Source organism: Osmerus eperlanus, chromosome 3 (genome assembly GCF_963692335.1).
Source record: "Osmerus eperlanus chromosome 3, fOsmEpe2.1, whole genome shotgun sequence".
Taxonomy (NCBI): domain Eukaryota; kingdom Metazoa; phylum Chordata; class Actinopteri; order Osmeriformes; family Osmeridae; genus Osmerus; species Osmerus eperlanus.
The window spans coordinates 6,179,819-6,249,475 of NC_085020.1; the positions used below are offsets into that span (position 1 = coordinate 6,179,819).

At 46.5% G+C, this 69,657-nt stretch overlaps 5 protein-coding genes across 6 annotated transcripts in view; 2 read left to right on the plus strand and 3 right to left on the minus strand.

The window, feature by feature from the left end:
- LOC134017311 (uncharacterized) overlaps window positions 1-887 on the plus strand; it is a 3,616-nt gene extending 2,729 nt beyond the window's left edge. Inside the window, exon 5 of the mRNA XM_062456814.1 lies at window positions 1-887. This exon is cut by the window's left edge and continues 336 nt beyond it. The gene's annotated coding sequence lies outside the window, so the exon portion shown is untranslated.
- Window positions 886-2,895, plus strand: LOC134017310 (uncharacterized). Of its 2 annotated transcripts, none has more exons than XM_062456812.1 (3): window positions 886-1,530; window positions 1,640-2,002; window positions 2,136-2,895. In XM_062456812.1, exons 1-3 carry the CDS (start codon window positions 951-953, stop codon window positions 2,708-2,710), a joined length of 1,518 nt encoding a protein of 505 aa, XP_062312796.1. In that variant the 5' UTR covers window positions 886-950; the 3' UTR covers window positions 2,711-2,895. The 2 variants fall into 2 exon arrangements, with proteins under 2 accessions (XP_062312796.1, XP_062312797.1); XM_062456813.1 differs by having other exon boundaries at window positions 1,643-2,002.
- fer1l6 (fer-1 like family member 6) lies at window positions 2,879-15,604 on the minus strand. Its single transcript, XM_062456815.1, has 42 exons — window positions 15,451-15,604; window positions 15,020-15,108; window positions 14,688-14,811; window positions 14,529-14,583; window positions 14,281-14,412; window positions 14,120-14,182; window positions 13,947-14,025; window positions 13,442-13,598; window positions 13,024-13,213; window positions 12,594-12,786; window positions 12,106-12,443; window positions 11,857-11,965; window positions 11,579-11,732; window positions 11,345-11,465; window positions 11,155-11,255; window positions 10,931-11,021; window positions 10,712-10,831; window positions 10,469-10,621; window positions 10,163-10,340; window positions 9,912-10,036; window positions 9,539-9,673; window positions 9,285-9,434; window positions 9,104-9,211; window positions 8,809-8,970; window positions 8,405-8,606; window positions 8,178-8,308; window positions 7,969-8,091; window positions 7,681-7,726; window positions 7,186-7,230; window positions 6,871-6,959; window positions 6,639-6,767; window positions 6,230-6,364; window positions 5,954-6,081; window positions 5,699-5,869; window positions 5,238-5,392; window positions 4,985-5,127; window positions 4,799-4,887; window positions 4,560-4,658; window positions 4,200-4,441; window positions 3,960-4,117; window positions 3,691-3,791; window positions 2,879-3,581 (listed from the first exon to the last, which is right to left on the minus strand). Exons 1-42 carry the CDS (start codon window positions 15,486-15,488, stop codon window positions 3,401-3,403), a joined length of 5,532 nt encoding a protein of 1,843 aa, XP_062312799.1. The 5' UTR covers window positions 15,489-15,604; the 3' UTR covers window positions 2,879-3,400.
- A 1,280-nt stretch (window positions 15,605-16,884) lies between these two features.
- Window positions 16,885-54,886, minus strand: mylka (myosin, light chain kinase a). Its single transcript, XM_062456811.1, has 32 exons — window positions 54,673-54,886; window positions 48,467-48,623; window positions 42,417-42,624; window positions 41,487-41,532; window positions 40,963-41,128; window positions 40,581-40,746; window positions 40,458-40,479; window positions 39,814-40,325; window positions 39,521-39,724; window positions 38,546-38,680; window positions 36,011-36,163; window positions 33,872-34,009; window positions 32,827-33,024; window positions 32,468-32,714; window positions 31,880-31,960; window positions 30,540-31,432; window positions 29,020-29,136; window positions 28,389-28,457; window positions 23,932-23,979; window positions 22,826-22,953; window positions 22,587-22,743; window positions 20,425-20,724; window positions 20,145-20,171; window positions 19,969-20,059; window positions 19,637-19,840; window positions 19,315-19,532; window positions 19,076-19,199; window positions 18,798-18,950; window positions 18,494-18,617; window positions 18,310-18,400; window positions 18,093-18,221; window positions 16,885-17,923 (listed from the first exon to the last, which is right to left on the minus strand). Exons 2-32 carry the CDS (start codon window positions 48,617-48,619, stop codon window positions 17,637-17,639), a joined length of 5,589 nt encoding a protein of 1,862 aa, XP_062312795.1. The 5' UTR covers window positions 48,620-48,623; window positions 54,673-54,886; the 3' UTR covers window positions 16,885-17,636.
- A 3,212-nt stretch (window positions 54,887-58,098) lies between these two features.
- LOC134016407 (ropporin-1-like) lies at window positions 58,099-60,260 on the minus strand. The gene is made up of 6 exons (XM_062455769.1): window positions 60,140-60,260; window positions 59,916-60,021; window positions 59,713-59,806; window positions 59,412-59,573; window positions 59,023-59,204; window positions 58,099-58,600 (listed from the first exon to the last, which is right to left on the minus strand). The coding sequence occupies exons 2-6, from the start codon at window positions 60,017-60,019 to the stop codon at window positions 58,519-58,521; spliced, it is 624 nt and encodes a 207-aa protein (XP_062311753.1). The 5' UTR covers window positions 60,020-60,021; window positions 60,140-60,260; the 3' UTR covers window positions 58,099-58,518.
- Window positions 60,261-69,657: the final 9,397 nt, after the last annotated feature.

A 69,657-nucleotide genomic window follows, 5' to 3' on the forward strand; every position in this document is an offset into this window, starting at 1 on the left:
ACAGTTATGTTTAGCCTACCTGATACGTTTTTTATTGTTAAATACTTTTTTGTACTGCATTATTTAATTACAAAGACGGAATGAAAAAAATTACTATGTTCAATAGTAGTGACCGCTTGTTTTGGAATTTGTAGTTAAATAAAGTTATGGAGATCTTAGTGCCAGCAGAGTGATTATAAAAAAATTGATTATGCCTTTTGATAAGTAGGAAATTGCATTATGCAGAATTATAATTTACTGGCAACGTGATTATTTATGAAATTTTTTTGTGTCAAAAACACAATTATTACATTGTTTGGACTCAGAAATAAATACGGTTTTGTTTAATCATAAGGGCAAGAGTTAAAAATTATATCTGGAAACAACCGTTGGCTATTCAAATGCCTGTATAAAAAATACAAACAAACTTTTAAATCTTACAAATAAAGACAGTAAAATTCAGCATACAGGTGCCCTACAACCGTCTGAATTTAGCTCATTTCAGACAAACTGGGCCCGGTGTAGACTACTGACTCCACCGAACGTTATTTAGTGAAACACAAGAAAACAATATTTACTTCCGTCTATGCAACGTACCAACAGTTTTTTTTTTTTTACATTTAGCGACAAGTTAGACTTCAAACGTGGCAGATAGACATCCTCTGTTGTTTGTTTGTAAGATAGATTTGTTTATTTCAACAAGTTAAACGTAGTTAAATACATACAGCACATTTTGTTAGCCTTCTTGGATCTGGAATGGCACATATTAGCTAGCTATTTTAAGGGATACAGTAGCTAGCTAACGGAAACAACTACTGTGTAGCCAGCCAGCTAGCTACAGTAGTAGTGCTAGTCAGATACCGAATAATACCTATCTAACATAACGTTTTAAAAGGAGTTGCATTAAGTTAGCTACCATACATTTTGTTCGTTTTAGCTGAGGGTTACACTACTCAGCTCGTCATTTAAATATGGATGTCAGTATAGCTGTATCACTAATGCGTGGCCAGATGGGGACAGTCATAGAGAGAGCGGTAAATACAGCTGTAGAAACTGTTTTAGCAGAAATGCTCAAAGTTGTTGGCGTCAAATTCGAAGAGCTAAAGAAGGAAATGTCAACAGTCAAAAGAGAGATGGTTGCGGTCAAAAGAGAGAAGGCAGTCAAGGAAAAGGAGAACGAAGATATTAAGGGGAGGCTGCAGCTGTCGGAAATACGATTAAAATATTTAAAGCAGAGCCTAAGTGGCATGGTTTCAAAGGAGGACCGACGGGTTTCCCCCTGCCAGAAGACCGCGTATGTCCGCTCCGAAACCCTCACTGTCCCAGGGTTGTCAGTGCCCTCAGCAGCCTCTGTTGCAGGAAGGGACGATGGCAACGGAGGAAATACAACAAAGGGAATTTACCAGCTCCAGAATAGAGTCACTCAACCGCCCGATTCTTCGTTGGCCACATCGTTTGACAACCTGCAAGAAAATCATTCGCAGGATGTGGATGGCTCAGCAAGCAATGTATCTGTAGTAAATGGGTCATTGGAGGACCAGGAACCTGAAGGTAAAATGGCACTAGCTCTGTGTATATTTTTTGTTTGTATCATGGTCACAATCTAGAGGGCGTGTTACACATTCAACATCATTACGTCTGTTTGACTTTTGCCCCCCAGAAGAGATCACCAGGCCTCTAGATGGTGCAGCTTCTCTGCGGAAGGATGAGGAGTGTGAGTCTGATCAGTGGACCAGTAAGCAGGCAACAGAGACTCCAACCGCAATACAAGGATCTTGTGATCAGACGGAAAGTGCACTGGGCTCAACCCTGGCCTCTAGGGGTTCTTTCCGACCGCATGTGAAGGAGGAGGAAGAGGAGGTAGAGGTTATCTGTATAAAAGAGGAACCACAGGAGGTGGCCTCTCTGCTGCTGGACTGTGAACGTCTGGCCCAGGGTAGTCAGGAAGACTGGAGAGGCCCATCACAGGACAACAGAAACTTCATAGATCATACACCGTTCAGCTCAACCAGCTCTGACACGTGTGAGTAGTCACTCATGCCCTTGTCCTATCTCTTTAACTATTTATAGTCGGTCATAGTAAACATGTCGCAGTTTATTCATGTTAAGTAAATTCCAATTTTGCTGTAATTATAAACCTCCTGTTCTGTCATCAGATTCCCTGTCCCAGCCTGCCATGTCCGTCTCTGTGTCCACGGCACAGAGGCAAGTTAGGGCGTGGCCTAAGGACCTGAGCCTCTATGAGGAGTACAAGCTTCGCAGGGCGGAACTCCGCCGGCACAGCCTGAACCGTAGGCGGGAAATGGAGAAGTCCCTCCCCCAGCCCCTCTTGGCTGACCTGGTGAGAGAGCGCAGAGAGAAGACCCGGCTCCGGGTGGCTCGCTGGAGGGCTAAACGCAAGCTCCAGGCCTGCCTAATGAACCAGTCGGCCCAGGTTACCAGTGCAGGGCCAGCCCAGGCCCTGAACACCCAGAGCCAAGCCCCGGCAGTCACCACGCAGCAGCGGAACAACACTGTCCCCTCCTATGGTAGCCTTTTGTTTAACCGAACTCACTGTAACTCTGCCTTAGCTTATCCTGGTTCTCTCCAGTTAAACTCCTCACCTTCCTCCTCGCTGTTGCTAGGACACAGCCTGGTAGAGACTGTCAATCACGCTGCGGTGACGTCCACTTCCTCGTCTTCCTCACAGGCACAGCCAGGTCTGTCATGGACGGACTCTGAGATCTTTTAATGATAGACCTAATCAGGACAGGTTTTTTTTTTTTTTTTTAAAGAGTGATTTTGTTTGTGTCTGAGTAAACCTGTTGGTTTGGATTTTAGTTTTGGACATGAATAGAATAGTTTTTATGGCTATAATGTTTGACACTGGTGAATAATGTTTAAGTTCAGATAATTACAATACAAAATGACTGATCAGTTTGATTGTGATTTTATGATATCAAAGGAGCAAAATTACTTAACAGTGATGGTTAAAATGTCAATTGTATTTATTTGTCACAATTGTCTATTTAAGAAGAATTAATATTTATGCAAGGCAAGTCTATTTGTATAGCACATTTCAACAACAAGGCAATTCAAAGTGCTTCACATAATGTCGAACGTTAGGCATGTTGAACTTATCCTGACATGTCTATCGATATAACAAAAACTTGATCATTGACATTTCCCTACATGTATCTATGCGTATGAAATCTTTATTTAAAATATGTAATCATTTATTTTGAAAGACGAGCAGTGAGTATTTTGCCACCGCATTTTTTCATTAACAAATTGTTTTTAATTAGGTTTTCTTGCTAAATCTCAATAAATCCTAACTGTTGAAGCTCAAGTCATTCCTCAGGTAGCAGCCACTATACATGATACAGCATCAGGTCACACACCACCACCTGACAGTGTGATGTGTGTAGGTTTGTTGAGCATCTTAACCATTAACGATCTTCTGGGAGATGGCTGCAGGCAGAGTGTAAAGCAGCAGGGCGATGAACAGAGCAGTGATGAGGAGGACCAGGGCTATGATGATGTATTTCTTGTAATTCCTCCAGATCAGGTGGAAGAAACACTTGAAGGGGTTCATGAACCAGGAAAAGGAGGTGTCGGGGCGGCTGATGGGTGAGAGGGAGGGAGGGAGACTTAGTTGCGTTGAAGAATTTGGGTGAACAGAAGTGTTTTCTAACCGTTTTAAACACGAACGCCTTGACTAGAGCATCTTACTTGGGTTTCTCTAGTGGTTCTGGCTCCTTGCGTGCTCGTCCAACTGGGTTTTTGTCCCTCTCCTCTGCGGTTACAAGGTGGAACTCTGCCTCAACCTTCCCCTACAGGAGCGAACACAAACCCTGGGTCTAAGCTAGTGCTAGGCTTGTAATAATGACACGTGGTCTGCAAGAGTCTGAAAGGGTTATATGACGACACACATCTGCTTTACAAGGATTGGTAAAGAGGCCCTGTTAGCACAGAACTGGGAAGTATGACTTGAGTGGTACCGTGAGTTCCTCGGACTTGACGAAGGGCCACCAGCCTCTGGAACGCTTTTGCTGAAAGATGGAGATCTTCTCCATGCTGTCACCCAGCATGTCCAGCTTACAAGCTTTGGCTGACTTAGCCCCGCGAGGAAACCCATGCAGGTCTAACTCCACCGTGCCTAGGAACGCACACAAATCACCTGATGGCCCGTCTTTGACATTCAGCTCATTTGACCCTCTTGGAAATGGAGTTTGTCTCACCTAGGAAGTCATCAGATGACAGCCTCTCAAAGTCCCAGACCTGCAGCACCAGAATGGCAGGGAGTTTTTGCTCGGTTTTGTCCAGAGAGAAGATGCTCTCCCTCTTGCTGACCACCACCACTTTCTCAGTCGGTAGGTAGCTGAAGGGAAACACGAAGCGCCAGTTGAAGTTGCCTTCACCTGTCAGAGAGTTGTAGTGGACATCAGTTTCCTGGCGATCGTCCTCAAAGCCCTTTAACCACCTAGATATAGGAGAAGATCACAGTACAAATGCAGTTTAGCCAGAAACAATACTGTGTACTTTTGTATCTGTGTAATTTGGAGACAGCATAATCACATACAGTAGATGGTTCTCCTCACCCTTTGATATAGATGTCACTTGACTGTTGACCTGTGAGGAAGTTGGTGTCCTCCAGAATCACATCCTCCGTGTTCCAGATGATGATCCTCAACTCATACCTTAGCACAAGACACACAGTCAGCTACATGCTGTATATGTTTCCTTACCCAAGCAGTCTACGCCACACATTAACATGTATCAATCTGCAAATGTAAAAGTACAGTTACGGTCAATGGTAAATGAGTGGTCAGAGCCTTACCCTTTGGGTTTGCGTGGGGAAATGTCCACTGAGGGTCCAGGGAGGGGCATGTCCATAGGGAACATTTCCACCCACATCTGGAGCTGACCCTATGCATCCGCACACACGATGATGTACAATGGGATGTTTGATAGTGTTGACTAGAATAAAGGCAGGAAAGAATAGAATGGAATAGAGTGTAAATACCTGGTCCATGCCTGGCCTGGCCTTGTTGTAGAGTAAGCGCGTCTCAATGTGCTCTGGCACCAGTCTGAGCCCCACCCCAGGTATCTCGGCCCACCTGTGGAGGATCTTCAGAGCCAGGTGTTCGTAGGACTCCACTGTCTGCTCTGTAAGACAGCAACACGGCAGCAGTCACACACCCCTGTCTGGATGTAGGTTAGGGTTTCACTGTGGTACAACACATAGCAGTTATATACTCTCTGACACCATAGATTACCCTCGTCTGAGAAGAGGGTTTTCCCTGTGAAGACCTTGTCGCCAATGGTGATTTTTCCTGGTGTAAAGTGGGGCCCGTCTAGATCGTTGTCTTTACAGAGCTTCATCAGCAGCTCTGAGGGCTTCAGGGAGTCCCTCCATGCATTGTACCCATCACTGAATCAAAAGAAGCAGTTACAATTGAAACAACAGATGGCTGTCAGATCTGAGGGTCAGATGGCTGAGCGGTTAGGTCTATTAATCAGAAGGTTTGCCAGTTCGATTCCCGGCCGTGCCAAATGACGATGTGTCCTTGGGCAAGGCACTTCACCCTACTGGCCTCAGGGGGAATGTCCCTGTACTCGCTGTAAGTCGCTCTGGATAAGAGCGTCTGCTAAATGACTAAATGTAAATGTAACAACCCACACACTTATTTGGAGTATAAAATATTGCGACGCCTCCTTGAACACAACTTTGACTCACACTGAATACTCGGTGGCCAGGCCACAGGTGGCCCGATGGTGGCTGTAGAAGCGATTCTCCAGGTCGATCTTGGTCTCTCCTATGAAGTCGTCACCCCCCACCAAGTCGTAGTCGTAGATCAGGATGGTCAGCAGGGACTCCTTAGGAAACGTCGCCTGGATCTCAAATGACCTGAGACAGTAAAGGAGTCCGGGAGGACAAAGTGAATGAATCTTAAAACCTTGCATAGATCTCCGTTTGTGTTAAGTCTCCTACCTGCCAAAGACAGGGTTGAGTTGTTTGGGAATGTAGTTGTCTCTGTCCTTGATCTCGGTTTTTCCCAGCTTCAGGACGATGTAGGGGTCCGACTTCCCATCTGGGTCTGCTGGGTGGAGGTTGGCAGCCTGGGAAGCACAGCAGTACAGTAGGGAACCATGGAGCACAGATAGCTTGCTCAACTAGATCACACACTAACACTTTACCAGTCAACTCATATTATCAGTCAAAGTCTTTTAGAAAGAGACTAAACGGAATATAGACACCACCACTCACAGAAACTATGTAGACACGAATGAGGACGTCGACCGAGTGATTGGAGGGGATCCCGCGGTTGACCTTGAAGTGACCCGGGTCTGGAGTTTCCTCCCACTCTTCATCTTCAGTCAGCTTGTACAGACAGAAGCGACCCTGGACGCACAGTAACCTGGGATGTAATCACTGATGGACAAGTACAGTACACTGGTCATCTACAGTATATGGATGTATAGCCTATGAACTGTATTGGATGGATCTCCAACCTAGAGACAACTCTGGAACAGGAGATTATTGTTCTGATAGCAGTTTTTGAAATTGTTCGGCATGTTTTAAAATATTTTTTTTCCCCTCTCGTGTCCTATTCTCTTACCAGGAACAGATCAGATCAACTGCGGGGTAGACCCACCACCGGCATAACGTTACTCACCTTGAACTTGCCCACGAACCTTTCATCGCACGTTCCGTCCTCATCGTTGGCCTTGCCCCTGAACAGCTCAAAGGTGTTCACCCAGTCATCAAACAGACCAAACTCTGCCTCCAGTTCCTTGTCATACAGCTGGAAGGGATTGACACAGTCTCAATCAACGTGGTGATGAATTGGCCAGTCCTTGTGGCCCACTGTCACATGTTTGTGTTGTATTATTATTGACATACAGTACCTGCAGTGTGGCCAGTTTGCCACTTAGCACATTGACATCTTTCACTTTGGGTACTTTCTTCTTTTTATCATCAAACTGCTGGCCACCAACTAGCAAAAAAACAAACAAACAACATTTTGCTCTCTCTACGCACACACACACAAACACACAGACAAAAACACACAGTTACTGAAAGTGTTGAATGTTGACCAGAAGCCCCACTGTCCTGCACTGTGGTGTCCTCTGTGTAGTGTGAAGTGTATAGAGCGTTCCACCAAAAGCAGAGAATGAAGTGAAACCCCATAAAGTCAACCAGCTACTGTATAGTTTCCTTACCCAAGGAGTCTACGCCATCGGAAAGCAAGCTTTGGAATGGAGATACTGCAAAGCACAACAATGTGTATGTGTGTGTGCGTGTGTGGTAAGGGACCACAATATTGCATGTCATAATGCCAGAGTACATTGTAAACTATAGCACCAGAGTGTTGTCCATTCAGTTCTACAGTGAAACCTGAATACCTACTTAACCCTTGTGTTATCTTCGGGTCATTCTGACCCATCAGTCATTGTGACCCACCGTTGTATTGCGACAACTTTACCGCATACAAAAACAAAGTGAAGCATTTTCTTTTAACCGTTGGGCTGTCTCAGACCCCCCACATTGCAAAGGTTAAAATAAAATAAAAATTATTTGTTTTTGTATTGGGTAAAATTGGGTAAACACAACAATGGTTCGTTATGAACCTTTGGGTCATGTGACCCGAAGGCAGCACGAGGGTTAATTAAGAGTTCTCAGTTTGATACCACAACAACCTGTATATCAACACTCACCATTCTCATACAGATTTGGAAATGGGTGCCCGTCTCTTAGCTTTGCCTGCAAGACAAATCATAACATCCATTCAATTTCATCTCAAAGGTGGATCTTAATTCATATTCTTGCCCATTGCAACATCACACATTGGATTGAAGCTTCACTCAGTGCTTCACTCACTTCACTTAGGTAAGTCCGTAACCCGGGTCACCCCTTCAGATGCATCCCAGTGACCTCTTGATCTGCAGTGAAGTGCTCTAACAACTGAGCTCCTGTATACCTGTATTCAGTCCCAATTCTCTCACCTGTTGGATCTTGTCCACTGAGGCGTAGTACTTGGACCACCAGTCGATGACACTCTCTGCTGATTCGTCTGCCATGGTGCGTTTTCTCCTCTTCGTTGACCTCCTCGAGCTCTGTCTGTTGTCCTAATGGACGTGAAAGAGGTTTTTAATGACAGTGTGCGTGTACGCTGGTGCGTGTGTGCCCTCTGTGGCCTTGCGTGTCCTCTCACTTTCTTCTTCTCAGGCGGCGCTTCAGTAGTGGGCGGAGCTCCAGGAGGTGCTTCCTGGTCTATGGTGATGAGGCAGTCCTCGGGGGGGATCGCTATCGAGGGGTCGCTGTCTGCTGACAGCTGGTATGCACCTGGGATAGGAAACAGTGTCAGCTAAGAAGACACAGGACCAATCCAGGGGGGGGGGGGGGTTCATAAGAGCCCAGCATCACGTTTAGGATGTTCACCTTCTCTGATAGGTGGGTCCAGAACCGGGGCAGGTGTAGGCTTGGCCATCATGCTGGCTGGGGGCAGAGAGAGAGGGGTGTATTTGAAGGGCCGCAGGTTGTTGATGACGTGGTTTCCTACCAGCGTGCTGCGTCCGAACGCCCGCCAGTCCACCACACTGATGCTGAGGGGAGGGTGGAGATGCTCATTTTCTGGTAGCTCCTAAGAAGGGAGAAAAGGAGGGAAGGATAGAGAGAGAGAGAGAGAGACAGAGGGGACAAAGGAGAAGGAGGGGAGGTTAAGAATCACCTCAATCATCACCATCGAGTACTGGAGAGTGTTAAAAAGTTGCTACAGCAGTTAACACACATTTATACTCATGGCCATGAGCAAAACGATCTATAGCAGGACAGGAAACAGTTACCATGTCTATGGCGTCCACCATAACAGAGAAGTTGGGGTTTTTCTTATAGCTCTGGATGACAGAGGAACGCAGACTCCTCCCTGCACATTCTATAAACACCTGCGGCCGGTCCACAGACAGCAGCTGTACCCTCTTCAGCTCCCTCAGACCCCAGAACAACACCTGGAGGAAGCAAGACAACACACACCTGTCTGTCATAACACACCGGTCTCTCATTACACACACCTGTCTCACCTGTTTAATTTAAAGAGCCCCTTACACTCAACATGGTTGTAAATCCCAGTGTGTGTCTCACCTCCAGGCGGTACCTGCTCAAGACAGGCCTGATGTTAGCAGGTACAGGGTAGACCAGTCCCTCGGCCTCTTCGAGCAGTGGAAGACTCTCCTCACCGGACTCTGGGATCTACAAAGGAGAGACAACTGCTGTAAATGTCCCACTGACCCGTTTCATTTGTTCTGCCTCCTACTATATATACCTGGAGGAGTTCGAAGGCAGCCAGAAGGTCGCCCCCAGACTGCCCCCCGCAGTAAATAGGGCAGTACTGCAGCTCAGGAGGAGAGTAGGGCTCGTCTGCCACTCGAACCACGGGCACTGCCACAGTGGAGCCTAGGTACTCTGCCTTGCCCTGAGGGAGAAGACAGACAGGTTCCATGAGGAGGAAGGTGGATTTCTCCAAAAATCGGAAAGATGAGATCATCCTGTGATTGGACGGATCCTGTTGTCTCTCACCAGGGCGTCGTCGTCGTACACCTCGATGACAACGCGTGGCGGCTCCTGTGCCAGGTGAGCCAGCTCTCCGTGCAGCACCAGCTTTCTCATCAGCAGTGTCTGGTTCCAGGTAGGGGTCAGGGTCTGGTTGATGATCTGGTAGGACATGGGTATAGCTCAGCGGTATCGCATTTGACAGCAAGATCGAGAGGTTGAAGGTTTGAATCACCCCTTGGATGTTGCTATGGATAAAAGCTTTTGCTAGAATAGATGAGAACATTATACATCTGCGAGGGAAAGAGGGAGGATAGAGAGGCCTGAAATAACTGAGAGAGGGAGAAAGAGAAGTGTCAGTGTACCCGAGTGTAGTGTACTGTGTGGGAGGAACGCTTACTGCTGTGTTGTGGCTGTGAGACAGGAAGGAGACCCTGGCAAAAGGATCTGAGAGTCCTGTGCTGTCTGCAGCTATCAGCCCTCTGGCCTGGTACATGTGGGCTCGCAGCTGGAAATTGTGATGATCTGAGGACACACACACATCTAAATGTAATCCAACTACACTACAGTGGCTTTAGCCATTTAACCCCACTTGAAGATTATACTCTATTATACTTTTGTGGTATGGATTGCAGCAGTGCTTTGTCATACCTTGATAAAGCAGGTGGTCCGGAGGGGCACCTACATGCTCCTGAGTGGCGCCCTCTTTGGGTTCCATCCCTTCAGGCAACTCCTCCAGCACATGGGAGGAGTCTGTGCAGCTCCCAAACCACAGATAGATGTCCACTTTAGCCAGCACGGTCCAGCCCACCACACGCTTCCCTGGGGGCTGTGAGCAGGCAAGTGTATACAGGAAGTGTAACAGAGGTGGTTAGAAACAAGAAGCTGTCTCTAGAGGCCATTAAGCTATATATACATTTCGGTATTTTTTTTTTTTTTTCTCCAAACTTCGTTTACCTTGACGAATAAGGTTGTAATCTTGCCACAGTCCCTGCCCCTCTCTTCTGGGTTGGCAGAGTAGAGGAGGTCGCGGGCGGAGACCCGGGCATATGCCACGCGTTTGTTGTTGCTCAGCAACCACACAAACACATCTGGGACAGTGTGTTGGGGCTGGATGAAAGGGAGAAGAGCAGTCAGTTTTGTGTCATCCCACACACACACACACACACGTGCACACACACACACACCCACACAGCGTACCTCCTCCACCAAGAACCTGAGTTTCTGTGAGAGTTTTGATGCCTCCAGGAGTATTTCCTTCACACTGAGGGATTTACGCTTTCTTTCAGCGATGGACTCGGCTTCAGCTATCATACTCTCCTGATGGGGGTAGCAGTGGCATGAACCCACACACACATACTGTACAAAACACAATATTGACTTGAATATGAGGTCACATGATCTATGAAAGGCCCGTACCAGTTCTTGTTTGCACATCGTGAGGCGTTTCTTGTCCAACATTGTCAGCTGAAGTTTCTTTACCTTCCCATCTGTAAAGGCTATGAAGTGTCTGCAGAAAAGATTGTAATCACAGACACACACACACACACAATAATTTGATGACTTCACATGTTCAGTGTAGAGTAAACACACTGGCCATGCTCACGCCACCTGTCATCATAAATTGACGGTGTCGGGAGTACCTGGCATCCATACAGAAGTCCTGAAACATTCGACGAATGAGAAGCTCCGCTCCAGGATCCGACTGCTTGTGTAGCTCTCCTGCACTGGCCATACCCTGTTCCTGGATACAGAACACGATATCACCGTCACTCCCAGTGCATTTCCCAGATGTCTGGTCAGGTAGTGTAAGGCGGAAGCAGGTCGACATACAAACACAGTGGCGATGTTCTCCAACATGTTGGAATTGTAGAGACGATAGGTGCGGTCCTCCCAGCGACTGAACACATGGACGCATGGCTTCTTTCTGCCAATGGGCAGGTGCATGTAGTACCTAGACACACAGAGACGCACTGGATTACCGCATCATCCTCCCGAGACCGCAATCCATCTGCACACAGGACCGTTTGTGGAAGAGAGACGACCATGGGGTGATGGGGTCTTCACCTGTTCCCGTCACAGATGAGGGGTTTCTCTGAGGGGGTGGAGGACTTGCAGACGTCCGAGGCCTCCAGCAGGGGGGTGCGCTCAGCCTCGGAGCTCTCCACCTTTTTTCTAGTGCTGGGCTGAGACGGGTTCTCTAGGGCATTCCCAAAGTTCCCTAGAAACACACACACACACACACACACACACACACACACACACACTGTGAGTACGATATATACTTTGTCACCAATTGATTTGTTTAGATGTAAAAGGTCTCTCAAAAAATAAAATGTACTGACCGACAGAAAGTTCAAAGCTAACTGGCTTGTCCCCGACCTTCCTGTCAATCATGGAGGCTTCAAACAAAGCTCCGAACAGCAGAAAGGTGTCCTTGTCAGTGTCGCTGGCCTGAGGAGAGCAGGACAGCGTTCCGATCTAGCTCTGACCAACAGCTTCAGATCGATAAGGATATATGTAATTGCAACCTAGAAGAATGTGACCGGTAAGGGACTGTGGTGGTGGTTAGCAGTGGGATGAGTGTCCCTCACCTGAGGTGGAGACTCTATTGGCATCACTTCTGCCCCGAGAGCCTTGGCTTTCTCCTCTTCTCCTGCCCCCCCGCCTCCACCTGCCCCCCCAGTGGGGGCCTTGGGGTCCTTCCCTCCAGCTTTCCCTGCTTTGGTATCTTTCACGCGGGGCGTTTTGGACTCCGCCGCACCCGGCCCCCCTGACAGGATCTCCACCGCTAGCTCAAGGTAGACGCGCCCCCTGAAGGACACGCCCTCTCCCACACCCTCGTTCAGCTCAGGGTTGTCGTCCACCAGGGAGAAGTTGCGGGCAGAGCCGTAGAGGTTGACCCAGGCTGGGCCGAACGTGGGGAGGAAACCTAAAGAGAGTACAAAGAGAGAAAGTCAAAGACAGACAGAGGGACAGAGATTGAGAAAGAGAGAAAGAGAGAGAGGCAGGTTATACCAAGTAAATATTGTGATAATCATCAGTAGGAAGAAAAAAAAATCTTTCAAAGACCTGGACAGACCTTTGTCACCATCTTGCTCATTAGAGATCCTGCGCAGGTCGATGTAATGTGTCCCTATGGCAACATCATTCATGCTCCCTTCATCCCACACCTGAATCTTCAGCCTCTGGCACAGGGGAGGGAACATCTCTTTGAAGACCACCTGCTCGTTCCACACCGGGTCTGCTGTGCTCTTCTGGGTCGATGTTCTGCCCTGGGTCACACACACGGTACACCTGGCTCAAGTTCAGATCCTTTCCTCTGCTTACTTAACCTAACCTGGCACCAAGCAGAAGCCTCTAACGTTCGACCAACTGAAAAAAGAATGCAATTAAACTAGTTCAATTAAGTCTCAAACACAGCAAACAAGCCAGAAGTGAAAAAACTAGAAGTGAAGAAACTAGAGGTGAAGAAACTAGAAAGTGGGACAAAGGACATTTTCCTTTCATACCGTTTGTCCAAAGAAGGACACCACCAAGTATGGGTCTATGAGGGCCGTGTTGTCCCCTATAAAAGCCTTGGTGACGTTGGCCATGATGTTGGCCATGATGTTCTTGGGCAGACCCTCGGCCCGGTAAACCTTCACATAGAACCGGGCCCAGGGACGCTCTGATGGGTAACCTTCTGGAAGCAGCAGGTTCCTGGGTCAGAGAACAACCAGTCAGGGACACCTCAAACCACCTTTCAGTATCACACATACAGTAGGGGGATTACTGCTGTGATCCACATTCTGCACAGACGCTCAAGCAAGCTGTGTCAATGTTTTCTTAGTTTTGTGTGAAAAGGATCACTGTGTTGTGTGTGTGTGTGCGTGTGTACTGGATAGTACATTATGTGTTTGTGTTACTGTGTGTGTGTGCGCCTCTCACTTATCAATGTTCTCCTCAGCGTCGCTGAGCTTCTGGGAAGGCTGCATGGCGTCTCCCTTGCCTGTCACAGCGATGTCACATTTCAGGTAACCTTTGACCCCTGTGCGGATGTCTGCAGGGTCAGTCAGCACTGCCCACTTGTTGGTGAACTGATGACCTAGGCAGGACAGGGATGGGGACAAGAAAGAGGGAGGGAGAATAATAAAGCCCGGTCTGGACACACTAACACTTCTAACGTGCCAGGGTGAGGAGTGGAAGGGGTAGAAGAGAGAAAGAATAGCAAAGTAAGTTAGAGAGAGAGAGAGAGAGAGAGAGAGAGAGAGAGAGAGAGAGAGAGAGAGAGAGAGAGAGAGAGAGAGAGAGAGAGAGAGAGAGAGAGAGAGAGAGAGAGAGAGAGAGAAAGAGAGAGAGAGAGAGAGAGAGAGAGAGAGAGAGAGAGAGAGAGAGAGAGAGAGAGAGAGAGAGAGGAGGAGGATGGTGGGGGTGGTGGGGAGGGTAATTCTACCAGGCTGTCTGTAGACTGTCCCAACATCCAGCTTGAAGGATCCAACACAAAAGCTTCTCATGATTTTGGAATGCATCACCTGAGAAGGAGGGAAGTTTACTTTCACTTTGGAAGACACAATTGATGCTCAACACAAGCGTTTTAGTGTGTCTTTTCCTTCCTTATCTACTCACTGAAAATTTGATGATTTTATCAAAGAAGGTCTCTTGGTGGCCAAAGAAGTCAAACACGAAATACTGTTTCAAAAACAGAGAGGAGAGTTAGACTTCCACATCCTACAACAGTCTTGTGTGAAGAGCCTGAGGTCAGAACAGGTGAAGATCCTGGGGGGCACCTCATTGTAGAAGGGAGCGCAGGTTCCCTCTTTGACGGTCGTCTGCTTTTTCTCATCCCCTATCTCTATCACCACGCTGGGGTCAATGTTCTCTCCAACCAGCTGTCGGGCCTCTGTGATGTTGATGGCTATCTAGAGGACACAGATAAAGGCACGATTCTTCCCTCAACTGAGGCCTACGTATATTGGAAGTTGACCTGATTATTATTATTTTTTATTTTTTTATCATTTGCGACGTGTGTGTCTACCTGGAAGGACTGTGCCTTACTCTCAGCATCCAGGATTCTTGGCTTGAGCTTGTGTCTGTTAGGACAGTGCTGTGTTAGTACAGTCGTTAGCTTCGAAACGTATGTCTGGAGGACGGTGAAGGACTGGAGGGATACAGACGGATACAGTGTGCGTTGTACCTTTTGGTTTTAGGCTGGTCTGGTCTGACAGGGTTGAGGCCTGAGGGACCGGCAAGGCTGCTGTCTTCAGGGTTCAGGCCTTCTAGATCTGCACCCTCGGCGTTAGCCTGGGCCTCTGCACCATCTAACACACATTCACACACATGTAGAACAACGTTTATAACACATATGATCTCAATGCAAACACAGTCAAACCCAACCATTCAGTAGCAGGCTGAGTTTACTTAAGTGGCTCAAGTGCAGTTCACAATAAGACAGGACCCAATCTCTCTCGCGTTCCCAAAGCCGCTTACACTGTACACAGTTTGCCGTGTTTGTTTTCAAGGCCTTACCGAAAGCACCCTTGTTTGCCAAGACCAGACCTTCTGTGTTGACTTTCTTCTTCTTCTTCACTTTCAGGCCAAACATTCCCTTCCCTTTCCTGGACACATGACCAGATCACTCTCACTCATGGGCTACAAATGCAATGCATTATATGAAAGTACACAAATACAGACATATCCAGACAAACGCCACCACCACTCTACTGTATCTGTCTTTTTACTGTTTCACACAGACACCAATCCAATACAGTCCCATTAAACAAACTGAGCTTAGCCTTAGCATGGCATCAGGAGTCCCCGATGAACATACACAAAAGGAAATTAACTAATTTGTCTAATTAATCTCTGAAAAACAGAGATCGATCGATCAATCCAGTTTAAGCTCGGGAGCGAGTTAGAGGGTTCAGAGGTGGAGGCAGGTAGCTGTGAGGCGGGCTCACCTGTGTTGTGTACCAGGACTGTGGCTCGATGGATCCATTCTGCCAGGTAAAAGTCTAAGTACTCCCTGAAACAAGCTCTCTCTCAAGAATACGTCTCGTCGCTAAATCTGACGTCTCACTCGTCTTTAATGTAGAGAACCTCAAATGACTAAAGCTCCTCTCCTAACCCTGCTTGTACCTAATGTTTGATTGCTCGTGACGGGATGAAAGTTGCGTGTTTGCGGTTTTCTTTAGGAACCTGCCCTCTTAGCAGACATGACTAGTTACCAATCCCACCAAACGGTACATATTTCAATAATCTACAATACACTGATGAACGCTGCTCTAGTTCAATACAGCTCTGTTTGTATTATGATGGGGCTTGTTCAACAGTCATTGCAAACACACAAAGTATAACAAGTTGTTGTAACAGCCACTCTAATCCTTAGATTGACACAGTATATAATATGAGGTAATGTCAATGAGTGGTGAATAAATTACCTTGGTTTGGAGGCCATTTGATGTTCTCAGATCTAGAATATAACAGGTCCTGTAGACTGAAGAAACTAGCTTTATCTCCAGCTGTGGTGGGTTTGAGGCACAGACTGGAGTTCACCCAGCACCTCAGAGCACAAGGAGTGATACGTGCTACACTGTTGACTTAGAAAAGCATATGGAGACCAGTCCTTCTTATGATCCCTGCTACTCATTTAACTACACCCATTATTACATGTATACTTCCTTAGGTCCTGTTTTCTGAATTTGATCAGTTGTGAGAGGTGCCGTAGAACATGAAGATGTGCATCTAAAGCTTTATTGTAATTTATAGAAGGGTGTGTTCCTGAAGAGATTGTTATGATCTTATAGAATCACGATTTACTGTCCCTCCATATGGTAATTTAAAAACAGCAGACTGCCATGTCTTATGTACATTAGCATTTAGAAACAGCATTATTTACAAGTTAGCTCCATGGTCATTTCAATCAGAGGATGATCTGGCATGCAGCCATGCATGATGTTTACTCAGAGGTTTACCAAGGTGAACAGGATCTCTGAGGCTGGCAGGTTGAGTCTACACACCCCTGGTAAATACACACAGGCTATCATGCAAACTGTCATGCTCCTTAGACAGGTACAAGAGTATTGTCTTTCATCTGAACAGAAGGATGGGGAATTAGTGTTGCAAACAAGACAAGGTGTAATTATCATCGTCTAACTATTGTCATTATGTACACAACAGTTAATGTCAAAGAAGGTTTAACAGGAAAGTACCAATGATTAGTAAGTGTACGTTATTTCAATGGTAAGAAAAGTTTTGTCTGTACCAATCTATGATCTGTCATGTCAGTTGGGCCCTCTACTGGACGGACAATACATTGCAAGAAAAAAGAGCAATAATTCATAATTCAAAGATACATACAAATTTAAAGTACAAACAGCATTTGTTTTGTGATAAAATTTTTATTTAGTAACGGTGAGTAACTACACTTGTAGTGTTCTCATTACATGGAATCTGCAGTCTGTCAAACTGATATATTTATAAAAATTTAAGAAATATAATCTACATACATCTAATACAAACAAAACAACCAACAACTAAGTGTGATATTTCACTGGTCTGTTAAGTATTGCGGCTTTGTAATATGGTGGACAAGTGCTTGCAGGAAAATAATCAAAACTGATGCTCAAATGATAACATTAACTCTGTGCTTAAATAAATCTAAAAATAAAACATTCTTAAGAGCAAAAGCTCTGGTAATTTCAAATACCGTACTGCTGATAACACACAAACACACCCGTGACTGTTTGGTTTTTCTGGCTGAGGAGGAAGATCACTGAAATGCCTTTAAATAAAGGGTTAAAGCACAAACAGCTGGAATGTGGTTAATGTCAATGTAATGTTAGAAATATCAACATCTGATATCTGCTAGCATAACTGGTAAGTAAGTAAAAAAAGAAAGTGCACAAAACATAGCAGAAGGTCATCCAAGCCCATTTTATCACCATGTCTGAGAGGGTGAGTGTCTTACCAAAGCAGGTATGAAAAAGAAACAAGGCAAAAAAGGCACACCATCATCACTATCATCACCACCAACATTACTAACCATCACCACCACCAACATGACTAACCATCCTCACTAACCACCATAACTGTAATTACCACCAATATTACAACCACCAACATCTTCATTGTCATTGAGTACCACTCATTCCTCCTCCTCCTCCTCCTCCTCCTCCTCCTCCTCCTCCTCCTCCTCCTCCTCCTCTTCTTCCTCCTCGTCGCCAGCCATCACCTCCACCAGTAGCTCGGCTGTACAGGTGGCCTCCCCCAGACTGTTGACGGCCTTGACGGTGTACTTGGCGTCGTCGTCCCCGGAGACCTCGGAGATGACCAGGCTGCAGTTGCCCTCCTCGTCGTAGTCGATCTGGAAGTGACGCGTCTCTTTGATTGGCTGCTCGTCTTTATACCAAACCACCTCTGGGTCAGGGTACCCTGAGAGGGGGGAGGGGGCAAACAAGGGATGGGGTACGCTTCATTTAGATCGTCACATTTCAAAGAACCGGGAGAAAAACAAGCGGGGGAAATGGCCTTAACATGCCAGGAGACGGAACTGAAGTGCTCCTTCAGCAGGGGAGCTTCTGTGGTTGCGTGTCACGGTCACCTTCGATCTTGCAGTCAAATCGGGCGGCGCTGCCTTCTACCACCTCCACGTCTTTGATGACGGAGGTGAAGGTGGGCTTCATCTGGGTCTTCTCCTCATACTCTAGACATTCCAGGAACTGGTTGTCGTCTGCACGACAACATGATCATACGAGAGGTGAAAAACATAACTTTCATAACATAACATTTGTACAGAGGAGAAAACCATAGTATTTTACCTTCAGTGGGTGAGCCCTTCTTGGCACTAACCCCAGCCAGCATCGCCATGGACGACAGTCTTCCAATGGCTCTCACGGCATGGCCCGTTTTCTGAAATGAAATCCATGGTAAAGAATGACATAGGAGAGGCATACAGACAGTGGATAATGACAGTCCGAGGTCTACTCTTCTGTTTTGCTTTACCTGCCATTTTCTTCTCAGGATGTACTTCTTCATCCTTTCCTTGGACAGTTTCTTGGTCTGCATGCTGTTGGTGTCCTGTTTCAACCAGGGGTGCTCAAAGCACTGTGCACAGGTGAGACGGGCCCTGGAAACCATCCCAGAGAGACACACACATCAACACACTGATAGACAGGCACATCAACACACTGATAGACAGGCACATCAACACACAGACAGACAGGCACATCAACACACAGACAGACAGGCACCTCAACACACGGACAGACAGGCACATCAACACTACGCGCACTGCTACTACGCTCACTTCATGCTCTTCTTGAGCAGGTTGGTGATGAAGTCTTTGGCGTTGTCCGAGATCTCGTCGAAGGCCTCGTCCTCAAAGTCCCAGGTTGCCGAGGTAACGTTGGACAGAGTCTCGTTGTCGTTGTCGCCCATGAAGGGAGAGAGGCCGCTCACCCTGTGAGGGGGGGAGGGCGAGCAGTGGAGGAAACACACACATATATAAGTGTGACTCCCGCATTTACACAACAGTGACATGTCTCAGTACGGTGCTGGAGCATGTGTGGTTGGAGCGACACTCACAAGATGTAGCAGATGACTCCTATGCTCCACATGTCTGTCGGATAGCTGATGGCCTCATAGTTGATCACCTCTGGGGCCACAAACTCCGGGGTTCCGAACAGCACTTTGAGCGTCCCGGCGTTTTCTGCGAAGCGTTCGGGGTAGATTGATACGGTAACCAACCAGGAAGGTTAGCATGACGACAAGAGGCATACGGACATGGTGATGGGGAGTGTGTGTCTGGACAGGGCCTGTGTTACCTAGTCTGCGTGCAAGGCCAAAGTCAATGAGTTTGATCTTGCCGCCGGTCTTGTTTAAACACATGATGTTCTCAGGCTTGAGGTCCAGGTGGACGATGCCCTGTTGGTGGATGAACTGGACCCCGTCTACGATCTGCAGCATGTACTTGATCACCTCCTTTTCAGTCAGCTCAAAGTCCTCGTCGATAATCCTCTCAAACAGTTCACCACCGGAGATCCTGAGAATCAGCACACACACACATTCATCATTGAGTGAACATTACTTTTACTGAACTACATGGGGGAAACAAACCGAACTGTTAAAACTGAAATATATACTCACATCTCCAAAACCATAACAATGTCCGACTTGCCCTCAAATGCATCTATGCACTGGACAAGCTTAGGGTGATGAAGGCTGTTCATGATTCCAATCTCGTTTCTGACATTATCCTTCTCTTTTGCAGAGTAAGCTTTGATGAACTTCCCAGCCCAGGCTTTTTTGGTTGCTTTTTCCACAAGTTTAAACACTTGTCCAAATTTCCCCCTGAAAACACAGAACGTTTTGCACTTTTGAGACAATGACAGAAGATCCAGTAGGACAGCGTTAATTGAATACACAGAGATTTTTGCACACCCTTCGATTTGAGATCTATATTGATGTTAAGTACTCACGTTCCCAGTCTCTCTTCAACATCGTACAGGTCCTTGACTTTCATATCTGCTCTGACTGTTACATCTCTGTAGTCCGGCTCTTTCTCCAAGTCTGGAGGAGAGGAGCATTTCTCAGTAAACAGTGAGAGCAAATAGTTATCTGATTATTGTGAACCTGACCAGAAGTATCAACATACCGTCATCTGAAGCCTCTGCCTCCTCTTCTGTGAAAATAAAGACATCATAACTTAACAATCATAACAATCCGGGATGAAACAGTCCAACTAAATGTCGGCAGAGTTAAACTGCAAGGTCTTTAACAACAAAAATAACCAATCCTCAACAGTCATTCTAGGGGCACATAAACACTATAATCAACTGACGACAAATCCAACCACAACATCCCTGTCGTGCAACCTAGCCAGCTCTACAGAGAAACACAGGTAAGTCCAGACCCCTCCAGCAGGGGGCGCTCACCGTCCTCGGCTCCCACGGTGACGGGCTCAGACTCCGCGCTGGGCTCTCCGATGCCGTAGACGTTGACGGCCCTGACCCGGAACTTGTACTCCCTGTCGGGCAGCAGCTCCTGCACGTTGTAGGAGGTGCTGTTGCAGGAAACCAGGTCCTTCCACTCCTTGTCCACGGAGTTCCAGATCTCCAGGTTGTAGGACTGGACGGCGCTGCCCCCGTCGTACGTGGGGCCGTACCACGACAGGGTCAGGGTGGAGCGCCGGATGTCTGAGGCCGCGGGCACACGTGCAGGGGGGTCCGGCTTGTCTGATAAACACACGCACGCAGACAAACACACACGCAAACACAGATAGATGGATGTATAAACATTAGGGTCAACGACATACATTCAACTGACACAGACACAGATATACTGCATGTGTATATATATAGAATATATACAAACATGCAACACGCATAGGTCAACACTGATATCTGAACACAGGGGTCAGAATGTAGTTCGAACCAATAGGCGCCGCAGTAGTCATTTCAACACGCCCTGAATCCACTACAAGACTGGAACCTGTGAACAGCTGTGCGTGCGCTCATGGTTCGGAATGGCCTGCCCTCTCATTGGCTGGGACTAAGATTAGCCACCTGAGATGAGTGGGATTCAAACCCCGAACATTTTCCGGAAAGGACACACAAGCTCACCATTCACAAATGTCAGCGCGGTGGGTTCCTACTACAGCATGTGTGAGTGGCCCAGCTGTGGGTGGGATCAAGGGAGGTTTCACCCACACTGCACTGACTGACCTGGCTGGCTCGGCCTCTCTGACTTACGGTAGACTTAGCCTAATGCTACACTTGAAAAACCTCCACTGAAAGTCACTGAAGTCCAAATGAGCTTCTCATAAAACATGCTGTTCCATTAGGGCCACAATAAATGTCAGTAAAAGCACCAGGGCCAAGGCTCAGGCTGCCCTCCCCAGGCCGCACACTTCTGGAGGGAACTTGAGTGAGTGACTCATCCCTGAGTGCTCTGACAGAGACTTCAGGGAGGGAGTGTGCATCTACTGTTGTATTTCTTTCCTGTGGTGTTAAGACGGTCTGTGGCAGGCCTTGGGAGGGAGTGAAGGTACAGTTGATTCCACTCTCCTTGCCTGGGGCCAAGCTAGCCACGCTGTAACTCCCAGATCTGTAACCCTGAGAGGCTCAGCTAATCCACGTCGGCCTCTCGTAAAACGCCACAGAAGCCAAGCCGCACAGCTCAGCACAAGCCCCACCAGCTCTGGCATGACAACCAGAGGGGGTGGGGTGTGTGCGTGTGGGGGTGTGTGTGTGTGTTGGGAGGGGGGGGCTGTTCACACACAACTGAAACAAGTGGGACATGTGAAGTCTAGCAATGCCATGTCAAAGGGATCAGGTGGCTGAGCGGTTAGGGAATCGGGCTAGTAATCCGAAGGTTGCCGGTTCGATTCCCAGCCATGCGAAATGACGTTGTGTCCTTGGGCAAGGCACTTCACCCTACTTGTTTCGGGGGAATGTCCCTGTACTTACTGTAAGTCGCTCTGGATAAGAGCGTCTGCTAAATGACTAAATGTAAAATGTAAATGTAAAGCTATAGCCTGCCTTGCTCTAGTCAAAGGTCAGAGGACCAACAAGTAGGTAATGCATTGTAACAAGCATCCCAGCAGAGTGTGACGTTTCACCAGGTCTCCAAGCAGCCCCTGGTCACCTCTGGGCATGCTGTTAACAGTCTCTGGGCATGTAAACACTGGCTTCATAAACTCTGCCGTTTATGTGGAGCGGCAGGTCTATAACTCTCCTGCAGCTGTGTGTGTGCGCGTGTATGTGTGTGTGTGTATGTTTCCCTGAGTCAGGCTGGAACCTCTCACTCTGACAGGCCAGGCACCGGACCTTGTATTAAAGCAGCCGGTGGAGAGAGAAGCACAGCCTTAAAAGGCCATCTGAGACCGCTCTCCACAGGCCTGTTAGTGTTTGGATCTCCAGCTGGAGCTGGGGCAGGGATTTGGGCTGGAGCTGGGGCAGGGGCTGTGGTTGTGGTTGATAATGGGCTGGAGCTGGGGCAGGGATTCGGGCTGAACTGGGGCTGGAAATGTCCCCAAGCCTATGGCTCATCTCTCGTCCACTCTTGTCCCTCTCTCCTCTGGGGATGTGAGACGTACCAACGATGGTGAGGTTGAGCGCGGCCTGTCTGAGTCCGTAGCTGTTCCGCAGCTCGATAGTGTAGCAGCCACAGTGCTCCTGCTGGCTGTCCGCTATGGTCAGCTTACTGCTGGACTCAGTGGTCTCAATGGTGATGTCGCCTGTCCCCTCTTGGATCTGAGGAGCACACAGGTCGATGTGAGAGAGACTGACACATGGTGGTGTGAGCGGGATGTGATGTACGGATGGGCTCTCTTACTGGTTTCCTGAACTTGAGCCAGGTACAGTTGATGGGTGGGGCTCCTCCAAACTTGCAGAGCAGATCCACCTTCTCCCCAGCCAGGATCTTCATATCATCAGGGAACTGGATAATCTGAGGGGGCAAGCCTGGAGCAACAACAAAGGATGTGACATCACAAAAAAAACACATTAGCCAGAACTATGTTCTAGGTTGTTTTCTTTATATGTGAAAAATATAAAAGTACAAAACTTTTAATCCACTTTCAATCTACAAACTGTTTACCTTATGTCAAACCGAGCTATAGCCATTTAAGGGGAAAAAATCTAACTAACGTCCCCAACACCTCAGGTCAACATTACCAGTCTCAACATGAAGTCACATGGAACATCCCTATCCCTACCACCCTAACCGCTATTTAATCCATGCCCTGCACCATTAATCTGTGGCTGAGTTGGTTTGGCAAGGCCCCGGAATTTCCACACACACACAAATATGCACACACACACACACACACAGTCTCTCACCATCTCTCTTTATTTCATCGCTTGCTAACACCGTAAAGCTCCACACAGTGGGTCAGGGCGCAAGTGAAACAGCTGCAGCGCTGCCCGACACTGATCGCAGGGCTCCACTGCTTAGAAGTCAGAAGTCAGCTTGGTTTACACAGGTAGAGGGGATCTCTCACTGCTATAAAAGGCAGGCCCAGACCTACATAACCACCACCACAACAAACTCACCAGCACCACAACAAACTCACCAGCACCACAACAAACTCACACCCAGAGCAGGGACTGTCTAAACCCCAGACACACTTTACAATGACTGTCACAGTAAAAACAAACTCCTACCAGGGCAAGTCTACACACCAGAAACCTTATGGCTGTCACAGCAAATCCACACTCCTGTCCAGAGACCAGTCTCTTACATCCTTTTCACACCTGCACCGTTAAGATGGGGATGTTCTAAACTTAACAGCTAACAAAGTATTCTACCTTTTCTGCTAATAAAATCTGCAACAAAAAGGTTCCCTTCCTGTAGCATAACCCCAGTTTTTCATAACCGTCGAACCAAAAGAAATGATCATACATTTGAATGGAGAAATCAAACAGTTATTGTACACTTACCTTGTTTAGGAGGTGTCTTTGTGTTAGGTTTCTTTATTCTGGCCTCACCTGTAAGACACCCCAGCAAGAAACACAACACATTACATATGAGCAGAGTTTATGAGGAAATCATTCAGGGATCATGAAACATTCAAACAACCAGGCACCAACTATACTGTACTGTACACTTTCTAATTAGACGGATCAAAGGTTGGTGGCTTTACAGGGGCAGACCATGTACCTGAATGGCCACCACCAGACTAATGTAGACTATAGGGGGAAACAGGACTGGGGCTAAGAAGACTATTATTCTAGAAAAGGATCAAGTTTGCAAAACACAGTCAGTCCAAATCATATAGAATACCCTGTATACATTGAGTCCACCATATTATCTTTCAAACAAATGAACAATTCTTCCAGTGACTGAATAGTATATGGTAAAAACAATGTAAACTAGCATGTGTGTGTGTGCATGCGCGCTTGTGTGCGTGTGATAAGTGAACTTGTGGGAGGAGGGCTTCTCTTCTAAATGTCCTGGGTGAGGCTGTTGCCTCAGTGCTGATGTCCTTTGGTATTTGCCTTTTTTGGTAATACTAAAAATAGTCCCAGAAGTATCCAGGAAATGGCTCTTGGCACTATTTATTTTACATTTGATTGCTGTCAAGAAACAATGTAGCCAGTAAAACCAAGTAATGCAGGGAGAGGGGATACAACAACCCTCACAATTACATGTTTTAATCTTGGTCATTCATTTTTTCAGTCTTCTCACTCTCTCTCTTTTTCTCTCTCCCTCACTCTTCCCGGAAGAGCTTCCTCCTCCTCCTCTTGTTCTCTCACTGGAAAGAAAAACATATTTTTCCAACACAAAACTATTTTGGATAACCATAGAAGTGTCCAGTGTCCTGAAATAAAATAAAAAACTCGATGGAAAAAGTTTGATTGCTCTACAGGCTCACTGACAAAACAATCCTGTAAATTTGTCTGAGTATAGAAGAACTAGAAGACAAAACAGACTAGAAGTCCCACCAGCACCAACCGTCTGTCTGATGGTTTTAGTAGAGGGGGAAATGGCTTATCCTCTAATACCAAGTTTCCAAAACAACTTCTTTCCATTTGAATTAAAACAACAATCTCCACAGGGCTTTTTACATACTTCCAAAATGAAATCTGTACAATTAGTCTGTAAATGACCTGGCCTGTAGTTTTACGACAAGTCAAGAAGCCAAATGACAGATTCAACCCCACAACTTGTCTCTGGGGTCTGAAGACACACTAAGCTGGCTTTGTGTCAAAGAGAGGATTCTGCCCTATTAAGGCAGAAACACAAGATAACCATCTATATGTATGTTAAGGTCATTGAATAAACATGGCTTTAAACCATCAAACTGGCAGGTCACGTTCTAGTTCATACCAAACAACCTCTGTGGCTCTGATGGTGTAAGCCTGTCCCTCACTGCTTGTTGCATCCTGTCACTACTCCTCACTTCTGCGGCTACCAAACACGTGTTATCAAGCGGCCCCTCGGTGTGCCGTTCACAAACAAAAACAGACCGTCACGTGACAGGAAACACGACTGAGAACATTCACGCCCTCCACACCACAGACAGCCAATCAGAGAGCAGCCGCGACACAGACCTGCTGTTGAGCTAGCTGGAAAGCAGAGCCAACTGAACAGTTTACCGTGACCCCCATCAACTCATTAAAGCCAGCGTCTCTGGTCATGACCCATTCTACAACCACCAGAGGGTTTAACCCAGTTACTGCTCTGGCATGGTCTCCTCTTCCTTCTGAAAAGAGCTCAAAACCTGCCTCAGACATTATGTGCACGCGTGCTGTTGACAGAATTCAAATGCATGCCAACCGTTTATCTCAAACTCGACAAGCATCTGAATGCGTCAGGCCATGTTTAACTTGTTTGAATGTGTTAGGGATGACCGTCTGAGCTCGTCAGCCCAGATTTGTTACGCTGAGACGACGTGGAGACAGAGTACTGTCATTCGAAAGCATGGGGACCACTGCCATGTCGACACGAAGGTGAATCAAACAGCGCTGACACCAGACACCGACCAGTCCTCATTACATCTCACTTGGCTAGCTGCTGAACCTTGATAAACCCCGATGAGAGGAGAGGATGCAGAGGTAAAGATGAGAGCACTGTGACATATGAGGCATCCGACATCCACATTGCACACGCGGCACACACACACGCAGTGTGATCAAAGTGGATAGCATTCATTCCCTTTTCGGTGCACTTGATCTAGCTTGTCTGGCATGCTGTCCGGGAACAGTGGGCACTGGGCAGGGTTCAAACTATTCCATTAGTTCCATTAAACAAGGCATGCAAAATCAAGCACACCTCATGTAATTGAGAGAGAGAAAAAAACGGAATCCGGGCCAGAAGTAGTTGGAGTAGCGTGTGTGTGTTTATGATGGGAGGGATATTAGGTCGAGGGTTGGAGGGCTTCCAGGCAGGACAGTGCCTTGTGAGCTCTTTAGGACTCTGTTCTGGACATAGTGCCCCTGAGAGCAAGTTAAATAAATGTGCAGGGGTTAGAGTTTTCCAGTTAAGGATGAAAATGCTGCTTGTTTTCATAGAGCTACTCCATTGATGCATTTCCCATGCCTCTCCACACATTCACAGACTTTACAGAGATACAGCACTATAGTCATATACACACACGTGCATGGACACACACACACACACACACAATAAATGACACACACCACACATGCGCTGTATAGCGATAGATCAATCTAATGTCTGGTTGCATCCAAAGGTTACTTGTGTAACTCAAGGACCTAAATCAGGATGAAAGGCACATAAGTGTAAACAGCAGGAACTATGTTTAGGCCAGTAAAGGATCACTGCATTTTCTAACATGGTCCAGGACCCTTATAGCGCTTCTCTACACTGCTGGAGGGAGACTGGGCCTCTGAGAAGAGACACTGAACCACCATTGATATGTCCGGGGACAACACACTGGAAACGAAACATCCTAAAGTAGAAAACCATCAGTTGAACACTATCATGTTTAGCTACAACCAGATGATCAGACACAACCGTACCTAGGAATCTAACTTATGACAGACAAAAACCATGACTAATCGCTCTCTTATGTCAGGTCCTAGGCATCCTACTTTTTATTAAAAGGCTCTTTTTCTCTTCCTCTTTCTTACTTATTCTCTCTCTCTCCCTTGCCCTCTTGTTCCCTCTCTCCCCTGCCCTCTTGTTCCCTCTCTCCCCCTCTCCGCCCCCTTTCTCTTTCTCTCTCTCTCTGTCTCTTTCTACCAGATCAGTTCTAGGCCTTGTTTGGATCAGGAACATTCCAGTGGGACAAAAGCGTATCCCGAAGCTGGCCGATTTCAGCAGAATCTGGGAGTATTGGAAAAAGAGGCCAGTGAGTGCGTGGTGAGGCTGAACGAGAGGGCTGGGGAGCAGGCAGACACAAGCCTTACATGGAAGTTTGGAAGAGGAGGGTGAGCGAGCAGGGCAGCTACACAGAAGCCCTCTCTCTTTCTCTCTCTTGCTTCTTCCTTCCGTACCGCTCTCTCCCCCTTCATCTCTTTCTCTCTTTATCCCCCCTCTCTTCCCCCTTTTCTCTTTTTACCCCCCCCCCTCTCTCTCTCCTTTTCCCCTAGTCACTCTCTTTGTATGAGTTCCAGAGAGTCTCGGTCTGCAAGACAAACACTGCTCCATTAGGTCTGTCAAACCTCAGGGGAGGGAGTATCACTGTGACCTTTGACCCGTTAGACCCTGGAGCAAGAGAGTAACCTTACAGATTCCAGGCTTGTGTGTGTGTAAAAGAGAGATAGAGAGAGAGCAGCGTTTTTACACCCAATCCCATAGAAAACTATGCAGGCTGGCCGAATAAGATACAGCCCAGCTCCTAAATTCTTCCCATACCACTCACAAAGATTAAGATTTAGATCATAAAGATAAGGCATAGCAGGCTGTCCCCCTGGTTTGAGTGTAAATCTAGTGTATGGAGAACATCACTTCGGGTTACGGAAAAGTACCCATGAAGATAGAATCCTGCAGATCATAATCTCTGTGTGTGCATGTTTTCTACGTCTGTATGTTTCGCCTCCTAAAGCCAACTGCAAATGCAGAAAAGATTGCAGCCAAAGTAAGTGGGTCCAGGGTCAGGATAATATTTTCTCTCTGTTCACATGCTATAAAGGGACCTGGCCGAGGCTAGAGGTTGAGGCTGGGAGCTCGAGCTGGAGGTTGAGGCTGGGAACTTGGGCCAGGGGCTAAGGCTGAAGTTATGAACTGGGGTGGAGGCCAGGTCTGGGTCTGAAGGCTGAAGCTGGGCCTTAAGGCTAGGGTTGGGGCTGGAAGTGGGTGTGAGTTATCAGGCTAAGGCTGGGGCTGAGACAGAGGCTGGAGTGAGGACGGGCTGCAGCAGTGGGAAACACACACAGTCCCACGCCTCTCCTTTTTGGGAAATAAGGAAGCGCATGTTTTGGAAACTCACTCTCTGAGGTAGGGGTGGTCGTCTTCTTGCTTTTCTTGTCAGCTGTGGTTGAGTTTGTATCCGTAGGATCTGCAATAAAAAAGACCAGAGATACGGGACAGTTGTTAATAACAGCCCTTATCTTTTCACACAAACTCAAAGCAAATCACACGACACGTGCTTCGTAGGACAACGGTAACAACAATGGTGTGTCATAAGCAGAACAAATCACAACTTTGAATTTAACTGTTAATCAAGTGTTTAGATGGTAATATACAAAAATTGCTTTCCGATGCATTGCGAGCGCACCTATATCTACGTATGAGTGCGTCTGTGAGTGTGTGTGAGTGTGTGTGTGTGCAGGGAGAGGACGTGCAAGCCGGGGGGAGTCTGGGACAGGGATCCCAGCTCTAGGCTAATGGGTGTTGTGTAATTACAGGAAGTTCCAGAGCATAGGCAGACTGAAGCTCCTGGGAGCAGGGCATGGTGGGAAAGGAGGGGAGGGGGCCGAGGCTGCAGAACCACACACTGTTGCGACGGCCAGAGAAGATTTGTGTTTATATGCGAGACGTTTCGGACATGTATTATGATGTACTGTGTGATTTCAACGTGAGAGCACCTAGAACCATCTTTATGTCCAGGTTCTACTCACCGTCCACCAGCACCATGCAGGAACACTCGGATTTCCCGCCAGAGTTTTCAGCCCAGCACTTATACTGGCCCTCGTCTTCAGGCAGGGCCTTGGCAATGGTCAGGGAGCACTGTCCACCTGCAGGGGCAGCCAGGACAGAAACAGTCAGCAAAGACACATGGTCAACACAGAGACGCCCAACATTACCACAGAAACAGTCAGCACAGATGCATGGTCAACACAGAGACGCCCAACATTACCACAGAAACAGTCAGCACGGACACATGGTCAACACAGAGACGCCCAACATTACCACAGAAACAGTCAGCACAGACACATGGTCAACATAGAGACGCCCAACATTACCACAGAAACAGTCAGACCAGAGTCAGGCAGTGCAGATACACCTAGCATAGGTCTCTATGTCAGCCCTGTCAACATAGTGGTGGTCAGCACAGGGGTGGTCAACAAAGTGATGTAGTCATGAAATTGTTTAGTAGACACAAGAATAGTGAGACACCAGGTCATAACAGAGGGAGACAGACATGACTGAGACACAGGTACAGTCAAGACAGGGACAGATAGTCAGAGTAAAAACAGCTTGAATTTCAGCCATGTTATGTAATTATACGCAGTACAATTGTGAATTCTGAAATCAGATAGCCTGAACAACACTGAAATCACCAGAAAGACACAGTGGGCCAGGGAGCCATGGTCATGTCTCAGCCTCCAGTGACTCCTGTAGCCTGAGCTTCAAGCTTTTGGGATCAACTGTACCTAGGCATGCTATGATAAACAAAAGCTGCTTCTCCCAGAGCCCCGTGAGGCCTTCACCCAGACAGACTATATATGAGAGACGTTATACTGCCCATGGTATTGACATGGTAGTCATAAATTGGAATAAGGTAGAGGGCTGGGTGACATGCAGGATTAATAGTTAGCGATGGGATGACAGACATACACACACACACATACATACACACAGCATACCGAGACAAGCAGCGAGGGTGGCATTGTAAGAACTCCCTACAGCTCGTCAACACATCATGCCGCCTGAAATAACAGCGTGAGGATTATGGAGGCCTGGAGGAGGCTGGGACCCCCAGGAGTCTAGGAGCAGGGAATCCTTCTGCTATTCTGACCCTGGCTATTAATACCTCTGTAAACACGACAGGGGAACTGTTTCTACAGGGAAACAATTACACGGACGGAACACAATATTAATCAGAAGCCCTGAGCTATGCTAATACTGATTCCCCCTAGGTAAAGTGATCGGTTAGCAGGAGCAAACTCGGCCCCACATCTTTGTGCGTGTAATAGAACCTTCTCCGTGTTCTAATATTAGAATCCCACGCCACCCCTGAACAAATGGCCAACCAATCCGCTACTCAAAAGAAAATCCTCAGTATTGTGCAATCGGCGCGACTGTGCTGTACCGCCTGCTGTGTTAACGAACTGTGAGCTTATCTGCTCAGTCTCAGACAAACACCGCAACGTTTTAGAACAAGAGCGCGGATCTAGGCACGTGGACATATATTTACCGTCGTTGGCGAGGATGATGAACTTGGAGGGCTTGATGACCTTGCCGTCGAGAGTCCAGGTAACCGTGGCCGGGGGGTCAGAGGTCACCAGGCACTGCAGCCGGAGGCGCTCTCCGTCCAGCACGGTCATGTCGCTCAGCTTCTGTGGGAACACCGGCTCCTTTCCAGTGCCGTTGCTCTTCTTCTCTATAATCCCTCCGTCCACACAGTTGACCGCATTCTTCTCCTTCTCCTTCTCGCTGGCAGCAGGGATGTCCTTTGCCACCGGAGGACCTTCTCCGTTCTTCTCCGGGCTGCTCTGTTTCTTCTTGTTCGCCAGCACTGAGCGGAAGTCAGCATTCTTGGGGCTGTCTCCCTCGGGCGCAGGGGCAGCGCCTGGTTTAGGCCCTGCTACGGCCCCTGGGGCCTTCTTCGCCAGAACGGCCCTGAAGTCGACCTGTTGAGGGGCGTTGACCTTCCTCTCATCTTCCGACTGCGTCTTGGGCTTGACCCCGGCGCGGTTGAGGTTAGCCCTGAAGTCCATTTGCTCGGCCGTGTTCTCCTTCAGGTCCTCCTCAGACACACTCTTGGTGGTGACCCTCCTGCCCAGCAGGTTGCGGAAGTCGCGTTGCTCGGCCTCCCGCTGGCGGACCTGCTCTTCCCGGTGCTCCTTGGTCTCCACGCGCCTCTTGAGCAGTCCCCGGGCTGGGCTAGGCTCCTCCTCGCTGGGGCTGGGCTCCGGGATGGGCTCCCCTGGCTCCTGGTTGTCCTGGGGCTGGCTGGCGGAGGTCCTGCTGCTGTTGCTGCTGAGGCTGCCTCTGCTGCTGGTCGTCTCTGCTCCTCCTCCTCTGCCTCCTCCTCTCAGCACTGTCCCTGCTGCTGCTCCTCCTCCTCCCTCGCGCTCACAGGGCTGGCTGCTTCGACACAGGGGCGGAAGGGGAAAAAACACAGGGGTCGCTTAAAAGCCCCGGCTCACTGGCTGACTGGCTCAGCCCACCTCTGGGTAATTGAGAGCAAGGAGGGGAGTGAGAGGGGAGGGAGAGGGGAGCACCACAACTCAACATGATGTTACATCAGAGATGACTATAGTAGCCTTATAAGGGAGCACACCCTGAACAGGGCCCCCCCCCACTCCTCCAAGAACAGACCCTGAGCCTCCCTCGATCCCCAGCCCCCTCACCCTACCCCCCCCATCCCCTGACTCTGAACAATGGCACAGCTGGAGGAGGAAGTACTGTAAACAAGTTATTTCGTTATATTGAGGGATTAAGCAGATTTTGAGCAGGGGGTCTGGGTAGGGAGGGAGGGAGAGTCAGAAATAGTCCCTGGTCCGGTGGGGCTAGCTGGGCTGAGACACATACGTTCTGTCTTCTCTGCTAGACACCCCTGGACCCTCGCTGACCACCAGACTGGCCACACAACTGCAGTCTCCCACCTTGTTCCTGGAGAAAAGACACAATCAAAAAGAAAACAAGGTTGGGGGGAGTTCTAGCTGCTGATTCGTTGACTAAATCCTTCTGAATAGATATCATGTTAAAGGGATTTGGATCGCTTAGGGCTGGATGCTCCACATGACTAACAACTACACTGGTATTACCACCCACATGCCATGCTGCCAAACACAGCACACCAAAACAAAACAACACTAATTAAACTTGATTTGGGCTTTAGAAACACAATAGCAGATGCAGAGCTGAATATTATAAAAAAAAGGCATGACTGTAATATGAAAAAAAAGAAATGTTGTAACAGAACTATTAATGGTGTGGTTGAAAGGGCCATATCATGATGGGATTTTGCTGACTTGTACTGTAACGGGAGGTGTACTAGGAATTTCTGGGGAGTCATGCTGTAGTGTTGAATTTAGTAAAAACAAAAAAAGAAAAAAGAATCTATTAGCAAATCGAACAATCAATTAATTAACACTCCATGGGACTTCTCCTAACTACCTGAGGCTGATCAGGTAGTCTCCAGCGTGCTGGGCCCTAACTCTTCTGATGAGCAGAGACACTACGTCCTCCTTCTGCAGCACCTCATAGTCCGGCCCAGAGGAGAGCACCTGCCCACCTCGCCTCCACTGGAACTCTGGGAAAGGGTCTCCAGCAATGGCGCAGGACAGCAGAATGTTCTGGCCCACACAAGCGCTGGTGGACTTGGGCTTGGTGATGAACCAGGGCTGGACTCCGTCCTGGGGTTCTGGCATAAACAAACACAAAATGCACACACACTCGTTGTGAGAAAAAGTAGTATCAGTAGTTACAGAAGGTTACAGACAGTTTTGAATCCCGCGCTGCCGTTCTTCCAGTACCTTGCACAGTGAGCGTGGCTTCAGTACGGATCTCTCCATACTGGTTCCACACCTCACAGGTGTATTTCCCGTTGTCTTCTGGGAAAACTTCCTGGATAAACAGACTGTACTGGTTTTCGTTCCTGTCGAAGTGGAAGTCCTCAGACTCTTGTATCTCCTTCCCATTGTGGAGCCACAACACCTCAGGAGCAGGGTTGCCTGGTAGGTTAAAACAAGCACACACCAAACAACATGTACACAATAGATATTTTACAAACAAATGGTGTAGGATCTCTAAAGAGAGCAGGAAAGACATGCCTTGAGACAAACCTTGAAGGTATACCTGTCGTGGTACTGCGCTACTTAGCTCATTTTGGCCCAAAAACAAATACATTAGCATTTGGTTTCGTTTCATTTTGCTCCCCTGAGGCCCCCCTGCTCATCTCATAAACAAGATGATAGTGAGGGTCCTCCAATCACCCCTGGCTGTCAGGTCACATGGGGGCCAGAGAGAGAGAGGAAATGCAGATGTAGAGAAACAACCAAACCAAACATCTTATCTCTGGAGGCCTCAGAGGAAATACCACAGTAATAAAGAAAACACAGTGGTGCAAACACAACAGAAATGCAACCAAAACACAACCCAAGCTAAACCTCAACTTAAAACACAATGTAAACACAACTAAGCCTTAACCAAAACCCAACCAAAGCCCAGTGTTTCTCCTATGAAATACAGTAGGTTAGGATCAGCTGGGAGGACTGTGACTGTGATACCAGAAAGTCCAGGCCATGTTTTTCTATCCCCTGTGTTTGCTTATTCAATTCCAGTTTTATGGTTTCCACTTGTTGAGCTACGGACCAAGGTATTGAGAAACAAAAATGCATTGCTCCATCACAACACTTCAGCTCCCACTTAAAACCAGTCATTTTCACGATGGGAAGGGCTTTTATTCAACTCAAACAGATAATTGGCCATACTGTACAGTATAGGCATCCACATTTCCATGGTGTGTAAGGATGCACACCAGGGACAGAAGAAGGGACAAAGGAGGACGTGGCACCGTACCTGTCACCTCCACTGTCATGGTGACCTGGCTTCCATCCATGACCTTTAGGTCCTTCAGAGCGTGGAGGAACACTGGAGCGGAGGGCTTCTTAGCGTCATGAGGTCCCCCAGGCTCGCTCCTCCGGGACAGCTTCTTGGCTGAACGGGAGACAAACAACACACGACTCTGGTATGGGAAGTAAAACCACTCTTTTTTTTGCTATCATTCTACCGATTTGAGTTAAACCCCACCACTGTCATCTTTGATAACGTTTTATTAGATAAGGGCCCAACGAAAAACACAGATTTTCTTTTTTTTTTTTTGGTGACCTGGTGACCTTTTTTTTTGGTCACCACAGATTTTCCCCCAAAACTTCCCTCGCTTAGCTGTCATTGTACAGAAATCCTTTGGGGGTGTTGGGATGAATCTGAACCTCTTTGGGGGGAATTAATCCCATCATTAATAGCATGGGCTTCTAACACCAAACACAGAGAGTGTATCTGACCATTCCAATCACCCACTGTGTGATGTTCTTGGCAGCTTGTGAGGTGCATGTCCTGAGTATGTAAACACTGAGTTAATCTCATTAAAGATGGCCTGGGGGAACTCTGGGGGATCGGGGAGCTGTGTGTGCCAAGGTCTACCAGAATCAGTAGATCCAACTGCTTGACTACCAATTCCACTATGACTAGAAGGGAAAAAGATGAAACTGCTTATGACATGCAAGTGCCACCAAAATGATGTTCCTAAATATTTGAAAATGTTCAAATGCACAGACAACAGGTCCTGAGAAGGGAGGGAACCGAGTAAAAACAGGCCAACGACAACAGACGGAAAGCTCACCCGAAGAGAAGATGAGAGGGAAAAGAGAGAGCGCCAGAGCTAATGACCGTTTCGGTCTCCTCTCCTTGTCTCATGCACACCATGTATGGTGCTTGGTTTTACGTAGTTAACCCTCCTTCACAAACTCCCCAACCTCCCTCTCTCGCCCCTCTCCCTCCCCACCAGTCCATAAATCTGGGGAGTGGAACCCTGCGGACGTCAGGACCCAACAGAAGTGGAGGAGGAGGGAGGGGGGGCTACAGATTTGTCATAAACACACACCCTTAGTCTGTATACATAGCCAGCATGCCAGAGGGAGATCCACCATATCTTCAGCATGTTTCCATCAGCACCCTCCTCCCCACCCACCCTACCAGCGGCCCTGGCCCTGCCTGCCAGTAACTGAACCGTTTACACAGTTAGACAGAACCAGGACCTTAAACAGGCCCTTGAATGATAAAGCATGATGCAGACTACCTGGCACCTGCGTGGTATAGAAGAGAGAAGCAGCAGGGAAGCCATGGTGGATCGTTTTGTTGTGCGCATAGCTGGACAGTCTTACACAGTTGAGCTGAAGCCAAAAGGCATCCCTTGGCACCACACTGTACAAGGCAATTCCCCATAATGAGATTAGATCCAAACCGTAAAGCCAGATGCTCTTCACTCAAGTTGCTGCTTCAAATTGGGAAAAGGAATTGTGTAGGTCTGGGAAATGAGTGCAATATGTTTGGACTGGACAGCTGGTGTGTAGAAGGATCAAACTAGCAACTCCCCTTGATCTCCTCTGCAGGGGCAGTCTCAGCTGAATACTACAATCTCAGACTTTTGCTTGTGCACTGGCTCTGGATTGTGTGGGAAACTGTTGGTATTTAATATAGTATTTTTACCCCTACATAGAGCAGGGAAAAAACCTAACCTCTGCCATGAATGAAGCCCTCCACGCTGACACCAGATGCATGCTGGTCTGCAGGACAGGGAGCAGATGTTTCCTTTACGTTTCTGTCTTTTCCTCTCCCTCTCTCCCTCTCTCCCTCTGTGCCCAATGCCACGTCACTATCCCCAAAATACTCACATTTCTTATCAAACAGCCCGCCAGTCTCAATGGAGACATATCTGGGAGGGGGCTTCCTAATCAAATGTTTTCTGGGAAGATAAGCACATTTCCTATCTCATGGCTTGGACACATTCTCAATTTAGTTAAAGATTTAAATGGTCCCAGTGTAATAAAATATTTTATATGACCCCCATGTTTACCATCTGGCAGTGTGTGTGTCGGTGTGAACATGTCAGGCCAAATAAAAACAGACAACCAAGTAAAGGAGGTCTTTGAGGCTCACCTTTGACCTCCACTCTGGCGCTGCACACAGCTCTCCCGTGGCTGTTCTCCGCCACACACATGTACAGACCCTCATCCTCCTGCAAAGCATCATGGATCGTCAGCTGAGCCAGACCGTTGTCGAAGGAGGAACGAGCACTCGGTATGGGCTGGTCTGGGGAAGGGAAGGAGGGGGGGGGGGAAAGAGAGGGAAAGAAAAAGAAAGAGACGTTAAACAAGGAAAGCATTTTCAGTGGTCTCAGACAGGTGTTACTGAGTTTAGACTCTTGGCGAAGAGTCCCTACACACCAGGCCAGATTCGGACTCAAGTCACCTCAAGTTGATTGAGGGAAAACAAAGAGAGATCTGTATTAGTACAGAGATGGGCTAAAACACTTGCAAGCCTGAAGTATGGTGCACTGTGTCGTTCTAGATCTTTCCTACGGGAAGAGAGATGAGTATGCGTCAGAGATACAGAACCAGAATGTAAAATTCCTCGAACAGACAATGAGCTCGTCGACCTAAAAATACACTACATCAATTCTACATTCAACAAATCTGCTGAGTAAGCGGCGGCGGTGTCACCGTCAACAGAACCTTGTAAGGTATAAACACCCCTGGAGGTCATAGCAACTGATTGATACAGTGGCACAAGATGTTACTCTGATGACTGTTACCCTTCTCCCAGTCGTGTACTGTACACAGGAGCTGCTCTGTGTTCCAGCCACCAGAATGAGTTGTGATGCATAGCCACCAACCCTTCCAAACTGCCCCCCAGGCTCGCTGGACACAGGACCACCTCATCCCAAGTAGGGCATTAGCCAGGAAGGCTCTCTCCTCTTTTTTTCCCTGTCCTTCCTGGCGTTAGGTAGCTAGGTATTTCATAATCAGCCTGCTCCAGTAAGAGTCCGATCTCAGATGTCTGTTTTCCAAGCTCAAACACTTGCCAAGTCAGTCTGGGTGTTATATTTCAGGAGGGAGCGATGCATGTTTTTCCTTTATATGGTACCGGACCTTCATATTTGTGTAATGGCCGCAGCTAGCTTCCAGTACAACAGAGGACTATGGAGAGGCATGAGCTGGGCATCAGGATCAGCCTCTCTCTCTCTTTCTCTCCCTGTCCCTCTCTCTCTTTCTTTTCCACTCTCTCTGTTCCTCTCTCCCTCTTTCTCTTTAATCTCTTTCCCTGTGTGAAGAGTGCCTTGTCATTAACCATCCATTCATTCTGAAGAGGCCTTTGGCTAACATCAACAGTTCCAGCACTGCTTAGACGGGGAAAGATACAGAACATGAAGCTGTGGAAACTATGTAAGCTAGTTCCTCAGCATAAACCTTTGTTAGGCTACAGAGCACGGTGCTTTATTTAACCAAGTCACAGCATCAACTTCTATTTAACCAATGGAAAAAACCCTCCTTCAGGCCAAATCCATATTCAGCCACTTCATGTGTATCCTGTTTACTAGTTAGATTTTCTGTGTTTACGGTTTCTGGATGAAACAGCCCTACGGCATGCTAAAACATCATAACTGGGTTCCTCTGAGGAAAGGTCATATGCTGACTTTTGCTGTGAAGCTGTGGGAGTCAGGTGGCTGAGCGGTGAGGGAGTCGGGCTAGTAATCTGAAGGTTGCCAGTTCGATTCCCAGCCGTGCAAAATGATGTTGTGTCCTTGGGCAAGGCACTTCACCCTACTTGCCTCGGGGGAATGTCCTTGTACTTACTGTAAGTCGCTCTGGATAAGAGCGTCTGCTAAATGACTAAATGTAATGTCTCTAGGAGTAAATGAAATATTTTTACTGCATCAAGTAGAGTGATTCACACACTAATAATCACTTCTTAGAATTTGAGTTAAAGTACAAAATTCCAATAGCCAATAGACCATTATAACATAGAATGTAACGTTGAAATAGAAAGAACCAAAAGAGCAGAATCATTCCACAAGGATTCAAGGTGAAACCAGACTGAAGAACATAAAATGTCAGATTCGGCAGCCGTACCCTCAGCTGTCTATACAATGCGATCGTTTTAGCTGAAGAAAAAGTAGTCTCTGATGGAGTGGTAGTGGCAACAAACCATGAGTCTGGCCCTCTTGGGAAGAGCAGGCAAGAAAGATCTTACAGGGTTCTCTGGACCGGCACAGACAACACAGTAAAGGACAGACATACCATCATTTACAACCTCCTATAAATTCATTTGCTCAAGAGGTTTTGGATGTCTTGAGACATTTTCAACTTTATCTCCATTCACCCTGTCACAACCCTTTTTTCTTTATGGAGAGGGGCTGAGTCAGTTGGTCCTGATGTGAAAGACGTCAGGAAACAGGAAAGCTATCCCCCTCTAGTGGCGGAATAGGACATAGCAGGAGCTTGACAGAACTATAATATTTCCTAAATTGTGAAGTAATTTATTCCTGAAGGATTCTAAAAGGAAGGTTAAAAACAACGGTGGACACTGCCTCTGTAGCAAACTGATAAACATCCAATGCCTTCTAAATCCACGGACCGTGAGCTTAGAATTGAGTGAACTGTGGAGGAATTAGCCCACTCAGTTGTTCCTCACCATTGAAGAGCCAGGACATGTGAGGAGCAGGTCTCCCCTCCACACAGCACTGCAGCTGCAGGTCCTCTCCTTCTGTCACCGGGCTGCCCTTCAGCACACTGCTGAACACCGGGGCCTTGCCCTCCACTCTCGGACCTGCAAGGAAGAGGGTTCACTGAGACAAACTGCAATGGCGTGATTTATCCACTAGGGGGTGTACGTTGACAAGAATGATTTGAGTTGTTAGTGATGGGCAAGGCTCTCCAAGGAATCTCATGTCATCAAACCTGATCAAATGCATCAGTGCACTATACTGCACTGCATGTGCATTCTAAAACACTAAATTCTCTCTCGCTCTCTGTCAAAATAAACAACGTTAATTACAGCCCTCTGACTTGCCGGTCTGTCTTGTCCAAACCAGTACAACTGGACCGAAACGTCCCATGGTCCAAAACCCCCACTTTCACTTTGATTATCATTAAACAAACAACCAAGTTTGGTTAGGTTATGCAGCCATGTCCAAAGCTAACAGCAGTCTCGTTGTGTTTGAAAGCAGCCCAAATCCATGCCGTAGTAGAGGAATGAGGGTCTATGCACTCGTGTAATCCTCCAATCAAGGTCATGCCTGGACTGAAGCTACACTTGAGTCACTTTCATGAGCCAAAGGCAGAGCCAAATACTGCTCTTTCAGCTCCCAAACCTATCCCAATTTATTCTTTATTCACAGAACACATTTGTACCCCTATAAGGCCTACCAATCTACTACACTGGTTCACAAAAACCGGTTGTACCCTTGAAAATAAAACATTTGAATGCATGAAATCAGGGCCAAAAAGACAAATACCCATTACTGCATCCCAATTAGACACCTTGAGAGCCAAGGGCCACAGTTGACGAGTCCTAATCTAATATTCAAACACCTCCATGGCCCTAATATGTCCTTCTTTATCTCAGCCAGAGGATAAGAGAAGGTTTTAAATCTATGACGGTGCTTACTCTTGACAGTGAGGGCCCAGGAGGAGGACACCTGTCCGGAGGGGGAGGTGAGGGTGCAGCTGTATGTCCCCGCGTCCCTCCTGGTGAGCCCCTCCAGACCGAGGGAGTGTGTGCGCCCCTGCTGCTGCAGGCTCAGCCCAGGCCTGGGCCTCACTGGCTGGCCCTCTCTCAACCAAGCCACGCCGGGAGCAGGTGAACCAGACACTGGGGAGAGGTGAGGAGATGAACTGCCTTGTTCAACATTGACGGTGACATTTTTCAAGAAACTTTGCTTGGGAATGGTGACACTGTACCTTGACATGAGAAGGTGACCTTTGACCCCTCAGCAGCCTCCTGATTCTGAGGGGCAGAGTCGAACCTGGGTGGAACCTCGGTCACTGCTGCTCTCTCTGCTCTGGCCTGCCTCCTGCTCTCTCTGCTGGTCTCGGCAGGCGGGGTCACCTCTGGAGGGGGTCTCACTGTGGTTCTCCTGGGGGGGTCCAGTTCTGTCCTGGCAGGGGGCTGCTGCCCTCTCACACACTGGGGTGATGGAGTAGCCCCAGGAGGCTTAGGAGAGGGGGACCTAGGTTTTCTCTCTGCCCCCTCCGGCAGCTCTGCAGTGGGCTTGGGAGTCAGGGAGGACCTCCAGGGCGAGGGTTTCTCCTGGGTGTCCCTGGCCTGGGGAGGTTGTCTCTCTCTGGGCTCAGACCTGTCTGTGGTCCTGCTGGGGGGTCTGGCCTCTGGCAGGGGGCCATTGCTGGTATGCCTGACTTCAGGAGAGTCAGTTGTCTTTGGGGAAGGAACTACAGAACCCAGGGGGCTTGGGCTGAAAACAAAGTCAACATGTTCAACATGTCACTGTAAAAAGCACAGTTAAAGAACTGGTAAAAAAAAAAAAAACTAAATCAATTCAGTGGAATAACACCTCATTCCTCAATGCAACAGCCAGTATACTCACATTGCAGGCTCACTACTCGAACCTGAAAAGATATACAGATTTCAAATGTAGGGAGGTTTTCATGAAGACTGTACACCCGTGTTAGGACCCTAGAAGGCAGGCGGAGGTGGACCTGGGGCTCACCCTGAACGTTGAGCTCAGCGGAGGCGGACGCTGTCCCGGCGCTGTTGGTCACAGAGCAGGTGTACGTTCCTGCGTCCTCCACACACACCTCACGGATCTCCAGGAAGTGCATGCCTGACCTCTCCACCGTGCTGTAACGACCCGATGACTGGATCTCCACGTCACCCTGATGGAAGGAGAGAGAGGTGTAGAGAATGAGGGGCGGGAAGGAAGAGAGAGAGTAAGAGAGATGGCATTGAGAGAGAGAGAGAGAGAGAGAGAGAGAGAGAGAGAGAGAGAGAGAGAGAGAGAGAGAGAGAGAGAGAGAGAGAGAGAGAGAGAGAGAGAGAGAGAGAGAGAGAGAGAGAGGAGGATGGTGGGGGTGAGTGGAGTTGAGTCTGACCTTGAGCCAGGTGACCTGGGGCTGGGGTCGCCCTGTGATCTTAGCTGAGAACTTGCCACTCTGCCCAACTCGAGCAAAGGTGCGAGACGGCTTGGTGATGAACTTGGGGGGGCTCTCACCCCAGATACTGGGCCGGTTCTCAACAGCTGGGACTCCAAAACGCCCACTGGAATCATGGGAAATAGAGTTTCTTACTAAACTGGTCCCATTTCCATGGCCATCCACTCGTCAACTGTATGGTTATTCATAGTTAAGGCATGACCGCAACAGAAAGTTTGGCAAAAGTACAGACTGCTCACTCACTAAGACTTTGCTACACACTACATCATCCTCCAAATATGTGTCTGCTCAATAGCATCACTTGGACAAACACCCACTGTTTGGACAACGATTTGACTATCTCACTAGATTATTTATAACCTGAAGATTAAACATGGTTGCAATCTGATTGCCTTTATTCAACCTTTTAGAGGAGAGAAAAATGAGAAAGAATCGGCCCAGGAGGAATAAAACAACAGACTTACCCTCCTCTAGTGGAAGAAGAGAGGCCATATTTCTTCCCAGCATTCCCTGCAGTGAGAAGAAAACATACCTTAGATTATGAATTTAAAAAGAAAAGAGCAAGAGTGAGGCGGCGAGAAAGAGAGACTGAGAAAGTGAGTTCGTGAAGGGGAGTGAGACAGAGAGAGAGAGTGAAAGAAAGTAGACCACTGGCACAAGCCCAGGCAACTACAAACATAAATGGAAGTGAAGTCTCATTCAATGGTTCATATCTCGATTCACGCAATAGGTGATGTGTGCTGCAACCTGCTCTTTTGAGGGCAGGCTCCATATGTTTCAGTTTGTGCTTAGCTAGCAGGAGGTGTGTAAATAGCTGTTTATGAGCTAGTAAATCTAAACAGAGTGGTACAGTATGTCAGAATGTTTACGTGCTGCAGCTTTTCCTGTGAGGAAGGTGGAGTGCCCCCTCCGTCATGGCTGATGTAAACTAACCACACAAGAACCACAGGAAGTGGGAAAGACCAGGCAGCTGGGGCAATGGATGCCAAAGAATCTGAACGACAAGTCTGCCAATGCTACATCTTTTTTACTTAAACTAGAAGGGGAAGTTCAAGTCGTCCATGGATAATGGTAGGCTTAGCGAGATACTCTGATCAGTTCCTACTGAAAGGGTGGGGTATGAGAAGGACATCATCTGTAATAACTCAACAACAAGCGCTTTGAAGAGAATGTTTAACCTCCCTATCATCACTGAGTTATGGAGCTGAAACATCACTTGGGCACAGCATGAAAGCCTGCCGTCAGTTATATGTGGAGACTTACAGTATGTGTATTAGGTTACATAAAAATGCTGGTGCTCAAAATATCTGGCGCAGACATGTTCTATTCATTATACAAAGCTTTTTTCTTTTTAGGATTTTCAGCAAGAACAGAAAAAGATAATTCTGCAGTACCTTCTACGGTGATCTCCACGGTAACCTGCCGACTGCCAGCATCGTTCACGGCCTCACAGGTGTAACGCCCTCCATCCTCCTCCTGGACACCTTGGACCACCAGACTGAAGGTTCCACGCACACTCTGTTCCATGTTGAGCCTCTCTCCACTGATCACTGTCTTTCCATTTCTGTACCATGTGATCTGGGGTTCAGGGTAGCCTCTAACCTGCAGTCAGACAGAGACTTGTGGGTCCAGAAGAGAACGAACCATTCCATTTAGACAAAAATGTGATTCACATATTCCTTTTCATCTTCTCGGTACATTGTCATCCCCAGAATACAAGAAGCCACGGGCTGTGAGAACTTGACTGGCTCTCAGGACAACAATAAGAACAGGAACAAATTCAAATTCAACAAACTATGTCATTTACCCCCCCCCCCCCCAATTTTTTAAAAAGTACTAGACATTACTGATTAACCTCAATACTTCCTCATTCTTTGAATGGTGTTCCCAGAATCACATGGGTGTTCTAACAAAGGTTGTGTCTCTGTGAAACAGAAGCCATGAAAACAGGCCCAGACCTGATGTGAACGACTGCACCTCTCACACTTTAAGTCTTTCTTAAGGAGCTTCTCTTTGGGCTCTCTTTGATTCCTCTCAAATTCACCTCGCTAATCCTGATCTGAATCCAGCCTGTTTTCACTGAGTCCTTTGAAGCATCACAAATCTGCAGGCAGGCAGGCAGGGGCCACAACTAATATAGTGTGGACCATCTCTCTTTCTTTTTGACTCCATCTCTCTCTTTATCCTCATCTCCCTCTCTCTGTTTCTCACACACACACACACACACACACACACACACACACACACACACTTTCTCTAGCAGTTTCCACTGGTGTTATGTCCAGAGGCCCTCTCCCCCTCACCTACTGAATTAAGTTAGAACAGCATACTTCACTAGACCATGGCGAAGCCAAACAAGAAGAACTGTTACACATACATAGCTATAAAAAACAACACACACACACACACAGATTTATCGAGGAAACAAAGGGTGGAGAGAATCATTGACCACTACAGCTGTTACTAATTTCAGATTGAACATACAAATTAATAAGGGCCGACAGCTAGTAGACAATAGATTCGGTCCATATGGGACTCGAATTCCAAGCAGGGCAAAAGAAAGAAAGTGCATGCTTTTCTATTCTACTGTACCACACACATTCCAGACTGTCAAGCTAGCCTCTCCTCTCAGCTTCAATCAAACATTACCTCTGTATTACCACGTTGTCCTTACGCTCGCCCAGAAACAGCCATATTAGGTTTAGAAGTCCTTATTAACTCAAACAGACACTGGCATTTCCTTGAAAACTTCAGCTGCTGGACTTTCACTCTCTAGCTGGCCACAGACATTTTGAACAGACTTCTGGTTGGTGAAGCTTCTTGCGGTCAAGTTCTCCGCCTCAAACATCCACAAAGACCAAGTTCACATTCAAAGTGGATGAAAAACACTGGGTTGTTTTTCTACTCTGCAGCCAGAAAATATACACCAGCTCTATAGTCTGGCTTGTCGCAAGTATACCGGTTAAAAACTAAGATTATGACAAGACACGACTCTTCCAGTACACGACAGAGGGATATTGGCATAGGACCCACCATAGAAGACGGAATGCTTTAAGAGAGTCCTTGTTGTAGTTCCATTCTCCATGGGAGAAATAATGGTCTGGCTGGTCACCTGTAGTGTTTTTACATACCCATTTTGTTTCTGACAAAGGTTTGTAGAAGAGTAACTACCAGACACCCACAGGATACATACTGAATGTCTCCATATATTCCCCTCGGCAACATAAAACACCCCAACAACAACACATAGCCAAGTTGTGTCCATCTGGCCAGGGGTTTGAGAAAACATGATACAGACTGATCGCTAACTTCTGTATTCTACTGTACCTGCTGTGATCTACCTAGAGCTTTTCGGCTGTGTGTGAAAAGGCCAGTCCATAAAAGAATGCAGCTGAGGGAGATGGATGATATCCATGTAATGGACCCTATTGTAATGTACTGTAGGAGACATCTGAACATAACCTGTACAAGCATATGGCCTCTCTAACACATGGACATAGGAGAGAGAGGAATGGGGAGAGAGGACTGGAGGACTGGAGGGTGGAGGAGTAGCCCAGCCTAGCCAACATCTGCTTTCAATAGCCCAGCAGCCAACCAGCCACTAGTAGGTCTTTACCTACATCCCCTTGACAGATTTCACATGGAGCCTCCCTCCCAAACATACTGTTCTCCTCCCCCTCTCCCAAACCTCCTATATATTTCCTGTTGCCTCTGAGGTAAAGGCATTATGTAATACAGCATTCTGCTGCAGAACCACTGCCTCCCCCGGCACCGCATTAAAGAGGAAAAAGGAGAGAATGAGAGAGAGAGAGACTTATGGATCGAGAATGTGTGTGGGGGGGGGAATAGAGGAGAGGTAAAAAAAAATTAGGACAGGCGAGCAGGGAGTTGTAGGGGAGACCACCATTGTCAGTGTCACCAGTCACACCAGCATGCTACTTGGCCAGATTCCTTGTTTCGACAAAAGTGGCTCTGATTAAAACCATGGTTCTGGTGCATGAAACACTACAAGAAGAATGCCATATACTGGACAGGCACTTTAGGGACACTCACTGGACATCAGCTACCACACATTGGATCAGCAGGCAGACACTACAGGACCACTGTTATACAGACTGTTGTCCTCAGACATCAAGTCTCCACTACTGTCGCAATTATACAGTATATGGTTCTTTAACAAAACAAGAAATGTATTTAAAAAAAAACGATTAAATAAAGTTGGACATTGTCTCAATGGACATGTGTTTTGTTTGAGGATGGAGAGGTGAGGATCTTCTCTGCTCCGTGTTAGACAGGCCCCGAGAAGAGAAGATGGATGACTGAGGGTCGTCACTGGTGATGGATGCTGCCTGGGAGAGAAACATCTCAAAGTAACAAACCCACAGACACCCTATAGGCTCCTGGGAGCAGGGGAACGCTTACTGCACTTGCTGCCTTTGATCTGAGCTTCAAGCTGCTTCATAAATCAGATGTGGGAGGCCCTATGTGTGTGTGTAGCAATTGGCAGACAGACGTCCAAAGCGCTTTTAATCCTAAACTTGAGATTTATAAATGCTCCTGAGCTACATCCAACGCAATCTTTGCATGTAAATTCTCATTAAATCCACCTTTACTAAGATTCTTTCCCTGAACCAACACACGCTCCGGGTCCTTTTGGTCCTATGGTGAGCATGGTGCAGCACAACAGGCTCCAAACAGAGCCCTGCAACACCCCAAATGAAAAACTTGAAAGAAAGTTCTGCGTTGTCTCAGATCATCCAAGTGGAACCGGGACCGTCTGGGTTCTGCTCCAGCGGTTCTGAAAAAAGAACCATCCCTCCAGGAAACTGAGAGTCACAAGACCGAAGATATTTTAATCCCCATTAGAGGGCATTCCATAGGTCCACTCTCACCCAGCTCCAACCAGGCTAAGCTAAGGTAGCCCCTCACCCACAGGCCCCTGCTGGCCCTGGCCAGAGACAACAACCCCTAACACCGCGGGCACTCACGCTAACCTGAACGGATCTAGATAGGTGTTAGCTAGATACATTGCAGGCAATGTTCTCTGGTGGGCTAAGAGGAATATCTGCCATTTTGCTTATGCCCGTCCAAACCTCTACTTGAGGGGCAGGCGATGAAGGGTGTTCAGGGATTGCACTGACCCACCTCTCCTCTCCCTGCTCTGCTCCTGCTAACAAGCCCTCATCCTGGTCCAACCATAACAAAGGATTAATTAAAACAGCAAATTAAAGGAGAGGATGTTTCCTTCCTTATAAAAGACGTTAACAAGCCATGACTTCAGCCCTCTCAACGGATATTCACGTCGAGTTTTAATTAGCTGCTTGTTGGGTCTTGGATTGAGCAGTAGTATTTCCGTGGCATTGAGAGCTAGAGAAAACCCGTAAGCAGCAATGGAAATCCAAAAGTGTATTTAAGAATACAGTGTACATACAACACATGTAAACAGTTTCACTTACTATCCTCCTCTGTTGGTCAGTGCAAGATGTTAGGACAGCACAACTGTTACACATTCGACTAAGGGTGTCTGAATAACAACTGAAAGTAGTGTTATTGTTGGTGCAGCCTACAGGAAAAGAATGTGAGCGAGGACAGGCCCAGATGTCTGTGTTTGGAGTCAGTAAATAATACCACATTACTGTAGTCACACTGCTAATGGGTCATAACAAGAGACGCTCACACCAGACAGAGCAGTTTGCCCAGGGGAAGATTACCATTGTCTACTGCAGATCCTGTACATAGAGAACTTATAACTAACATAGACGTAATAAAGCATCCATCAACATCCCACATTGGATGGTGGTTCTTACAGCTCTATCTACAGCGACTGGGACTGTTCAATACTCAATGCCATCCAGGGCCAAATTCCTTAGAACAGCCATTTTCATTAGACCATGTGCCTAAACGTCTCCCTTTATAATGTTGGACTGGTGTCAGGTGGAGATGTGTTTACATTTCAATGCACACATTTCAACCATTAAAATGTGGAATTGATTTACTGTACATATTCTATCAACTTCCTTCGATGAAGGAAAATAAACCAGTAGATTAGATGGGCATCTGCTTCCTGTGTTGCTGATCAAGACTGGTCAGGAGCTACAGTGCTGTGTGTACAGTAGAGCAAAGGCTAGTGGTGCACATGTGTTAACAACTACTACCAGATTCCATATACAGCTAAATAAGGAAGTATATTTATCTAACAATCAAGAACCTTCACTGGTTGTTAGGGGGCTTTTTCCATGAAATACTTCAATGATGACACCGGCTAGTTTAATTTGATTTTATGGGGTTCTTTGAGGGCAGTTAGGGTAGTTTGAGGTGGTAGTTTAGGGTTGCTGTTTGTGGTATTTGAAAGCATATGAGGAAGTAAAAAGATAGTTAGCGGTATGGGGTAGTTTGGGGTAAATAGTATCCTGACCTGTGCTAATCTCAACATTATGGTCTCAGCTATGCTGTGCTTTAATGTGCTGTGTTTATTTATTTGTATAACCTTTATTTAACCAGAACACATTAAGAACACATTTTTATATTTTACAATGGCAGCCTGGCAGTCCAGCCCAGCCCAGCCCACAGACCATGACAGCATGGTGCATCCTGGCAGCCACTGTGCTCTGTACTGGACCACAAAGAAGGAAAAGAAGACAGAAAGAGTGAGAGAAGGAAAGACAGACAGCAAGAAATACAGACAAAAAGACAGAGAGAGGGAGACAGACAAACAGGCAGAAAGGCAGACAGACAGGGGTTCTAGTGGAGATCAAACTCCCTGCCCGCTCTGACAGACTTGATGGAATAACAAGGATAGCAGAAACCACCACAGACCATCCGGGTCTAGGAGGTGTCAAAACATCACACACAGACCACACACACACACATCTAGAAGAGTTTGTCTAGTTTGACAGACAACAGGGATATACTGTATACTGACATGTGCAGTAGACCGTGTAACAATACAATTGTTGGAAGGACAAAAGTCAGGAGTGAGAGAAAATCTGAGACCATGTCCTGAGGTCTACTTGTTGAAGGAACTATTCAGTAAACAAGAGCAGTAACTAGCATAACCTGACAAAAAAATGTCCCAGATGAATACAGGCAGGAAATTCAACCCCACAAGTCTAGATCTCCTTATCTGTGTTATCTGAACAGCCCAGTGACGCTGGTTCAGACGGAGAGTGAAGGAGCCTGGCCCAGCCACCCCCTGCTAACAAGAGGATAGCGGGACAACATCTGACTCTGACCCAAGAGCAACAAAGACCGCTTCAGCACCTTCACTCAAAGCACAATAGAACTGTACTCCAACCGGGGTGGAGGACGACAGGGCTGTTGAAGGCCATAGGGTGTGGGGTGCCAACAGGAATGCAGACTAAGAGTTAGCTACTTTTGCACAGTACAAAAGTACCAGTGGAGTGTTACTGTACTGTGTATGTGTGTGTGTGTGAGGGTGACTTACCTTGCCATCAAGGCGCGCTGTCCCTCCCAGGCTAACTCGGGCATTGCGGGGTGGCAGGGTAAAGGCTGGAGGCTCGTTGCTAGGGGAACCTCTGCCTAGCGTCAAGCTGGTCTTGGAGATCCGAGTGTTTGTTACTAGTTGCACATCGGCCATATTTCTGTCAAAAAGTTAGAATTCTGTTAGGACTTGGGTAGTTCACATCTGACATTTGCCCATTTCCTGTCCATGAAACGGTATCCTTCTTTGTGAAGACTAATTGTATTCAACACCTTGAGTTTATGATATACTGTACAACCATGAACTCAGTTTTTAACTTGTTTCCTCTCGTCTATAAGCTCAGCCTTGGCAGGCCAGCACTGCTGGCTGCAGAAGTAGTTAGGGAGGTACAGTTAGGTCCATAAATATTTGGACATTGACACAATTTTCATCATTTTGGCTCTGTATACCACCACAATGGATTTGAAATGAAACAATCAAGATGTGCTCTAAGTGCAGACTTTCAGCTTTAATTTCAGGGTATTTACATCCAAATCAGGTGAACGGTGTAGGAATTACAACACATTTTATATGTGGCCCCCCCCTTTTTAAGGGACCAAAAATAATTGGACAAACTAACATAATCATAAATCTAATTGTCACTTTTAATACTTGGTTGCAAATCCTTTGCAGTCAATGACAGCCTGAAGTCTGGAACCCATAGACATCACCAGACGCTGGGTTTCGTCCCTGGTGATGCTCTGCCAGGCCTCTACTGCAACTGTCTTCAGTTCCTGCTTGTTCTTGGGGCATTTTCCCTTCAGTTTTGACTTTAGCAAATGAAATGCATGCTCAATTGGATTTAGGTCAGGTGATTGACTTGGCCATTGCAGAACATTCCACTTCTTTGCCTTAAAAAACTCTTTGGTTGCTTTCGCAGTATGCTTCGGGTCATTGTCCATCTGCACTGTGAAGCGCCGTCCTATGAGTTCTGAAGCATTTGGCTGAATCTGAGCAGATAATATTGCCAGAAACACTTCAGAATTCATCCTACTGCTTTTGTCAGCAGTCACATCATCGATAAATACAAGGGAACCAGTTCCATTGGCAGCCATACATGCCCACGCCATAACACTACCTCCACCATGCTTCACTGATGAGGTGGTATGCTTTGGATCATGAGCAGTTCCTTCCCTTCTCCATACTCTTCTCTTCCCATCATTCAGGTACAAGTTGATCTTGGTCTCATCTGTCCATAGGATGTTGTTCCAGAACTGTACAGGGTCTTTTAGATGTTTTTTGGCAAACTCTAATCTGGTCTTCCTGTTTTTGAGACTCACCAATGGTTTACATCTTGTGGTGAACCCTCTGTATTTACTCTGGTGAAGTCTTCTCTTAATTTTTGACTTTGACACAGATACACCTACCTCCTGGAGAGTGTTCTTGATCTGGCCAACTGTTGTGAAGGGGTTTTTCTTCACCAGGGAAATAATTCTTCTGTCATCCACCACAGTTGTTTTCCGTGGTCTTCCGGGTCTTTTACATTTACATTTAGTCATTTAGCAGACGCTCTTATCCAGAGCGACTTACAGTAAGTACAGGGACATTCCCCCGAGGCAAGTAGGGTGAAGTGCCTTGCTCAAGGACACAACGTCAGTTGGCATGACCGGGAATCGAACTGGCAACCTTCGGATTACTAGCCCGACTCCCTCACCGCTCAGCCAACTGACTTTTGGTGTTGCTTAGCTCACCAAACAGTTGATTTGGCCACACCTAATGTTTTTGCTATCTCTCTGATAGGTTTGGTTTGTTTTGATTTTTCAGCCTAACGATGGCTTGCTTCACTGATGGTGACAGCTCTTTGGACTTCATATTGAGAGTTGACAGCAACAGATTCCAAACACAAATACCATACTTGAAATTAACTCTAGACCTTTTATCTGCTCCTTGTCAATGAAATAACGAACTCCCATGAGGGAATAACATACACCTGGCCATGGAACAGCTGAGCTGCCAATTGTCCAATTACTTTTGGTCCCTTAAAAAGGGGGAGGCCACATATAAAATGTATTGTAATTCCTACACCGTTAACCTGATTTGGATGTAAATACCCTGAAATTAAAGCTGAAAGTCTGCACTTAAAGAACATCTTGATTGTTTCATTTCAAATCCATTGTGGTGGTATACAGAGCCAAAATGATGAAAATTGTGTCAATGTCCAAATATTTATGGACCTAACTGTATTAGGAAATATATGGGACTTCCTTTTCCTCATGTTTTCTGAGAAATACCTCAGGTGTTTACTTTCCAGGATAGGATTCAACATTCTCAGACACTCAACATGTTTCTGGGATAAAGTCAACATGCACTTGATTAAAACGTAATAGGAAGTAAGTGAACTAATTCTGACTGAAAGATTGGTGGGACACAGATCCTACTCTCAAACCTCAATCATCTACCACTGGGGAAAGAAAGACATCCTGGTGGTCCAATGGGGACATTTTTGGAGAATATTAGTCAGTCTCAGGCAGAGCTATCACATCCCGGGCTACACATGCGTGACGGTCTAGAATGTGAATACTCCATAACCAGAGATGCGTATATTCATGTGACTTGGACTTACAGTGGAGATTCGAATGCCTCACCATATAAGTACAAGATCATTGAACCATATTCATATATCATACCAAAGGCATTTCACACCACATTAACCCTTTAAGATTGTGAGTGAGGAGATACCATGGGTATGTTCTCGACGTATATACTGTAGTTCTGCCCCTAATGGAAATTAAGTGAATACGATCAATGTATTATAATAACCACGGTGTTCCTGTTATGCTGGAGGCTAAGCCCACCATGGAGTGTGTGATCAGAATCACTGCAGTGAGGAGATGTAATCTAGAGGGAGGTGTAAACATTAGGCCTGGTGTGTAGCTAGCTCCACACGCAGCCTGTCTCTCCGAGGATGAACCACAGAGGGGTGCACAGGGTAAGAAAACAAACACACTTCCTCTCGGAGATGCCAAGAAGGCCTGCGTAAGGAGTTTCATTCTCCATTCTAAGTATAGTCTGCAAGTTAGAAGATCAGGTGGCTGTGAGGAGCATGTGCTTTTGTTTTATGCATCTGTGGGGGGGGGGGGGGGGGGGGGAGATCACAAAATGCAAAATGACGTTGTGTCCTTGAGCAAGGCACTTCACCCTACTTGCCTCGGGGGAATGTCTCTGTACTTATTGTAAGTTGCTCTGGATAAGAGCGTCTGCTAAATGACTTAATGTCATGTACACAGAACTGTATGCAATTGTCTCTTTTAACTCAGTCTGGCCTAAAACCTATTGCTTTCTTTGATTTAGGATTTCTCTACCTTTCTCTCTCTATCTGTATCTCTGGAAAATATGGCTCCTCAAATACATGGCTGTATGACGCTTCTCCTACAAGCACACATGGTGCAAATTAACCAGACACTACAGGGTTTGATTCACAAGTGTCTCAGTAGTTTCCCATTGAAAGGAAACAGAGATGGGGAACACACACTGGGAGACTCAATGTGAGGTCATAACCTTAAGGTGGAATGTAAACCTTGGCTTTGTGAACATTTGCAAACACACACACACACACGGGGTTGCTTCATGTTGACTTACACACACCACAGACATCAACATAAACAGTTCCCTGACTGAGACAACAATCCCTTTAACAATAACTGACAACCAAACTCGCAAATCATTGGTGCGCTGTATCAACTCAATCTTTTTCAACTTAATAACTTATCTTGAATACGTGCACAGCATCAAAAAATGTCCACGTTTTTTCAGTTTTACAAAATGGATTCTTTCCAATTTTGCTACATCCCGTGAAAACATGATTATCCTGTATCAGAGTGGCGTTATCTATCACGTTGCTAGAACAATATCAGGCTGCTATCGGCGGCGCCACAGACAGACCAGTGTTCCATTAATCTCTGCTTGGAAAACAGAGATAGGGGATGGTGCTGGTTCTTTATGTGCTGACACTCAGCAGAGCGCATTCACAGGCAGCTCTGGCCTTCATTTGACCAACGCTGTTTTGAATGGCCCTCAGTCAGATCTGATTCATTACCTATCCTGCTATGGATGGATGGTGACATCAGGCTTGGAACATGTATGAGAGCCGTGTGGGATCAGAAGGGAACAATGTTTGATTTAGTTCATTAGAGATAACTGCAAAGTATTGGTAAAAATGTGCAAAAGAATACGTGGAGGACATTTCTTTGTGGATTCTAAATCTATTGTCAAAATGGATTCCAAATATGTTGTAAAAGTTTTGAAATCTATCAATCGCAGTCTTCTAATTTTTTGTACCATTGCAGAATTCTGTCTTTGTGTGACTCCATAATGAGCATTCATTGAAATGAGAGATTGAAAAGGGGAGATTTGAAGGGTGAGAGGTCAGAGAAAGACAAACAGGGAACACATGGAGCAAATATGTTGTACCCTCTGTGACAGAGTACACAGCCGTGGCACCTGTGTTAGTGAACACCTAATACACACAACGACATGGTCAAGGGGTCGTTGAACTATGATGAAGTCTTGTAGGATGAGATAACCTGCAGTGAAGGCCATGCAGACAGAGCCAGCCTTGTCTCCCACTAGACTTATCACACCTCACAAACCTGTGTCCTGGGAACATTGATTCTCTCGGTTAAATATACAGTTAAATATTTTTGTTGTCTCTGTGACACACTTCTGACAGCAAGCTGAGAACACAGGAGACAATGCCCACCCCCCCACACACACACACACACACGCACGCGCACGCACGCACACACACAGGGTTAAGCGCTGGTAGCAGGAAGAACAGAGGACACTGTCATGACTGAGATAAGACTAGCAACCCAGTAACACGGCCCCAACAAAGGATGATGGAGCACAATTCTCTACAAGGGCATTTCCCACACCAGCTTTCAATATCAAAAGATACTTATTCAACGCATTGAATTTAATGTTCTTCAATGCAATTATAGTGGGTACCTCTCGCCTGTTCTTGCTTCCCAGTGCCTATTGTAGCCTTTTCGGCAAGGCTGTATTGACAGACAGATTACTGAGCCACATTGTCAGTCACCAGAGCTGAAGACCAGAATGCTGACTCCAGACTTCTTCTGCAGCTCAAGACTGTCTCAGACCAGAGCCAAACTCCCAGCCAGAGTATCAGGCTTCCAGAGAACAGCTGGCAGGACACAGGGGAAGATGTAGCTATTAGCCGGGATTATTAAAGGGTATATCTGTAAATATTTCAGGGTTATGTGTCTTTCCAGCAATTATGTGTGTGGATGTTCTCGGTTTAATCCCTTTCAGTGATGAATGACGCCGTTACTGTCCATCTGATTAAAATAATTGAGATTTCACTTGAGGTTTGGGAGAAGACCACACAATCACAATTGAGACTGAGTCTTAGAAGAACATAGAACCATGATCTACTGTCACTTGTGTTTTCTGCCTTCCATCTGTTTTATACCTCCTCCTGCAATCCAGGCACCGTGTGGAGATCTGCTGAGCTTCAGGAAGAATGGCCGAGACCCAGGGTCTACTGCCTGGACTGACACATTTGTTCTTCTGTCTATTATGTTTTCATAATAATATATTGTCATATTATTCCTTAATAAATGTATTCAGTTGTTGATGCGGTATTTGAACTTACTAAAGAGAATATTCTATAGCATAACATTTAACAAGATAACACATTTTAAACTACAAGCATCTTCTTACCTTATGCCATCAACATGAACATTCATATTAGAGGCACTATTCACTAAATTTGTCCACCAGATCAGTAGCAGATAGGATGAGACTGCTAATCACGTTCCTCCCTTGTTAATTCCGCATAGTTCTCATCTGGGGACTTAAGTAACACGTGATGAAAAACTCACCTATCCAAATACTGGGTCATATACTAAGGCTACTGATTACTTGTTTGTGCAAATGTTGATATAAGTTGTATCTATGCTCTAGAGTATATTTCGTTTAAAATATTGTATGACTGTACATGGAGTATCGTAAGTACATTTTATTATAATATTTTAACTTTTAAAGTGAATGGCTGGTCCAGGTTGCATGTTAAATTACAATATAGCCGAAATGCTTACCATGTTTAAAATATTTCTGATTAAGACGTAGTACTATAGGTTTTTATTTTTTCCCCAAGGTAGGTAAGTTGTGATCAGTCAGATGCAGGTCAGTACTACAGTTGGACTCACCAAAACAGCACGTTGGCAAGAGAGCCGGAAAGCGCGTCTTAATAATATTTTACCGCTTCTCCTCTGCTCCGCTCTTTCTGTGTCGTTCTTCTCAATTCCTCCAGGCAAGGGGACACTATCAAAACAGTCACTATTCCGCGGACCTGTCGCCGTCCACCTCTGTCAGAAACCTGAGCGTTTCTTCGGCGATATCAAACTTTCTGGCTCTTGTCCTAACAACATTCACTGAGACTTCTCATTGGTCGTGGATGGCTTGCTGGAAAGTGAAAGGGGGAGGTCCAGAAAATGAGCAGTTTCTGTTCTGTTTAAGATTGGGTTACAGTTTACGATATGTCGTTTTTAAACAACATTTTCGATTCAACCCAATTCAAAACACGTTTAAAGAACAGCATGGGTGGGTATGATTGCTGTAAGCCTACACAAATGTCACCTATGTAAATGAATCTCTCTGGAATTTGTTAATTGGCACATTGTAAAATGTAACGTGGAACCATGCGCGTGATATCTAGTGGTCCTGAAAGATTTCACCTTGCAGCTATCTTGCAGGTTTACCTCTGCAGGATATTCATTTAGAACGGCGGAGAAGTAGGCTACGGGGTTCTTCAGGCTAAACATGTTCTTCACTTCCTTCCCTGAGCCGTGGAATTGCAGAGTGCACAATTGAGGAGACAACGTAGGAACATGTGGAATGGTCATTTGGTCCGTGTGGGATCCGGGCTGCGAGGGTTGAATGGTGAAACCACCTGTTCAGTCTGCTGGCCGTCACAGCAGCACCCGGTGACACACAGCTGATTTCACAGTCTGTCAACACTCCCCAGTGGCAGCAGTAGCCAGCCAGTCAGTCAGGAGGAAACATGGCCGGAAAAAGAGAGAGAGAGGGAAAACTTGGAGTTGTCTGTTGAAAATGCAGCCAGTGGAAGTCTATCATACCAAAATGCACTGAAGCATCAACAGCTGGAGTTGGATGGAAGGCTTGGAATTTATGATAATGTGTTCAGATGGGATGGGTTAATCACGATAGCTTAACAGACAGGATGTTTTATGGTGAAGTTAAACGTTGCAAGCTACCAAAGAAATGTAGTGAAGACTTGTCACAATCCTAAAAGGAATCTACAGGGCTAGAAGGGCTCTGGTGCATTTTCTGTAGAGCACAAAAGTCTTACTGGAATCACTGTGGCATAATAATCGTTAGCCTGTTAGTGTAACCACAGTGCTCTCCAGTCAGTCTTTATCCATTTCAAAGCTTTTCATGCTCGATGTGTGTGTCTGTTAATAGGGAAACTCCTATATACCCCACCCCAACCGTTCCCCCACCACCACCCTAGCCACCGGCCCCTGTATGGGAAGTGGATCAGAAACCCCCCACAGGAAAGGTAAAAGTAAACATTCTCTGAGAGCGCTGCCTCAAACAAAACTGCAGACAAAACAAACCAGGCTCTGTAAGTAACCAAGCCTGCTACAGAGCTACGGGGCACCGCTGGTGCTTGCCAGGCACATGCCACATCAGCCTGAATCTGGTGTGTGGAAGATGAAGATATTGTGTAGTCTTCCCGTCTTGTTGTGTAATACTGTTATGATGTATCATATTTGATGTTTGTTGTTTTTTGGCTTGTGGAGTCTCTTATATTTCTCACACAGTGTAAGTGAAGGCTATTTCTTACTCCAGTGGGCTTTTGATAACAATCCTTACATTTGTACACAGACTGGACAAAGCCATCAGAGCATCATGGCTGCATTTACATCTTCGATTTCTTGTTTGCTGTCCACTGTGTACCAGTTTGTGACCTTGACCTACAGAGGATTCTGACATGATGGAAGGGGGGTGACCTCAGGCGCCTCTCAGCTGCTTATCAGCCCTCTGATGAACTAATGATCCTCTTCCTGTCAGTCTGGTGTACAGTATCTCTGTAATTGGCAGGGCTCCACCACTCTGATTAAAGCACACCAATACGCCGTGTGGTTTCTGGAAATGCTTCACGGATGTCTTTTGGCAAGGCGTGTATCCAATTTGCCCACAACGCTGCCAGGAAGAAGGATATTGTCATTTTGTTTCAAGAGATTAGGAAATAGACGTGGACAACTTGTTCTGTTTTGCTTTGGCCAAGGAACAAGGGTTTTGGTGCTGAAAATTATTTTTTTGGTTGAATTGACTAATTGTCTTAATGTAGGACATTTGGGGAGGTGTGTGTGTGTGTGTGTGGGGGGGGGGGGGGGTGAAAGATATTTCAATGCATGCTCAGGAAATGTTATGTATTGTATGAGGAAGAGATTATGAAAATCTGTCACACGAAGTTTCCCACTGTCTTTTTCATAAATGAAATGTAGAGGGCCATCTACTGGCCACTCAGAGGAGTGGATACAAGATACAAGAATGGCATCTGTTCTCCCCTGGAAAATCAGTGGTTTCACTTTTAAAAAAGCCTGACATTCTCAAACCTCTTCCTCAACAGTCCATATTGTCTTTCTCAGTAAAACTCATCTATTCAAATCCCACATGATAAAAGACATGAATTCATGGGGAATTGCTTTTTTCCCCCCATTTGAGCCTTTTTCTCACAGAAACAGGGACTAGACATCTACAAATGAGAGTGTAGACCAAAGGCATGCGGTGAGAAGCAGTCACTCGGACAGGGTGTTTCACAGTCTCTTGACTTTCACTGTTCTGTGTTATTACTGAGGAGACACAGCAGTGGAGCTTCTCTGTAACTGGTCTGGAACAACTGTCTCAGTGCTCCCACAGACAATCATCCAGGATCCTTCTCTTGGGCTACAGCTAGTTTACATTTCTTTCTTCTGAGTTTCTGGACCTCTGACCTGTAGACTGAGTCCCCAGGGTAATGCCGGCCAAACTGTCACATTGTTAAATAACTCGTATCCCGTCACTCGCCTCACGTGTTAGGGATGGAGATTGTCTCTGGTGCAAGTGAATTGCTAGAGGGAATCGCAAGTTTAATGTTGGAGCTCATTTAGCTCTCTGATTAGGGTTGTTGAGGGCTTAAACCATATGCTGTCCATTTGTCTCAGGCTGTGGGAAAGCACGAAGAGCCTGGCCCTGCACCAGAGTTCTGTGCCACAGTAACGTTTCGATGGGCCATGGTTCGATGGCCCGCAGCCCTCTGGCCCAGAGCACCACTTACAATCCCGGAACATTCCGTCCACGCTCAGGTGACCATGGAAACAGCATGGGCTGGAATGATCAGAGCAATCAAGGGAGAGAGATTGTGCTATATCATTTAATTTACCATAAGGTTGGAGACACATTCCAATATACAATTATATTACATTACTCAGACTTGACATTGGCTATGTGTGAGATGTTAGTATTATGTGTCATGTTTGTTTGACACGTCGCATGGAGTGTTTATAAACAATACATGTCGCTGGAAAAGGTAATTTATACACATATATCTATTTATGACTTAAAGTGAAAAGCAATGGACTGCTTACTGCATTGCACAACAAAGCACCTCGAAAGCATGCTGTAAATAACTAGAAATAATGGTATATATATATATATATATATATATAGTGTGTGTGTGTGTAGTGTCCGTGTGTGTGGAGGAAGCCTTTAACATCCTGGCACCCGGTGACCCAGCAGGACCATCTGTGGGAGGGCCTGTTCCAAGGGCTGGGGCAGGGTCTCTGGAGAGTGCACACACACATATGCACACACACACACTCACACATGCAGGAATGCAAAAATTCTAATGTGCACGCACTTACAAACATACACATACAAACTCAGTTCTCATCAAATTACAATGTTTGACAGAAATATACATTTATTGTTACACATTCTTTATCTGACAAATGTATTTTTATTTACACCTTAAGAAAGGTGATCTGTTAGACACTGTGTCTTGATGGCAATAGATCAAGTTGTAAATGAATGAAGTCAGACACCTTCACCACACCATTGCTTGATTCCCTAAAAGACATGTATGAGGACAAACATGAATAATAGGAAATATTAATTTAAGTACTTTCATTCTGAATTTAACTTAAACTAAGTAACTCAGAAGTGTACTTTGAGTTCTAAAACACATTGTATAAAGTCAAAGCCTAAATCCCTTTATTATTCTTGTTTAGTCAGGGAGTCAGATGGAGTCAGGTGGCTGAGCGGTTAGGGATACGGGCTAGTAATCTGAAGGTTGCTAGTTCGATTCCTGGCCGTGCCAAATGACGTTGTATCCTTGGGCAAGACACTTCACCCTACTTGCCTCGGGGGGAATGTCCCTGTACTTACTGTAAGTCGCTCTGGATAAGAGCGTCTGCTAAATGACTAAATGTAAATGTTTACTACTAGAGGTGGTGGCTGTTTACACAGTGTTTTAAATGCACTTCACTCACGCTTTCCCCCTCAGATGTGTCAGTACGCCGTCTATCTGTTCCTTCAGGACATTTCCATCCTTCTCTGCTAGGAACTTGTAGAGCATCTGGAAGGTTCCGAAGGGCACGCATGCGTCCGGGGGCTTACAATCAGGGTCAGAGTTCATTGTGTAGCAGGCCTGAGTCAACGCCTCTTTGATAGTCTGACAAGACAGGCGATAACATTGCTAAATACCTATTGGAGTAAACATAGTCCTTTATGGGGATAGGTATAGCTCAGTGGTCAAGCATTTGAGTGTAGATCAAGAAGTTGCAGAAGAAATGTTCCTGCTACTGTATTTTAATCATTACCTTTTTCATGTAACAATTGTGTGAGTTGAAATGCAGGCTGCTGCCTGTGCTGGGTTTACCTGTCCAAGATAACTGCAGCACGAGGCCAGGAACTTGTCCCACTCAATCTGATCTTCAAACTGTCCCAGAGAGAGGATGTGGTTCAAGGTGTCCTCCTCAATGTTCACAAGTTTCCAGAACACTGCCAGGTCAGACCTATTAATTTTTCCTCTGTCGGATAACTGGGAAGACAGTTTCACAAGGACTCACACAAATCATTTGACAGAATGTGTTTACTATTTGATTTTTCCAAATGTGCCCCCTGCAAGTGCTTTGACAGGAAAGAACCAGACAGAAGAGACATCTGATTACAAGGTGTACCTGCTCATGTAGGGAAGCTAATATTTCTGGGGTGAGTGCCAAGGCTTTACGCTCCATTGAAAAACACTCTCCTTTCACTAATGCTGTGAAGTACCTGGACAACAATAAAATATTTGTCTTGAATCTTAGTCAAGAGCTCTGTTCATGAGGCTTTGTGAAATGCATCTTAACAGACTGTAACTGGTTGGCTGCTTTGAACTTACTTGATGGAGAAGTCGATTATATCATCTGGTTGATACTGCACAATTTCTTTGGTGAATTTACCAATGAACTTTGGCAGTTCAGGTGGGACCTCAGAAGCAGACATGTCTTAAATGAAAGAACACAACACTGTAAGACAGAAAGACAGATAGAGCATAGAGATTATGCTGTATTTACAGTAGCCTATAACACAAGATGTTATTAGGAGGATGGAAAAATATCTTACTGAAATGGGCATCAAGAGAGAAGATCGATTTAAAATTCACTTAAAATATCTTGGGTTTCTCAATAAACAAGAATACGCGTTTCTAGGTAATAGCATTTGAAAGATGCTTTAATAGTCAGTTATTCCATTGTTGACTGCATATTCTTGTAGGGCACAATCTCTGCCACTAGATGTCTGTACTAACTTATATTTGCACAATGCAAAGAAAACCGAGTATTCCCACGTGTAGGCTATGAATGTAACTGTCATTCTGACAGCCGCCTGATAAGCTATTGCGACAAATGCAACAATCTAACCTCACTATCTAGCCTAACATACTATGTTATAGACTGGCCTATATGATCCATTAACGCGTTCATTTAAATGTGTAAAAAGTTTTTAAATGTATGATCTAACAAGTTTGTAAACCTATCACAATATTTATATTTATTAGCCTACGCCATTATAGGCTTGCAAATTTGTCGAATGATTGTTATTGATTTTTAAAATTATTATTATTATTTTGTCTAGCCTACTATTTTTTATCTTTCGAGACTGCGAGCTGCAACTCTGTGGGTTAATTTGGCTTATGCTGTCAGACTATTGCGGCCTGTTTGACAGATCATGACATTGTGTACTGTATTGACAAATTAATTTCGGCGTTCCTAAAAGGCATTTTATGTTTTTCTCCCGATCTCAGCAGTAATCAAGTGAAAGTGAGAGGAGTGTGTTTAGGAGGCGTGGGTATAGGGGCGGAGGATGGTGCGGAGGGTCCGAGTCGGAGCTATTGTTAGAATACTCTGAGATAACTAAGATTTGCGCGTTTTCTGAATACCTATGAGAAGGTAATCGATGGATATTTGTGATTTTCATCCAAAGGATTTTTAGCCACTGTAAGGAGTTATAGACAAGATGTTAGGAATACACAGATGCTCCTACAGCCAAAACCACTTCCATTATGCAGATTTCGTGACATCACGGATGAACTGCTAAGAAACCGCTGTAAAGCAACCATATAGCTTTCTCTATCTACAGATCATCTTGTGTTATGCTGTAGCTTTATTATACTTAATCAATGAGTTCTTCGGTTTTGTTTTCCTAACTAGACTTGCCCATTTGAAATTATCGTACGGCATCTTCATTGTGTCACACGCGCCTTGGGTTCCTTTTGTGGCGCCGGGGGCTGCTAGAGAGGAGGTTGAATTCTAAACAATAGAGCGAAATACGGCCAAGCTCCGGAGCTTGGAACAAGGACGGAAACCCACGACTGGGTTTAGGGAGCAGCCTTGAATAAAGAACTCAAGAACATGAAGGAGAAGCACTGATTTGGGGGTTACTGTAATCACTGGATTTATTCGCGCTACATTGTATCTTTGAAATCCTCAAGGAGAGATCATGAATTCAGCAGAAGCTGCCGAGGAGGGACCAAACGATTCGGATACGGATGCGTTTTTCAAAACAGGTAAGATGAGGATAAGGTGAATAAACTACAGTTGAATCGAATGTTCTGCCTGGTGTGCATTCACAACGTTTTGATGCCTTCATCGCTGTGTAAAGGCAGGTCTGCTATTGTTTGTGTGTGCAGAAGGGTTGTGCCTTGGTTACAGTCTTGAAGCCACCACTGATTCTGTTCAAGGATGTGATATTTAGGTACTAATGTCCCGAAGCGTAGATATAAATGGTTAGATGTTATTGCTCATAAAAATATAGTTTGTAATCGTAATAGTAGTAGTAGATTCGAGAAATTTACCTATTTGACTTATTTAGAAATATACCCAGAAAATGAGTTGTATTACTGCAGTCCTTGTTAGTCTGACTGGATTCTAATACTATTGCAATTACTTATATTATTTATGGCATTAACTGCACTCTGTTTGGGATGCAATCAACCAATGACACCAGGGATGCACAAACAGAAATACACACGCACACACACATGGACATGCACACAAACACACAAATTAGCAGTTTTTCAAGTATTGATGGTACTTCGCAGACATTTTGTGTGTTCAGACAACTGCCTCACACACTCTTACACACATACACACACACACACACACACACACACACACACACACACACACACACACACACACACACACACACACACACACACACACACACACACACACAAATACACTCACGCACATCAACTGATCTCCAACTCAGTCAGGAATGGTTGGAATGTGCCTGTAGTTTGTAGTGATATGTACCATGAACCTGTCCTTAGATTTGAGTCTGTTCTGAATTCTTCCAAATGCACAGTTAAGACACACCTCGATAAATGAGCATCAGACAAAACTGTCTCACTGTTTTCAGTGTGATACTGTGTGTGTGTTTGTGTTCATGTGTACTTATGTTTGGGGGTGGATTGGGTTGGGAGTGCTGTAAATTGCCAGATAATCCAGAAGAGATCCACACACGCACACATCCACACACACGCGCAAACACACACACACATATGCACAGACACCCTGTGTTCTGCGCTGCTGTAGTCAGGGGCACACCCTTACTTGTAGTCACTCTATCTGATCCCTAAGTCTTGGAACCTCTTCACAGCCTCATCCTGGGTGCTCCAGCTTTGTTTAGTAGTGTGGAATAGTTGGTTTGAAATCTCCTCTCATCAGTCTATTACTCCAACCAGGACCTTCTGTTCATAAGGATATCTGTGGAACTAGTGCTTTGGAGTTTACAAATGTCAATACAATATAGCAATATATAGAGAGTCAATAGAAAGTTATTTGAGCTTTCCTTTCTTTTTTCCAGTAGTCTATTGGAATAGAGGCCCCGTATCCTGTCTCATTTGAGAGGAAGGTCATAGTGAAGAGGCTGTTACTAGCGTCATGCACGCCAGTCTCTTAGTAAATGTAGTCTAATCTATTAGGCTGCCTCTGGGGGTGGAGACAACGCCCGAACCATGAGAGGAACAGTTGATCACAAGATCAACACTTCTTCCAAGTGGGAGACCTGAGTTCAAACCTGCTAGAGTTCTCTCAGTATGCCTCTACCCATATGGATTGGTGAAAAACTGAGATATAGAGAGAGCATCAGCCTTTTCCCCCCAAACCACCCAAGTCCATGTGGTTTGATCCTTGCAGGGGAGTTAACTGGTTTAGAGGATACACCCAGGGGAGAAGGGACAAGAGAATCAGAAGGCTAAGAAGCTAGAGGACTTTGTTGTGGCTATAGTAGGAGTGGAGCCCAAGACATCTGGCCCTGTCTCTCTGGTCTATCATTGATAGTTTATTGATCTGACTGGACTGAGGAACAATTGACACACACACGGACACGCACACACACACACACACACACACACACACACACACACACACACACACACACACACACACACACACACACACACACACACACACACACACACACACACACACACACATTCAAAGAATAGTAAACTGGCCCCTCAACCAAGAGTAATTGTGTGTGTCTGTGAATGTAACTGTGCGTGTATATGTCGGTGGGTGTGGCATTTATGCTGTGAAGAGAGACAATTACTCGGCCGAATGAGCTTTTAGCCGTTCTCGACAGCATGCCCTGAAAGAGCTGTAGAGTGGGTTTATGTCCGGAGACTGACTGGAGACTCCCCGCCTGCTTACAGGGCTTACAGGGCTTAGACACAGATCAACCTTCAATGTTAACTTGAATTCCCCTCATCTTTGTCCAGGAGGATTCTGACTGGAAGCCACTTCTACCTCATCGATAAGTACTCTTTGTGAGGCTTTAGAGGCTTGTTGAGTGTACTAAGCAATTAGACAGCCTTGAAAACATGCGTCTGTCAGTCTGTCTGCCTCTCGGTTGGGATGTAATTGGTATCCATGGCGATGAGAAGCAGGGTAATTTTTCCTTCTGCCCAAGCTGAGAGAGAGGCCTCATCAGTCAGGTCAGGTAATAATTGCAGAAGATTGACAGTCCAGCTCAACAATCAATATTTGCATTGATTGTGCCCTTCCGCAACAACAAAAAAGTATCTCTCAGACAGATAAACAAGTCTTCAAGTCTCTGACAAGAGTGAGGCCATTGTGCCATTGTACGAACCAGACATCAACTCAAATATTAATCAAAATTCAGCTACCATGACTGAAATAGGGGTTAAAAAAAATTCACATCCTGAGTAAATCAGGTCTTGCATGGTTAGGACATGGTGGAGAGGGGCCCCTATTCATTATGAGTGCTGTAAAGCTTCTGCTGTGCTGGGGCTGGAGACGAGGCTGGAGAGGACTCAGTCACTGTGGTCATATCATCTGTCAGAGCAGCTGGTTGACCCCAATGCCTCCAGGACCTTTCCTCTTCCCCCCCTCCATCCCTCTCTCACTCCCTTCCCCTCTCTCAGACTGTATACTTAAAGCCTCCCTCTCTCCCTTGCTCCACCATTTCCCCTTTCTCCTCCTGTTTCTCCCACACCTATCTCTGCTCCCTCTATCTTTCTCCCTTCCTGTCCCCCACCCAGCAGATGTACACCCAGGCTGGCTAAGAGCACTCAGGTTATTATGACTCTCATTACCCAGCTCCTGCTGGTCAGGGTTCCGCCTTTTCTTTACATTTAGAGGCTCTGAGTGCTGCTGGGATGGCTAGATGTGTCCCCCAGTCCATAGCAGGGCTCCGCTGATGAGGTGTGTGGTGCCCACATACATGAAGCAATTGAGTGCTTCTGGCTTTCTACCCGCAGGAAGATATTTCAATGGATGTTTATGGCCTTCCATTGCTGAATTGAAGACTGAACTGAATGGCAGGCAGGCAGGCACGCAGACAGACAGGCAGACATGTAAACAGACAGACAAGCAGACAGGCATGTCAGCCGACAGGCAGGCAGGCAGGCAGGCAGGCAGGCAGGCAAGCAGTCAGACAGACAGACAGACAGACAGACAGACAGACAGACAGAAAGACAGACAGAGAGAGAGAGAGAGAGAGAGAGAGAGAGAGAGAGAGAGAGAGAGAGAGAGAGAGAGAGAGAGAGAGAGAGAGAGAGAGAGAGAGAAAGACGGAGCACTGACCCAGGACAGCAGCCCTCCCCCTCCTCCCCCTTGTAACCTCCTGACTGGTACCAGTCCTGGCTACTGTGCTCTGTGAAGCATGGCGGTGGAACAGAAGCGGAGAGGGGGGGGGCGGGGAGAGAACAATGGGGTCTGATGCCCCATACTGTCAAGTCCCGACAATAGGGTGTGTGCTGGTGAGGTGTGTGTGAACGAGGGGAGTTTGTGTGTCTGTGTTGTCATATGAGAGTGTGTTGTGTGTTTCCGCTGTGTGTTTAGTGTGTTTAGTGTGTTTCCTCCCTCCTCTGCGTGGTGGTGTCTGGGCCAGGCTCACCAGAGAGGCCGGCAGATGGCTAATTGGCCAATGTAAACCACTGGGGTAATAGAGAGAGTGAGAGAAGATTTGTGAGGATTATTGAGTCATGATCTGTCCATGGAGGGAGTGAGGGTGAGATGGAGATAGGGAGGGGGGGGGGACATAAACAAAGCCAGGGGGATGCCCTATCCCAAAAGCTGCATGCTTCTTCTCAGTCTTCCCAGTCCTCATGTCTAACCATATGCCAGTGGTGGAGAAAGAACCTGGTTAGCCTTGCAGGCTAATGGAGAAAGATCTGATTAGCAGAGCTGAAATGGGGGGGCTTTTAGTGGAATTGAAGGAGAGTTTTTCCCAGAGGACAGTGTGTGGCTTTATTCTGAGAAGACAGCTAAAGCTCTGGATGTTGAATGATTGCTCTTCAACCATTGTAATTGGATCAGAACATAGGAGAGACATTCTTCGCAATCAATGTGATTGTAGGACATGCATGGATGCAAGAATTAATATTGGAAAAGGGAGATTATCTGATCTAGTGATTTCAGTACCACACATATCTGGCCTCTACTCCATTCTTGCTTGTCATGTAAAAAAAATACTGGTGGCTTAAAGGACCAGCGTTGGTGTCCAACCAACCAGTATTGATTTAATGCACCAATCCTCTTTTAGCCAGATGGGTCTGTGGTGACTCCAGCCAATCAGAGCCTGGCTGAAATGTAATGTCAGTCAGTTGCTTGTCGCCGGGCCGACTGAGGGGATCGGTGGTAAACTAATTACCCAAGGGTCAAGCATGGCATTGACCTCTGAGAACGGCCAATTAGTTGCCGGTCCCCATAATGTGAGTGTAATAGCAGGATGGCTCCTGAGCGGCTAGCTAGTCAGGAGATAAGAGACCGTACAGGGACAGAGCTATACAAGTGTGTGAGAGATTGTTTGAGTGTATAGATTTGTGTGGGTTTTTCTGAGTGTGTGGCTTTGTGCGCATATGTATGTCTGAGTATTTGAGTGTCTGTGTGTGTGTCTGTGTGTTTGAGTGGGTTTGTGTGTGTATGAAGTGTGACAGATTATATGTGCATTCCTTTGTGTACTGTGTGGACCGGGCAGTTATGTGCTTACAAATGCGTTCTGTGTGTGTAACTGCCTGTTTTGTGTGTAATGGCATGTTTTGTGTGTATGTGAGTGCATGCGTGCTTGCGTGAGTGTATGTGCGTGAGCGTATGTGCGTGAGCGTATGTGTGTATGTGTGTATGTGCGTGAGTGTATGTGCGTAAGTGTATGTGTGTATGTGCGTGAGTGTATGTGCCTGTGTGTATGTGTGTATGTGTGTAAGTGCGTGAGTGTATGTGCCTGTGCGTATATGTGTGTGTGTGTATGTGTGTATGTGTGTGTGTGTGTGTGTGTGTGGAGACTGCCCTCCCCAGCAGCACGTCAGATGAGGCAGCAGACAGCAGTGAGGAGATGCCAGCTGCCAACAGGGACCTGCTACGGCTGCTGACTGTGACAGGCTGGACCGGCCTGACTGGCTCCAGTCAGCCCAGTAGGAATAGATTTGTCCCTATTCTGTCAGCTCAATAAAACACAGGGCTGGGTGATACAGTGTCTTCAACACAGGTTCCCTGTGGTTTTCATAGGCTTTATGTGACTGACAGGGTTGCTTTCACAGGATTCCTGTCTCTGTCTCTCTCTCCCGCTCTCCCCTCGCCAAAACAATGGGGACTGCAGGAGGAAATCAGTGCTGCAGGACTTTCAACCAACATCTTTCGGCAATGCCAGCGTCACACTTATGTCAAACGGATTCATGCTGGACAATACCTATCTCAGCGGTGGTCTCGTGCTCGATGTCTCTTCCTGGGGATGGCGATGTCACTGTTGTTGTTGTGAGCTCCCCCATTGGATGGCTGTGCCGGCCTGTTTGGGCCAGCAGCGGTCTCTCTCTCTAGGGGGGGTGGGGGGGGGGCGAAACAAAGCACATCAGAGGGTGGCTGTATCAAGGGAAAAGGAATATCCTCTCTTTTTCTAGCTCCCGCCCTCTTAATGCTCTCCCTCCCCCTTGCACACTGTCAATGGTCGTGCCGTGGCCTTTCACTCTCCCTCCCTCTTTCTCTCTTTCTCTCCATTTCTCCCTTTCCCCTCAATTTTTCTCTCTCTCTCCCTCTCTCGTTCTCTTTCTCCCTGTCTCCCTCTCTCTCTGTGTCTCTCTGGCATCCCAGCAGCCCCTTTTCAGTCTCAACCACAAGGGCATCACAGGAGGCAACTGGAGAGCTCTCATGAATATTTCATTATCCTGCTCAGGCTCCAGTCCCCAAACACGCACTACCTCGACTCTGATGGCCAGGCCTGGCCAGGCTTGGCCTGGAGCTGTCTGGCCTAGTCTGTGCACCCCATTGGCCTGGTCCATGACATGTTCCACTCACTTCCAGTCCCAATCAGCATGTATTACAGTGATATTTATAAGGAATCATTTGTATTTGATTGCTGACAGACCCTGTCAGGGAGGGCCTCTGTTAAGGACAGGAAAATAATAATAATGTGAGGATTCGTGTTTATTGCTGTTTGCTCTCGAGTCCTGAAAGACAGAGTTCTTCTGTAGTGGGTCATTCAGGCCCGTTCATAAATAGACCCTTTAGAAAGTGCAGAGTGTTGCGGAGCGGAGGGTTTGGTGCTGTGTTCAGCACCTCCATGGAGAAAGGTCTTCCACTACACGCACGCAGAGACACACATGCACACATGCATACACACACACACACACACACACACAAGCGAACTCGCACGCACGCACGCACACACACACACGCCTAGGGAGAAAGCCCTGGGTAAGCCAAATACTCAAAGAAGAGGAGCCAGGTCGGCAGACAGTGAGGAGAGAAAGATGCTTGGCTCACGCTTTTAGAGACTCCATATTTCAGCTGTAACTGGAGCAGGACGGGCAAGGGGTGAAGGATGTGAGAGGAAGTCAGAGAGAGAGCTGCCCAGGGAGATACAGGAAGTGATGGCTGTTAAAATGACCTTCTCTGCTGCTCTACATCTATGTCCAATCTCTGCTAAGTGTTTTAGGCAATGCAGCTAGATCGTAAGAAGTCAAATCGGTCTCAAGCCCCCCCAAAAAATATATTGCAATCCAATACCGTGTAATGGCGCTTGTGGATGTGAAGATGTTTCCATGGTATTCTAGGCATAGTCTATCTCTCTTGGGTTCCTCTGTGGATCTTGGCCTGACCAAGGTGGTATGTTGATAGTCCCCGGGAGCTAGTGCTGTTTATAGAGCTGGGAGGACCATGTGGACCATGGTCCAGCTTACTGAGTGTCCGGCAGACATTATGAATGGGCTGACCTCCAGCTTTGACATTCACTGTGTGTGTGTGTTAAACAAGATGCCAGTGTCAATATGTTGCTTGTGTGTGACATGACTCGGGCACTCCAACACGTGTGTGTTTGTGTGTTATCGTGTATTTGTCCAAGGATTGCTCGGTTCTAGACCGTCTTCTCTTCAGTGTGAGTTAATTAATTGTGTTTTTGAGAAACAGACCACCTTTGAACCTATGGACCATACTTTTATTAGTTTTATTTATATTTCAGAGTCTAAGGGTCTGGATGGTTGAGTTACACACAGTCTGGGCTCACTGTGAACCTTCCACAACACAGCCAAGTTCACCACTCCAGACCCCAATATTAGCCTCATATGTTAAACCTTACTAGACACATCTGGAAAAGCCGTTCTCCCTGCTAGAGACCCGCTCATCACATCTACATTAAACTGGCCCTTTAGACTTCTGCCCAAGTAGGAAACTATGTCTTTCTTTCAGATCAATAAAAAACAATACTCATTCTATCTATACTCATAATGACCACCTTCTTTTTCAACTAAACCCCCCCCCCCCCCTCACCCCCAGTCTCCAACTATGAGTCAGCCCCCCCAACCCCTCCCTAGTTCTAACAGGAACCATCAGAGGAAATATTGGAATACTGATCCGAGATCAGAGTCCATTGGAGGAACACTCAAGTCCTGAGGAATGTCATGTGATCATCAATGGCAGCTGTATTTCGTGCTGTACATTCCATCCATGGGAGAGAAGAGGAACCACTCCATCAACCGAGACACACACACACACATGGGTGGATCTTGAGGAGGCCGTGTGTTTCACTCTGTGTGTGTGTGTGTTTGTATGTGCTGCTGTAGGAGAGGGGTACAGTGGCCTAGTTGGACCCGTGTCTAACCCAGCTGGCCAGTTAATGAATGT

What these genes read in the sequence shown, in the direction of transcription:
- mylka (XM_062456811.1), bottom strand. Translation starts at nt 48,619, where the DNA reads ATGGCCGATGTGCAACTAGTAACAAACACTCGGATCTCCAAGACCAGC. An exon ending in CCCAGGTCACCTGGCTCAAG is followed by an intron (nt 40,747 to 40,962) that starts GTCAGACTCAAC and finishes TCCTTCCATCAG; the next exon opens with GGTGACGTGGAGATCCAGTC. An exon ending in GCTCAACCTCACCATCGTTG is followed by an intron (nt 20,725 to 22,586) that starts GTACGTCTCACA and finishes TGTGTTTATCAG; the next exon opens with ACAAGCCGGACCCCCCTGCA.
- LOC134016407 (XM_062455769.1), bottom strand. Translation starts at nt 60,019, where the DNA reads ATGTCTGCTTCTGAGGTCCCACCTGAACTGCCAAAGTTCATTGGTAAA. An exon ending in ATAATCGACTTCTCCATCAA is followed by an intron (nt 59,807 to 59,915) that starts GTAAGTTCAAAG and finishes ATTGTTGTCCAG; the next exon opens with GTACTTCACAGCATTAGTGA. An exon ending in TAGCTTCCCTACATGAGCAG is followed by an intron (nt 59,574 to 59,712) that starts GTACACCTTGTA and finishes CTGTCTTCCCAG; the next exon opens with TTATCCGACAGAGGAAAAAT.
- fer1l6 (XM_062456815.1), bottom strand. Translation starts at nt 15,488, where the DNA reads ATGGATCCATCGAGCCACAGTCCTGGTACACAACACAG. An exon ending in GGCAAACAAGGGTGCTTTCG is followed by an intron (nt 14,812 to 15,019) that starts GTAAGGCCTTGA and finishes AATGTGTGTTAG; the next exon opens with ATGGTGCAGAGGCCCAGGCT. An exon ending in CGATGTGCAAACAAGAACTG is followed by an intron (nt 10,832 to 10,930) that starts GTACGGGCCTTT and finishes TACCCCCATCAG; the next exon opens with GAGAGTATGATAGCTGAAGC.
- LOC134017310 (XM_062456812.1), top strand. Translation starts at nt 951, where the DNA reads ATGGATGTCAGTATAGCTGTATCACTAATGCGTGGCCAGATGGGGACA. An exon ending in GGAGGACCAGGAACCTGAAG is followed by an intron (nt 1,531 to 1,639) that starts GTAAAATGGCAC and finishes TTTGCCCCCCAG; the next exon opens with AAGAGATCACCAGGCCTCTA. An exon ending in CTCAACCAGCTCTGACACGT is followed by an intron (nt 2,003 to 2,135) that starts GTGAGTAGTCAC and finishes TTCTGTCATCAG; the next exon opens with ATTCCCTGTCCCAGCCTGCC.